The sequence below is a fragment of the Mustela erminea genome, chromosome 16 (assembly GCF_009829155.1).
Source record: "Mustela erminea isolate mMusErm1 chromosome 16, mMusErm1.Pri, whole genome shotgun sequence".
NCBI classification, from domain to species: domain Eukaryota; kingdom Metazoa; phylum Chordata; class Mammalia; order Carnivora; family Mustelidae; genus Mustela; species Mustela erminea.
Window position 1 is genome coordinate 83,292,153 of NC_045629.1, and position 70,216 is coordinate 83,362,368.

The following is a 70,216-nucleotide window of genomic DNA, read 5'->3' on the forward strand; positions in this document are numbered from 1 at the left end:
CAGACCCGGGCCTGTGCCCTCTGCGCCCGAGGTGCTTGCTGCCGTCCCGCGTGTGTTGAGACGCAGGCCAGGGCTCCCAGGGGACCTGCCCCCGCCGTCTGTGTCACCAGGAGGCAAACCACTGGTCTGAGCCAGCGTCTCTCTACCTGGGGCCAACAGTGGCCGTGGCGACCCGGGGGAGGTCTGAGGACCTATAGGCCTCACAGCCAGAGGGAGGGTGCCCTGGGGACACATGCAGGGAGCCTCAGGACCCTGACCCCATCCGCAGCGCCCGTCACGGCCCAGCACAGTGGCCAAGGGTGGGGGTCTGTACCCAAGAGTCCGCGCAGGGGGAGGCAGGGGTGGAAGCCGGGGTGCAACGGTGCTGGGAACGGGCCACTGCCGAGCTGAGCCAGCGACCATGCCACGCACGGTGTCTCACGGGTGTTACTGTTGTGCCTGGCTCCTTGGGGACGGGCCGCCTGCTCGCCCCTCCGTGGCCCCGCAGACTGAGCGCCCACAAACCTGCTGTTACCTCAGACCCAGAGCAGAGGCTCGCAACGGATGGACAGCCATGGTTCCAGTAGGACACGCAGAGCGGGGAGAGAGGGAGACTGTGGCCGGCCGGGACCCCTCTGTCCTCCTGACGACCGCGGGCTGGACGGGGGCAGGGAGCACCCCTCACCCTGAGTGTCTGCGGCCTTGCAGACAAGAACGCAAACCCGACGACGGGCGGTGGGGACTATTGTGACGGCAGGAGCGTGTGCGGGCTGGGTGGGGGCTGTGCTCCGGGCCCCCGGGGAGCCGTCGGGAGAGCCCTGTGAGGCTAGGGCTTGTGGCCCATGTGCTCATTTCCCAAGGCCTCCCAAGTACCACAAACCAGCGGCTTCCCATATAAATCAATTCTCCCCAGCGCTGGAGGCACAAGTCTGAAGTCAGGTACGGGCAGGCAGGTGCTCCCTGGAGCCCCCAGGGGACGGTGCCCACCGTCCACACCTTCCAGATCCCTCCAACCTCTGCCTGACCTCACACAGCCTTCCCCCCTCAAGTGTCTGTGGCCAAATCTCACTGGACCAAGGCCACCCCGGTGCTGTGTGACCTCGTCTTGTCCCGATTCCCTCTGCAAAGGCCTCTTTCTAAATAATGTCAGAGGGCGCCTGGGGGCTCCGTGGGTTAAGGCCTCTGCCTGCAGCTCAGGTCATGATCTCAGGGTCCTAGGATCGAGCCCCGCATCGGGCTCTCTGCTCAGCGGGGAGCCTGCTTCCTCCTCTCTCTGCCTGTGTCTCTGCCTGCTTGTGATCTCTGTCTGTCAAATAAATAAATAAAATCTTTAAATAAATAAATAAATAGACATCACAGTCACAGGCTTGGGCATGTTTTGGGGGGGACACAATTCAACCCACCACTGCTGTCTGCAAGAGAAAGAAACATAGGCTCAGAGATTCTAGAATGTTCTCTAAGTCTGTGCCGCTAATGAGCAGTCCCGTCTAGGTTCAGCAGGCTCCCCCACTGCCTGTGACTTGTCTACACCCCATAAGCCAGGTAAGAGCTCCGGCGCCGTTCTCCACAGCCCGTGGGTCGTGCTGGTGCCGGCGGTAAGCCAGACAGAGCCCCTGTCTGCGGCGGCAACTCTCTCGTGCCTCGTGGGCTCTGGGCCAGGCCTCCCAGCAGACCCCACCCGTCTGTCTCTCTCAGGCCTGCGCTCCAAGTAGCCTTCCCTCCTGTCCGTCTGGGTGAGCCAGCGGGGACCAGCCGTGCGCAGGTCAGTGTGGAAGGTGAGGAATTGGGGGTGAGGCCGGGAGGGGTCTGGACACAGAGTCAGGCTCTCCACTTGGTCGCCCTGTCCCCACGAGCCGAAGCTCAAATCCCTGACCCAGGCCCCCGAGCCGAGCCCCCTGTGTCGGGTGAGGAGAGCGCGGTCCACAGGCACCTCCAGGCTTGCTCCCCTTGTCACTGTGAGGGCCTCTGTCACCGAGACCCCAGCCCCTCACGAGCCTCGTTGGTCTGCTAATACCACGAGTGCAGGGCTCTGAATGGCACCATGATTCTGCATCTTGCATGAGAAATGATTCGACGTATCTTTGGGGAGACGGACCCCATGTTAACCCCTTCGTTTCTCAAGCCCTTGGTGCTTCTGATGCTTAGACGCTCACTCCTGGCCGCAGGGTCCTCAGGAAGGTAAGGCAGGAGTCATTCTCGCAAGAGGGGACACAACAAGGGACAGAGACGCTGACACATTGTGCCAGGCCACGGAGCCAGACGCACCAGGGACCGGAGCCCAGGCTGACCCCACGCCCTGTGTTCTCTCTGCAACCCCACGGGTCTCCGCCACGGTCACGGGGCCCCGGCTGACCCAACCACACGTGCGCCCACGACCCACTCGTCCATGTCATTCCCTGAGCTCCTGTTGGGGCCGAGCCTGTGCACCCAAGCGTCGGACCTCTCCATCTCCCGCACGTTCAGCCAAGCACAGCCGTGCGTCTCAGCCATGACACGGGTCTGGCCCATGAGACAGAGACCCACACACCTGAAGTAGGCGCCCCACCCCCTGGAAGAAATTGTGTGGCTGCACCTGACATACGGTGGCCGAGCTCGGCTGCGTCCGTGTCCCTGATGTCCTCATGCCGTCACTCACCGAAGCAAGACTGTCCTACTTCTGACCGGACTGTGAACACGTAGGCCAGGGGAGCGGGTGGGCAGCACAGGCAGACCCGCACCAAAGGGCTGCCACTCCTCACAGCGAAGGGCCTTGGGTCCCGTGATGATCTCGGACCCCACCCCCCCGACCTCCAGGAACCTCGGAACTGCCAAACCAGGGATGGGCCCGGAGGAGTGGGGCAGCAGACCACGTTAAACGCCTTTGGTCGTGGTGGGCTGAGATGGCTCACACTCCCACCTTGAACACAAACACACACACACACACACATTCACGCTCACACTCGTGCTGTTTTCACAATGAAGGAAGCTGGCTATTGACTTATATCCGGGCACATCTTATATCTAGAGCCCCGGACGGCCCCAGCCCCACCCCCACAGGCCCTGGTCTGTCCACGGAGGAAGCAAGTTTGCTCGCCTAGGCCAGCCTCTACTTGGCAATGTGACTGTCTTGGCTTCTCCATCCGTCCATCAACCAGTCAGGAAGCTCTCACAGCTGTGTCCGCCCCCGGGGTCGGGCAGGCACACTGAGCCCCATTCTGATGGACTTGGACCTGGGGGAGCCTGAGGGCAGGTGGCTGCCGGGAGGCAGGCAGTTAAAACACGCATCTTCCCAGGTGCAGTCTGTTCCTGGGCGGCACATAGTAAGTGCTCAGCAAACAGCAGCCGCCTACTGGGAGCCTGATATGTGTCCAGAACCTCTCTGACAGGCACTGGGGCCACCGGCACCCGCCGAACCCCACATCCTTCAGCTCACGCAGAGCAGGCGGTGCAGGCTGTGGTGGTTGGCTGGGGCCCACTTGGGTCCCCCGACCCCTGCCGCCCCCGTCCCAGCCCCCCCGGCCTCCTGGCCCCCACTTCCCCAACTCCCAGCCCCCCGAGCCCCAGTTCTCAGCCCCAGCCCCCCCGGCCTCCTGGCCCCCACTTCCCCAACTCCCAGCTGCCCGACCACCAGGCCCCCAACCCCGGCCCCCCTGCAGGACAGCCCAGGGCCGTGCTGGGAGAGGACCTGGCAGAGGCTTTGTAAATGTTAGCAGGCTCCTGAATGGCTTCTGAACCAGCTCATTTTTCTGAGCCCAGAAGCGCCCGGGGCCTGGTCGGGGAGTTGTCAGAGGTTATAAATGGATCTCTCCCGGAATGAGTGGGGCCCTGGGAAAGAGGTTTTAAAATTGGAAGCATGGGGTTTTTATTTATTTATCTATTTATGCCCTGCCTTGTTCAAAAAGGATTTAAGGCAGCTTATGAAGATACATAAAGTAGAACGAAGGAGAATAAATGGGCAGGCTGAGGGGGAAGGGGCCAGCGCCGTGGCGCGTGCTGTCCAGGGTCAGGAGGCCACGGCACCCACGGCAGGACCCTGGGCCACGCTCCATCCCTCTGGGCCTCAGCATCTCCAGCTTCAGCCAAGGGACCTCATGCCTCCGGAGAGGACCTCCTTCCCAGCGCCAAGAATCCTCATGTGTCACCGCTGGTGTCATACCGCACACGCGTGCTTGTACACAGAGGCACACGCCACACACACGTGTGTGTACACAGAGGCACACGTCGCACGCATCCTTGCACACGCAGACACACACCGCACACATGCATGAGCACAGACACGCTACACACACGTGTGCACACAGACACACGCTGCACACTTCCCACGCTTAAGGAGAGCAGGGAACCCACCTCCACCTCCCACAGAGGCACCTGCTAGAGTCGTAAGCCTGGGCACCGGAGCCCTGCACGCCTGGCTGCCAGCCCCAGCTCCCTCCCGCCAGGCGGCTGGCCTGGGCTCAGGGGCATGGCCGTGAGCTGTGTAGAAGGACATCATCCTGCCACACCCCCAGGGACCCCGCAGGAAAGGGCACGTTGGGACACGTACGCAGTCAGTCTTTCCTGGTAGTGCTGGCATAGAGGACCCCAGACTGACCCTGGGCCTGTTCCCAGCACGGTCTGTGCCCAACTTGCCGCCACTGTCCTGGCCACTTCCAGCAGCGGGTTGAGTAGGGGTCCCAAAAGAAATGCCCTTGCCCTGAACCCCAGAGAGTATGGATGGGCTCTATTTGGAAGAAGAGTGGTTTTAGGTGTAATGAAGTTAAGGGTTTGGATACAAGATAATCTAGGTGGGCCGGGGTCCAACCCAGCCTCAAAGACACGGGCAAGAGGACGACGCAGACCCGGGGATCCTGGTGAGGACGAGGGGCAGCTGCAGGAAGGAACTCCCCATTCCCGGCGCCTGCAGAGGCAGCGTGGTCCTGCCCGCCCGGGGGGCAGAGTCTGGCCTCCAGACGGTGGGCGCGTGCGGGACGGAGCTTCGGCGATCTCCAGCTGTGGGCCTGACGCACGCCAGCCCGGCCGGCCTAGGGCCGTGACAGGCTCGCTCAGCGGGCCTGTCCTCTGCAGAGGGACCCCTGCAGCAGCCACCCTGACCACTTTCGTCCCCCGTACCCTGTTCCCTGACTCCCAGCCAGATGGGAGCAGCTCCTCCTGTCAGTCTGTCCGTCCGGAGAGCAGGAGCACGATGGTCTCTGCGCTCCGGGGGCCGCTCTCTGGTCCTTCGGCTGGACAGTTAGATGCGCCCCAGATGCGGACCTTCGTGGGCTGCGCTCGCATCACACGCCTTCTGCCAGTTCGCACCGGTCTTCTGACCGCCTCCTGGTGGACACGGGGTCACGTAAGATGCGGGGTTCGAAGGACGCAGTGACCGAGTTAGTGAGGGCGGGGGGAGCGGATCTCACCCCACTACCCCAGAGGGCATGGCTTTTCCACCCACATATCACGGCATGGGGCTGTCACTCGGACTCCGTGGGACCAGATTCCTTCCCGTCACCCTAGGCCTGGCTCTGACCTTGCTCCGCAGCCCCCGCCACCCCCGTGCTGGGGAGCCCGCAGCTCCCGCCTGGGGAAGCGCCACGAGGATTACCGGAGCGTCTTACACAAAGCAATTTCTAAGCCTTTTTAAATCCTTCCTGGAACACGGCAGAGTATAAATAAATAAATACTTCCAAAGCAATTTCCACCGCCCTCCCCGAGCTGGGACTCTTCCAAGTCCCTGGCCGCGCTCCTGAAGTCACCTCCTCCCGCAGGGGGCTAAGCCGCGTCCCGCCCATCCCAGGGAGCCCCGGCCCCCATGCCCCGCGGCGGCCTCTCGGCCACCCGCCACCGGGAGCGATTCGGCTCTGCAGACGAGTAATCTCTTTACGGCCCGTTTCATTGTGAATCGTCAGCAGACAACTATTAATCTTCAATCATACTTTTATCAAGTGTTTCTTTTTTTCCCTCTCTCTCTCCCCGAGACTGGGGATATCAATCCAGCAGCTGTCACGGGTGGTTACCAACCGCCTCGTCCCCACTCACCCGGCGAAATAAAGCCACAGAGCGAGTGACGGTGAGAGCAGCCGGTGAAGGCTGATCCCGGCATCCGAGGGAGCGTCCCGCGAAGCGACACGGCGCTGTCACGTCCGGGCATGTACCTCTCCCGAGAACAAAGGACAGAAGACGCCATCTCTCCAGCGGCAGCCAGCGCCCGGGCCGCACACGTGGCCGTCCCGTCCGGGGTGGCTTCCGTGCTATGGTTCAGACGGAGCCCAGCGGTGCCTCTCTGTGGCCGGGTGCTGGCGGGAACTGGACGTCTTTGTCCCTTCCTCCGATGCTGCTGTGGGGACTACATGAGATTCGAAAAGCCCCCTGCCCAGGGACAAAGCAGCTGCACAGCCACGTGCCTGAGAGGGGGCTGCGGCTGGGGGCAGTGGTCCTGCGGGTCAAGATGGCCAGAGGGGTCGGGGAAGGCTGGGGGGGGCACCGGGCCCTCCCCACTACGACAGGGCCGGGGCGGTATCAGTGCGCCACGGGGAATGTGCGAGCCTCTCCCCCGGCTGCCGTCAGTCCCACCAAATGGGAGCTTAAGACAACAGAAACGTATCACCTCGCTTCCTGGAGCCAGAAGCCCGGGCTCAGGGGTTGGTGGGGCTGGGTCCCTCGGGGCTCCAGGGGACGATCTGTCCTGATCTCTCCTGCGGCCTCCCTAGGTGCTCCCGGGCACGCAGACCATCCCCCAGGACCTCTGCCCCTGCTTCCCGGCGCTCTCCTTGGGTGCACGTCCAAACGTCACCTTCTCACCAGGACCCGTCCATGGTGCCCCTCTTGGCATCAGGGCCCACTCTGGCCCAGGATGACCTTGTGTTTTCCTGGGTTCCAAAGACACTATTTCCGAAGACAGTCACATTCCCAGGTGTGGGGCTAGGATCTCAGCGAGTGTTTCCGGGTGACACAAGTCAGCCCATGACGGGAGCCCCTGGGACTCACGTCCTTGCACGGGGCACAGGCAGCCTCAGTGGCACCTTCTCCGTGGCCTGCTCCCTGACCACGTTCCTTGAGGGTCACCCCTGCAGACAGAAAGACAGACACATAAGGGACCAGACTGTAAGACGGATGCAAGGATCTGACCTGAGGTCAGAAAACAGGGCAGGAGCGCTCAGGGCCCCCTGAGTGTAAGAATGCTTTAATCCGGGGCTTGGGTCAGAGACCCAGGGGGAAGGGTTTAAAGTCACAGCAAGTGAGCCGCCAGCCGCCTCCCCCCCGGGCCGGTCCTGCCCACCTGCCTGGAGCCTCGTGCCCTCGTGGGGAGCCCCGCATTGCTTCTCCTCTCTCGGGGCACCTTCTGCAAAGAGAAGGGCCCGCTGGCTCGGGGCCACCTCCAAAGAACCCACGCAATCCTGGGAAAGGCGAGAGCACAAGGGCCTGGAGAAGGTGGGGAAGGAGGTGACGGACCCCCGCCTCCCACCTTTCCCGCAGACGCTGTGCATGGAGCCCCACGGACGAGCCCGTCTTGCTCAACAAGGCGCTGCAGTCGGTCAGCCGCCATCCAGCCATCGGCCCCAGGGCCCCTTCATGGCCGCCTGAGCCATCCCGTGAGAGGGCGGGCGCGGTGGGCTGGAGGCCGGCGGGCCTCCGTCCGGCACGCGGGCTGCGCACACCACCGGGCGGGGCTGGGTCTGGTGCAGTCGCACACGCAGCGCAGGGAGGCAGTGGGGGCTCCCTGGGGCAGACCATGCGGGGCACGGGCTCCGCTTCCCGCACCAGCTCAGGGAAACGCTGGGTGTGCTCTTTTCCAGCCACCAGCCATCTCCACCCCGCAGGGATCCTGGCCAGGGACGCAGAGGCTAAGCGCGCCGCCGCCCAACCCTGGATGCGCTCCCGTCTGCCACTAGCTGTTCCAACGGCATCAAACTTTAATTAACACCATTACGCGGCAGCCCCGCATGAATCAAACATTCATGGGGTCGGACCAGCTCACGAAAGCTCTTTGCTGTCTGCAGGAAGGGCGGGAGAGCCGGTCAGACCCACAGCGGCACAGGCCGCGGAGGAGCGGTGGAGACGGGAGGCTGAGGCCAGGCGGGCACCTGCGCAACAGGAGGCTGGGCTCCCCAGAGGCCGAGGGCCACCACTTGCCTCCCACCAGCCCCAGAGCAGCCCAGCCCCAGCCCTTCTGGAGCCCCGGGGAGCCCGGGGTCCTGGAAACGAGGCACATGGTGTCAGGGACACACTCCCACACCCCTACCCATCCACACTGACGCACTCGCCCACGCTCACTTTCCAAGTACTCACACGCACCCCCACACACACTCACTCACACGTGTGCACACTCGTTTGCTTTACACATTCCCACATTCACACTGAATCCTAACCAAGGCTCCTCTGCACTGCAGACTCACCAGGAAGCCCAGCCCGGGACACGGGGCCAGTTTCCAGTACGGAGACGGCCTCCCCGACCCCAAACCAACAGGGCAGGGGGTCTGAGCAGGGCTGCTCCGGCCATCCTGCGAGCCGGAGGGTCAGCGCCCCTCCAGCCTCCAGGAAGAGGACGAGCCCCCCGTCCCCAGCCCACAGAGAAGACACGTTCGGCACGGGTCACTGGCCGGCACTCCAGGGAGAAGGGCCCCCGGTGTGGGAACCTCCTCTGCTGCTACATCTCTTCTACCCCTTCCTCTGCCTGAATTCCAGGAGTCCGATGCGGGGGGCAGTCTGGGCTGGTCTCCTCTGTGCAGGGATGTCAGCAGGACCAGAGGGACCTCTGAGGAACCATGGAGGGGTAGCCTGGGCCCTTGGAAGGGGTCTGCCTCTCCTCAGGGTTCAGACTGTGGGGGCCGCAGGGTGGAGGCCGAGCAGGGGTCCCCGGGCTGTGCTGCGGGCCCGCCAGCCCACTCACCAGGAGGCTGTGGTGGTGGGAAGCTTGTGGCAGCCCTGAGCTGGGCCGTGGGACCTCGGCGCCTGCTGAATCATGGGGTCTGGCCTCAAGGACCCGGCCCAGGACGGGCAGACACCCATCCAGCTCCTCGGCCGCGCCGTTCCTCTGTTTGGGGCTGAGCGGTCAGCGACCTTGCACAGCGCTCCGACTGGCTGGCTGAGCACGGACTAACACGCACGGTGGTACGTGTCCGCACACGTACCACCGGGTACAAGCTGTCCCCAGGCCGAGCTCGGAAATGCGGAGGCTGGAGGCTAGACCACCCCTGCAAAGGAGGGAGGGGGTCACCGGTTCGAGGGACGCAGCTAGGATTCAAACCCACATCTGGAGTCACCACCTCCTCGCGGAAAAGGAGGGGTTCTCTCCAACAAGTGGCACCCTGGAGAGAAACCGCTTCCTCTGTTTTGTGGGCTTTGGGAGTGACGGGACCCACAACTTACATCCACCATCCGTCGGCCAATCGTCCCTGTCCCATCTGACCCCTTCGTCCGTCACACATCATCGTCCAGCTCACCCGACCACGCAGCGTCCCCCGCCGCCCACCCCTCCGTCCCCCACCGATCTGCCCGTCCGCCCGTCCGTCCATCCGCTGTCCATCGGCCCACACCCACCCACCCCCCTCGCCCTCCGTGCAGCCGTCACTCACTGACCCAACCCCTCGCCCAACCCCCCGGCCGCGCAGCCCATGAGATCGGTAGGTCCAATACTGTTCTAGGTCTGGGGATGAAAAGGTTCGGGAGCCGCTCTGCCCACTGCGCACGATCTAATCTGGGGGGCGGTGGGAGGCTCTGGGCCCTGGGTGCCGAGCTCTCCGAGCCCGAGCCTTCCTGCGTGACGTCACCTCGGACAGCAGCTCTGCTCAGCGCCCCACAGCCGGACTGGACCCCTTCCTGTCCCGGATCGCGGGCTGCCCCTTCCTCTCCCTCTGCTCACGGGCCGGGTGTCTTGTCCACGATGCTCTTTCTCCCACCGGTCTTCCTCACTGAGCGTCGACCCATCGGTCAGTGCCCTCTGCCGTCTGCCTCCTCCGGGAGAGTGTCCCGGATGTCCTCGATGCCATCAGCTGCCCTTCCTTCGCCCCTGCCACTGCCCCGCGGCTCTCCCACGTGGGCCGTCCTAAGCTGGTTTGGAAATGCCCTCCCCTCCCCCACCACACGGAGCTGGAGCCCTGGGGGCCGAGGGCTGGGGCATCCCTGCGATCCGTCAGCCACGGACGCAAGAGCCAGCCCGGGTGTGCAGGGGCAGCCCCAGACTCGGAGCTGGCACTGAGGCCCTGCCCTGCCCTCCGCGGGAGTGGCCAGGCAGCCCCCTCCCCAGCCCACTCTCCTCTGTGAACTGTGCCTCGGTTTCTCTAGCTGTCACGGGGCACACCACCTGCCCCATCTTCCGGCTCGGCGGGAGAACGAGGCCGGCCAGGCTGTGGGCTCGCAGACCCTGGGCCTCCGTCTCGCCTCCTGGGGACCACGCTCACCTTCCCTGCTCCTTCCCGCGTCTAGCTCTGTGGAGACTCGGTGGCTGTGGGACTGACTGTGGCCACTTGAGACCAAGGAGACACTGGGGCGGGGGGAGCCCGTTAACCCCAGGCTCCTCCTCCCCCGGGGGCCAGCTCCGGAATGCCCAGAAGGTTCAAGGACCCACAAAGGCAAGACCCGCCTCCACCTGCCCACACGGATGCCACGAGTGGGTGCTGACGGGCCACATGCTGTGGCGCCCAGAGCCCTGGGACCTTGGCGGGCCGCTCTGCCTCGGAGCCCTGGGACCTTGGCGGGCCGCTCTGCCTCGGAGCCCCCCTGACTGTCCTGTGAAAGGAACAGAAAGCAGCCCTGGGCCTGGGGTCTCAGTGGACCAGCAGCAGCGGCACCCCCGCCCTCCTCCCCGAAAGACAGACGGGAGGCAGAGGCGGCCAGATAGCAGACTCGGGCTCTCCCTTCACCTTCGAGGCAGGACTAAGCTATGGGGTCTGGCTTCGTTGCCTAGACAGCTGGGCACCCCCAATTCCTCTGGCCCCCGAGAACTGGCTGCCCCGTGCCGGGCAGGGTCAGTGTAGCCCCCGACAGCCACCAGTGAACCCGGCGCGGTCATTGCCACCATATATATAGACAAGACTCTGGGCAGACCTCTGTGCCCCTGGGCCCTTCCTGCCGCACCTCTCCCTGCCTCTGGGCCAGGGGGACCCAGTGTGAGCCCAAGGGAGGAGCCGGCCCCGGGTTACGGTTAGGCCTCAGGGGGCAGCCAGGCCCTGTGCCCAAGTGTCCCATGTGAGCACCCCCGCCGGACCCCGGGGAGACAGGGGCTGCCCCGAGCCGCTGCCTCCCCCAGAGGCACAGAGGCTGGGCACAGCTGGGAGGAGTCGGGGGGCTGGAGCGTTGTCCTTCCTTTCCAATGGTCCCTGCGCGTCTCCGTTCTCACATATTCATCACAACACAAGTTATTTAGTGTTTAGGAGCGACTTCCCTGCTCTCCCGTTCTGCCCGATCAGACCCGCCGGGCTCCAGGGCTGCCAGGACCCACGTCCTCTCGGGGGCTGTGTGTCCACCAAACCTGAGTCTTCGGGGGCCCCTGGGAGCCTCAGACAAGGGGCCAGCCCTCCCCTCCATGTGACAGAGTAAGACACGGTCAGGGTGCATCTGCCCAGGGCCCCCGGGGGAAGCCCCGTCCCCCCGACCCCGGGACCACGCGTCGGGACTAGACCATGCAGAAGACAGGGCTCGCTCGGCACAGCGGAGACTGGGGAGGAGCCAGGCGAGAGAGCCCCTGTCGTTTCCACGCCGTCAGAGGCTCCCCAGTGCCCGGGAGACGCTCCTTCCCGCCTCGCCCTCCCGGTGTCCCTCTACACGCTCTCCCTCGGCCCCTGCCCGGGACTCTGACCCCGCTGCCCCCTCCTCCACGGGTGTGGAGCCTGCACGTCCCCACACACCCATGTCCCCAGCACACAGGGCCTGGCACACGTTTCCTGCCAGGGGCCGCACGGTACAGGCTTCGGGCTCTGCTGGCCAGAATTCATCGTATACTTTAATTCCGTGGTCGCAGCCCCAGAGCCATCCTGGGGGACCGGCGAACAGGTGAGTGTGCCGTGTCCCAGCACGACTTTACCTACAAAGGAGGCAGAGACTGAGTTTGACCCCGGCCCTGGGGCATCCCCCAAGTCGCCAGGGTGACCCAGAAGCTTCCAAGGTGAGGTGCGTGGACAAGAGGCATGCACAAGATCCCGCCTGCTTCACCCCATCCCCGACCCCACCCCCAACACCCCGTACCCGAGGCAGGTGCCCTCCCCTCTGCCCAGTGCTGGAAGCTTCTGCGCGCGAGGGTCTCCCTCCTGGACCAAGTCGTTCTCCCTGAGGACCGGGGCTCAATGCTCATCTTCTCGGTTGGTCGCCTGTCACGGAAGGAGGGCCAGCTTCCCGACCCTGGTCCTTCTTGAAGGGCCGCGGCATTTGGGGGGTCCCTGCCCACGCCTGAAACACCCAGTGAATTCTCGTGAGTGTGGGAACAGCACCCACGGCCCAGTACAGGTGTTCGGGGCCCGGGGCCCGGCTGCTCTGCGGCCGGTGCCTACTGCCCCCTTCACTGTCATGGGGTCAGGTTCTGGGGACAAACGGGGCCTTACAGGTGACCACACCCACACTAATTTTGCAGGGGGGAGAGCAGAGGTCCGAGGGCTCCCTGAGCTCAGAACACCTCGCCCGGCCTCCTCCACCTCTGCTGAAGCGGGTATTTGCCCAGGACTCCCTCCCCGGCCAGGTAGCGTGTCCCAGGCGAGGCAAGGGGACCCCATCCCGTCTCCATAACACTACACGCCTGGATACCCCGCGCGGGCTGCACACCACGTCCGCCCCCTCAACCCGTGGGCTGGGGTGGGGCAGGACCCAGGGGTTACCCATCTGCAAACCCCGCCGTGGGTTCATGAACCCCAGCTCCCGATGACCCTCCGTGGACACTCGGGAACCCCGGCTTGCTGAGCTGACCTGCCGTCCACTTCCGCCGCCCTGAGAACCCCCTTCATACCGACTTTGTGACGTCATCGCCACTTACGACCCCTTGTAGGACTTTGTGTTGGGCGTCCCCCACCGGACGCTGAGCTCCGGGGGGCAGGGATCCTGTCCGTCCCCAGCACACGGCTGGCATGCATCAGGTGGACGCTAAAGGCCACAAAGGGAATCAGGAGCCCACGGGACCGGCTGTCACAACACGGTGGTGACAGACCTTCAGCAAGATGCGCTTTCCGCATGAGGCTCCAGTCTGCTCGGCTCATCCGTCAGCCTGACAAGACCCTGACTTACTCAGCCCGTGGCTGGACTGCGTCGGCCTGCGGGGGTGCAGAGGGCTGGCGGCAGCAGGGATCGTGGGGGCGCTGAGGCCTACGGAGCAGACTCGCGGCCCCCATCTCGGCAGACCCTCCCGTTCTCGAGACGCGGCGCAGGCGGTCCTCTGCCAGCTGCTCCCCTGGGCTGAGCCGAACGCCTGCTAGGTCCACCTGCCCGGCAGGAGGCCCCTGGGATGAGACCCACGGTGGCCTGAGCCCTTAGGCAGCGTCGCCTGGAGCACCTCTCCTCGGCGTGCGCTCCGTCGTCCGGCCCACGCGTCTTCCCTGTTGCAGACACAGAGAGAACCGTCCAGTGTCCCAGTCGGAAGGAAGCCAGTACCTGCCTCAATCCCCGTGGGCCTGGAGATCCAGGGGAGATGCGCCCCTGGGTGTGCTCTGCCCTCCCTCTCTGTGCCCTGGCTTCCTCTGCAACCGTCACTGTCCCTGGCAGCGCTGCCCCGACCCCACGGGACCGGACAGGGGGTCCTTCGTCAGCTCTAAGGCGTGAGCAGAGCGCGAGCCGTCATGGCGGCAGCCGGAGACAGAGAGCGGCTCGCCGAGAACGCCGATGGGCGCGGAGCTGCTCTGTGTGCTGGGGGCCGACGGAACTGCGTGTCCCCCCAACACTGCAGGTGACCATGAACGTCGCACTCAGCAAGGCGGCTGTGACCGGGGCCGTGAAAGCCGGTGTAGCAGTCAGTTTCTGCTGTGACGATGCCTGGCGACAAGCAGGCCTCCCAGCGCCGCGTCCTGTGACAGACTCACTCCTTGTCCCTCTCAGACATGCAGGGAGGTGGGCGTGTGATGTTCAGGCTCCCGTGGGTTCCGGTCCGCTCCGCAGGTCTGTTGTTCGGGGTCTCGGGGCCACCAGCCCCGCTCTTCCCATGACCAGTGACAGAAGCCGGAAAGCCAAGCCCAGGCATGCGAAGATGTGAAGTTGGCATCTTGTCTGCTAACGTCCCACTGGCCAGAGCCATCGGACGGTCCGGCCGACACAACAGCTCATGGCAGTCGCCGCCTTTGCTGGGGGAGGCGCTGCTGGTGTGGATGAATGAGTCACGGGAACGCGGGACCAGCGGAGACCCCGGGGTGACAGCAGGCCTGCCGCCACGAACGCCATGGCCCGCGTGCAGCCACGTCAGTTGGCTCCAAGAACATTTCCTCCTCTGAACCGAGAGGCCCTTGAGGCTGGGAGTGGGCGGGGCCCTCCGCTGTCCGGGCAGGACCACCCTGCCGCCCCAGCAGGCATCCGTGCCGCCCCCTCCCGATGCCCAGGCCCACCGCTGCCCCAGTCCCGACGAGCCCACGTCACGGCCACACGGGCCCAGACCCTACAGCGTGAGCACAGCCAGCAGGACGCAGCCCTGGCTGCTGACCCGCACGCTGGAGGGGGCCCTCACCCAGCCCGCCGCCCAGCTGCCGGCCCACAGGAGGGTCCTAACAAACACCTTCCGAAAAGTCGACAAATAAGGAACCTGAGGTCCACCAAAGGGATTTTACCCAAATGCGCACAGCAGGTCCGTCCCCGCTGCGGCCCCGGCATCCTGTGACCGCTTCCGCGCTCTCTTCTTCCGCGTGTCTGAGCGCGCGGCGGCGCTGCGGGGAGCGGGGGGGGGCTGTGCTTGGACCTGCACGTGTGCGCACTGGGTGTGGGTGTGCACGTGCGTGTGTGTGCACGCCTGTGTGTGCACGCCTGTGTGGCCTGTGCTGTGTGTGCCTGTGTTGTGTGCTTGTGTGTCTGCATCTATGATGTATGTGTGTGTGCGTGTGTGATGTGTGTGTGATGTGTGCGTGGGTGTGCGTGTGTGATACGTGTGTCAGCACGTGTGTCATGCACGTGTGTGTCACGCGTGTGTGCATACTATGCAGATGTCATAGAGCAGGGGGTACGTCTGCATCTACAAAGTCAGACGTCCCCCGCAGAGGAGGTTTAAGGGTGACGGTGCTGGGGCTCAGCTAGACACAGGCCCAGGATGAGGGCTCATGCTTCCTCTCAGCGCCCACCGAGGTATGAAATGAAGCCTACGCTGTACTCGGCTGCACTGGTTGCCACACTCCGGCTGCAGCGGGGCGAGGACTGAGTCACGTTGCCACCGCACCCCACGAGGGATGACTTCAGTGCTGGGACCCGGCACCGCCCCCCAGGGGCCCGGCTGAGAGAATCGCGTTACTCACTGTGTCTGAGCCCCACCGCGAGGTGAGCCCCACTTTGGTGCAGCCTCGTCTTCGATTCCCGTCTGGCAGCCCCAGAACCTGTGTGGAGCCTGTGAGAGACACGGGGGAGGAAATCTGGTCCGTGCTCGCAGGGGGTACAGCCCACAGTCGTTCCTGAGGTGACCGAGGTCTTGGCGTGTGGCTGCAGAACACACAGGGAGGGACAGAGAGAGGCCACCTCAGTGAGGGCAGTAATGGTCCTGGTGATGGTGGAGGGGATGAGGAGACAGGAGTAGCACAGCAGTGGTCGCAAAACACCAGCAGGACGAGTTGGCAGTGGGGACGGAGCAGGGCTGGTGAACCTGGGGACTCTGGGCTGCTCCAGCTGCCGCTATGAGGGTGAGCCCCTCCCTCTTCTCTAACCTAGTGCTACGGAGCATTGTGAGTCCTCCTGAGTCGGTGGCGACGCGCTGACTGACGTCCCTGTCATGACCAAGATAGCGGTGATGGCGGAGCCGAAATGCTCAGAGTGGGGAGGACTGGACGGGAAGGTGGTGGCGATGGTCATGGCGATGCTGGCTGTGTGGGTCCCAGGGCTGCGGTGAGATGATGATGGTAATGAGAGAATTGGGTTGACAACTATTACATCATGAAGAGCAGGGGTGATGCGTACGGATGGTGTGGGAGCATGTGCCGGTGCCGGGGCGGTGCTGGTGGTGGTGACGGTGACGATGGTGGTGGTCATGGTGGTTGTGGAGGTGACGAGGTGCTGGTGGTGGTGGTGACGGTGGTGATGATGGTGGCGGTGGTGGCAGTGGTTGTCACTCTGGTGATGCTGGTGATGACAAGAGTAAAGGAGAAAGCATTGAGCTCTCAGGACTGTGAACCTATTCTCTGCATGTCTCTCCAGGCTCTATTACCAATAGGGTATCTGTTGGTCAAATAAGTTAAAAAGCAAAGGTAAACCCTCTTGAGTCGGGGGTCCTCCACCTTCATCTCGTGCGTCTGGCACGCTCTAATGGAACCGAGAGATGGCACGGGTGAAAATAAAAGGACTTCCTTTTTCCCCCAAAACTCCGCTGCTGTTTTCGGGTGTTCTGCTGCTGTGTTTGTCATTAGCCGTGTGCTTGAAGGAGATGAAGGCTCACGATAGTGTGATTAGAAACAAATTTGATTGTGATGATGCATTTTGGTAGATGTTTAGAAAACTCTGTTCCATCTAGACACTTCTGTCTCGCATGGGCGGCACTCGCACCCCCCACGAAGGACTTCTGTCCTACATGGCATCAAAACTGCAACAATTGTGTGATGCATCTTATTTTGTTCCAAGAAGGAAACATTCTGCAAAGTTGACATTTGTGATAATATATTATGTCAGGTGAAATAGGCAAGAAGTTAATTAAAGTCAGAGAGTTAATTAATGAGATCCAGTGCACATTAACGATCATTACCTCATCTGAGAAGAGTAATTAAAGTGGCGTTGCTGGTGTTTTTCTACTCTCCTAGGTGGCGTGTTGACATATCACATAAGTCACTCCATGCTGGAGAGGTAATTCTCCCTCTGTGGCAGCTGGGACAGCCAAACCTGTCACCCTGGGCAACTCGGGTTTGAAAGGAGCATGGCCCTGGCGAGCCCAGAAGCGAGCCCAGAGGAGCAGCCGCAGACAGGGAGCCGTAGCCAGAGCCGGGCACCTTCAACCAGCCGCTGCCTCTCATGGAGCCTTCCCTCCCTCGTCTGTGCAATGCAGACTCATAGCGTCCCCACTGCGCGCTGGGCTGACGTCCCACATGAAGATGAAGTCAGACGACACCTGGGCTGGACTGAACCCACAGAGTTAGGAGCTCCTGGAGTCGGGAACAAGGTCAGGTTCATTCCCATGGTCCCAGGGCTCCCTGCAGGGTGCAGGAGCATCTGAGCAGGCCGGCCCCGCAGAAGGCTGGGGTCCTGGGACCAACCTCCAGAAGACAGAGCTTGAACTGAGCCTTGGAAGGACTTGGGACAGGAGGTAGCAGAGGGAGGGTGAGCAGTATTTGCAAAGGTGTCCATGGCTGCACCCTTGAGGGCACAGCCAGTTCGGCTGATGCGGGCACACAGGATGTGCGGAGCACCACGGAGGGGGCACCTGGAGAGCTGGGGCCTCAGGGACGGTGGGAGGACTAGTGCCCGGCCATATCCTTGAGCTTTGAAGGACCCACTCTGTGGGTCCAGAGGAGCCATGGAAGTTTCTTGAACGGGAGAGTAACTGGGCAGCTACCTACTTATAACCAGCCTGGCGGAGTGGGGAGTGGGAGAAGGGGGTGCCTCAGAACCTCACTGCTGACCCTGCACTCTAGGAACTCAGGACAGTCCTCTCCAGGACACCCTGAGCAGAGGCTCTGCCCACCCCACCCCCTGTCTGGAGACTTCCTACATTTCTGAGCTGTCTTCTAGGCTCTCGGACTAAAATGACAGAGATCCCAGTGCTTGGATGCTGACGTCCAGCGGGGGACGCAGGGCACGAGCCCCTCTGCCCCACCCTGCCCCTGCAGGCCCGCAGAGGTGTCCTAGCCAAGACTGCGGGAAGGACGACCGTGCTTACACCAGGCCTGGAGTGAACCTGCCCCCCGCACTGCAGCAGGCACGCGCACGCCCACATTTCCTGGGCTGTGACCCAGCTCCCCCTCCGCCCAGCCCGAGCTCCAAGCTGCAGGATTTCAGCCCTCGTTACGGCCCCAGAGAAATCCAGGCGTCCTGGGGACGTGGGATGCTCTGAGGAGAAGCCCCAGCGTCCAGGAGCCCTTGCCTCAGGCACCACAAGGCCCACTTCGCAAGCTCCTATCCTTCCTAAAAGTTTCCCATCCAGGACACTGCCTGGCCTCCCCCCTGGGATGCATTATTCTCTGAGGCTACGGGCAGAAAGCTCAGGCCCAGGGAGAGGCCAGGCTGCCCCCACCACTCCCCAGTCCTCCAGGGCAGAGAGCAGGTCCCGACCTGGAAAGGAGCCTTGCTCCTTGCATCTGCCCCCAAGGCTGCACCCGGGCAGCTCCCCCCAGAAAGAGAGGACGTTGTGATAAGCAAGCCAGGCAGCAATCGGGGGCAGGGAGGCCGGGTCCTCTCCTGCCAGTGAGCAACCGTGGAGACAAGCCATCAGCAGTGGGGAGGGGGCTCTGCCGGGAAGAAAGCTGGAAAGAAGCCCAGAGCCAGAGGCAAGAGGCTGCCTGTGCAGGCCCGCCCAGGGGAGCCCCGAGGGGCACCCAGGACCCCACCTGATCCTCGGGCAGCTTACCTGGAGCCCAGTTAGAAGTCCTGCCGCACAGACCCATCTGCAGAAAGGGCCCAGACCAGACTCGAGAGTGTGGTGTGCACGACCACCGTCCCGCCCCTCAGGGATCAGCCGCTCCGGGAGGTGGGGTCTCCCCTCCAAAACCAGAGGACCGTATCTCTCCCCCGAGCTCTGTCGGGCATGTCCCTCTCGGGCCAGCTGAGGGTTGGACACTGCTGACCCCCACCGAGCATGGAGCCACCCCAAGCTCCTCCCCTGTGTGTCGCTGCCCCTGGCCTCGGCCCCTCCCTGGAGCCGCTGGGGCTCGGGACCCCGTGGCCACAGAGGGGCTCGTCCACAAGGCTCCCGGGTGAACAGGACACAGCGATGCCCTGGGTCCTGACTTCTTCCTACGAGAGCTTCAGCTCATCAGACGACCCGCACACAGCCCCGTGAGCAGCGATCCCGCGTGACAGAAACTTCCAGAACATTGGGGTCTCTTCTGCCACCTGGAGGATGGGGACTCGAACGGCCACGGCTCTGACCTTGCCTCAGAGGGCGCGGGGGACACCCAGCACGTCTCCTTGGCCCCCCCATGCCCAGCCTGCTCACCCCCCTCTCCCGTCCCCTCCCCAGGGTCTGAGCAACAGGGCAGGTGTCGCACACAGAGCAGCCGGAACCGCCGTCCTCAAGCTCTGTCCCCAAGCGGGTCTCAGCGCCCTTCATGTGATCCGGTTTGTCTCCGTGAGTCCACTTTCTGGGGACGGAGGGGGGCGAGGGGAGGAGGTGGCTGGGGAATGAGATCGCCGCGTGCAGTGTGGACGGCAGGCTGGGCAGGGGCAGGGATGCAGCCGGGGGAGGGCAGCTCCACGCCCGCTCAGCACGCCCGGCAGGGGTGAGGAGATGACCCCCGCACCTGGCTGGAGAGCATCTGGGCAGAGGGAACGGAAGGCCCACGGCCCAGCCTGCTCGTAGCCCGGAGGAGGCCCCGCGTGGTGAGGCCGTGAACACGGGATGGGGGTACTCTCTGTGGGGGGCAGCCCCGGGGCCTCCCGAAGCCCGGGACAGGAGTGGCCGCACCTTGGGTCTAGCCCCTCTGGTCTGGGGAGGCAGCCTGCCTGCCAAGACGTCCGCAGGGGAACTCCTGCCCCAGCCCAGCCGCGGTCCCCATGGCCCGACGGTTCAGCGCCTGCTACACCTTCACCCCCTGCCCCCAGCCCCACAGGGGACGTGTCACCCTCCGGGCGCAGCCACCAACGGCAGGGGCTGGCTTCACCAAGAGGCGGGCTCCTGCTCGGCCTCGTCTCCCTGGGCTGCCTCCCTCCTGCCACCCCAACCCGCCGCAGCTCCGGGACTGGTTGTCTTCCCCCTTCCGCCGGAGGCCTGCCCAGCGGACCCGCTGACCAGAACCTGCCGAGGGCTCCCGGCCTCAGTGGCTCTTCCCCTTGAAGCCCTTCCTGCCTGGCCCAGGAGTCCCTCAGCTCCCGTAATGGCTGTGCATCCCTGCCTGGACCAGAGGGGACCACGCTCTCCCAGTCAGCCCACCTCTCCAAGCACTAAAGGCCCCAGGCGGTCCGTCCCCAGCCAGCCCCAGGCCCAGGACTTGGCTAGGCCCAATGCCCCCACACATCAGCTACTTTTACCTTGTGTCCCACGACCTTCACTCTGCCCCCTAAACTCCTGCCCCAGGGCCTTTGCTCTGCCGCTCCTGCTTCTCAGATTCTTTTTCTGCACATCTCCTCACATCACCGGGGTCTCAGCCCAAACAGTCCCTCCTCAAGAAGCCGTCCCTGCCACCCAGTCTGCGGACGCCTCCCTGCCAGGCGGCCCGACACCCATCTTCACAGCCCCCGGCTCCTCTAGGAGGTGAACCTGGGGGCAGGCCTTGCCTCTCCCGCTGCTCCACACGGCATCTTTAGCATCTGGAACGGGGCACGCCGGGCCAACCCGCTGACCGCGGGAGGAAGGAGCCGGCGAGGGGACGAATCGCAGGGAGCTCACGCCTCGCTCACCTCCCGGCCCGTCAGGAAGCTTCCGAAGTTCAGGGGGCTCCCCTCCTCTCCACGGGGCCGCATCTCCACCTCACTCTGCCCCGGGCCTGCGAATGCCCCTTATCCATCCCTCCATCCCCAAGGCAAAGCTCGCCCTGGGCCATGTCACCAGCTGTCCCCTCACAGCCAGACGGGCCAGCCGCGGCCCTGGGAGGCTGGCCGGGGTCTCGGTCTCTGTGCTGTGGTCAGAGGACCAGGGTGTGGAGGGACAGCTGACTCTCATCTCTCCCCGAGCCAGCCTGGCCTCATCGCGAGCTCTTGACCTTGATCACACCTGCGAAGGCCCAGATTCCAAGTCAGCTCGTACCCCGAGGTTCGGAACGGACAAAAATTTAAGGGGGACTGTTCAACCCGCTGGAAGAGCAAGAGAAAGGTGCAGCGATGGGCAAAGCGGGTCCTTGGGGAGGTGGGGCTGGTGGCAGGCTGGCTGCGACCCCCCCAACACCAACACAGTACCGGGGTTTCCCTAGGTTCCCGTGCAGCTCGCCTCCCCGGGCAAGCTCAGTGGATGTCTGTCCTGCTGTGAGCCGGGCCCACCACTGGGCTCTGCTCTGCCCCATGGCAGCTCGGGCACAGCAGAGGGGAGGCGGCTAGCAAGCCGATTAGGGGCCATGGCTGCTGAGTGGTGCCCAGCTCAGGAGGATGCTTGGGCTCCCGGGGGCTGCCCAGTGACTGCCGGGTCCAGCCTGTGAGCCTTCTGTGTTCCCCCTCAGAAATGAGCACACTGGTCCGAGAGCGGGAGGCCCGTCTGGAGCCGGGGGACCTGCCCCCGCTCTGCATGGGGCAGGATGACCCCAGACCCCGCAGCTCTGCCAGGCTCCGTCTGAGGTCCCAGGAGGGATCGATTCTTCCGTTCGGGTCTGTGGAGCCCCCGGCCCGCTCACCTTCACTCCTCCCTGGACCTTCCCAAGCCCACCTGTGTCAGGATCCCCCCAACCCCACGTACACCTGTGACTCGCCTGGTGCCCTTTCTGGGGCCCTTTTAAAGCTGCAGACACAAGGCCGAGAGTCTGATTCCGTTGCCCGAGCACAGGGAGAGAGGGACGCAGGCCTGGCCGGGCAGGGGTGCATCTGATGCCCGCAGCGGACAGCAAACAGAAAAGTGGCCACCCGTGGGTCTACCCGCACCTCACACCCTGGAGAACACGAAGAAACTCCCTGCTCACAGAGGGTCCGGGCTGCGGCCGTCGTGCACAGCGGCCGACGGAACACGGACGGAGGAAGAGAAAGGACAAGACCGAGCCAGGACCCGCAGGCCACCGGCCGCCCCTCGGGCGCTGGAAACCAAGCGCGGGCTGCCCTCGCCGGGACACGCGGGCGGAGGGACAGCTGCTGGTCGTGGAAATGATTTGAAATTCTCTGGTGCGGTGTTAAGCAGCAGCTCAGCCCCGGTCCTGTTGATTCTCTGCTTCTCTAGGACGCGCTCATGCATAGCCAAGGAGATTTGAAATGTTTATGCATTATTTGGGCCGGAATAAAACAAGCGGGAGCTCTTATCACCGGGCGCTCAGACCCCTGAGAGGCTCCTGGAGGAAATACTGCGGAGAGAAGACCCACAGATGCTGGGGGCACTTTGGGAAAAGCCTGGAGACGGAGAGACAGCGTGAGCCGCACACGCCCCACAGGGCCTACGTCCCCAGGGCTGGCCTCCGACCCCCGGTGCTGCCAGGCCCGCTCCCGCCGTGGCCCGCACCTTCCATGCGTCTGCCGGCTCCGGGAGCGTGCGGAGCAAGAGGCAGGAGGGGCTGTTACTCTGTGAATGTCCCTGTGAGCCGGCCGTTCTCACGAATGTTCTTGCATCCAAGACCCACCTAGCCGTGCCCCCATTTTACAGGCCAGATAACGGAGGCTCAGGTGAGTCAGGGGACTTTCCAAAGATCACATGCTGAGACACAGAGTGGGTTCAGGCCAGCCACGCAAGCCCTGCCCTCCAGGAAGTCCGCGTGATGCCCGCCTGCTCTCCGAGCCGCCTCGGGGCCACCCCTCCAAGGGGGACATCGGGGAACCAGGCAGGAACCCTGACAGGGGAGATGTGATCCCGTCACCTGCAAAAGGAAGAAGTTTGGGTGTGCGAGACCACAGAGGGCGGGGGCGGGGTGCAGGCTGGCCGCCGTGGGGGTGCCTGGGGGGACAGCGAGGGCCCCATGGCGGAGAGCGCCCGAGGAGTGGTGGGGCACCCAGAGGGGTGTTGGGGAGGGCCGAGGCCCCCAGCTCTGCCCTGCACTGGACCTTCCAGGCCGCTCAGTGGGGGTGACGGCGCCTCACCCCACCGTCCGCGGGGAGCTGGAGACGGGAGGCTTCTGCAGATCAAATGTGCTTAGACAGTGAAAAGATTTTTAAATTCAACGCCCTAAACCAACAGGGGAGATGGTTTTGTTCCTGGTTTTGTTACCGTCCATGTCTCATTCTGCGCAACGAGCCCGGAGCCATAAGGTGCTGGGAGCACACCCGGGCATCGAGCGGGCGTCCTCACCCTGGAGGCCCAGGCTGACGGGAGGTGGACGTGGGCGCGGACGTGCGGCTGGCGGCTCGCCCCACAGGGCTCCACGTCGGCCCCTCTGGAGCGCCTCTTCTTCCTGGGCGAGGGGACCTACGGGGCCGAGGTGTGGGGATCAAAGGGAGCAGATCCGTCCCCTGCCCGGGGCAGGCAGAGTAGAGACAGGTCAGGGTCTGTCCTCCGTCTCCAAGGTCTACAAAACACATTGTTCTGAGCGGGGAGAGTCGTCAGACTGGGGCCCGGGAGCCCCGAGAGAGAGAATCCTTGGCCAGGGGCCGCCTCCTGCCACTGCCTGGGCCTCCTGAGTCCGCCGCCTGCTGAGAACCTTCCGCCTGTCCACCTGAGGCCAGCCCAAGGGTCCACAGGGCTGACAAGCCTCAGCCAGAGCCTCTCTCCTACCGTCCTGGGTCAGGGGACATAGAAGTGTGGCCAGATTTAGCAAGCCTCACACAGGAAACATTCCTTGTTTGTCGAGAGCTCACATGGAGCTGGCTGTCCTGTCTGCATGGGCGGGCGTGGGGAGGAGTGAGCCCTTCCCAAAGGCCCCTGACGGGCTGGCCTTCCCACGCACACCCCGTCCTGGGCACTGTGAGCCCCTGCAGCCCCTCCTCCCACTGTCTGCACCAAACAGCACCCGGGGGTTCCAGTGCCCCCACAATGAGCCCCAAGAGATGTTAGCATCCTAGATAGTCCAGCATTGGCACTCGCTTTCCTGAGCTGGGCACTCGGAGGAAGAAGGCGGAGTGGTCCAGAGTGATCTAGAATGATCTGGAACTGGAGTGATCTGGAGTGATCCAGGACTGGCCCTATCAACCACCTTGGAGGGGCCCAAGCTACAGGGAGAGGGCAATGGTGAGGCCTTGGGGCAAAGGTATCGTCTCCAGGCAGGGCACCTCCCTTCGGACCTCCAGGCCCAGCTGTAGAATCACCCACCTCAACAGCCCGCCCCCCTCCTGGAGGCTACAGGGGCCGGTAGAGGCTGAGAGGGGAGGAGCCGTCCACACACCTCTGGGCGTCCCCTGTCCCCAGAGTCTGCCCTGAAGCTGCCGTAAGCACGAAATCCTAAAGGAAGTGCCACCGTGACCTCTTGCTGACTGGGCTACTGTGCCCTCGTTGTATAGGATGTCAGCGTGCGGAGGCTGATGGCGGTGCTCAGAGTGTCCGCTTGACATGTCCTGCTGCGCGGGAGCCTACAGCCGCCCCACGCTTCCGACAGGCCTGAGCCTTCGCTCTCCGCTGCACCTGCTCACACCCGCGGCTCCTTCCCCGTTCCCACTCCTCATGGACTAGCCTTCCTTCACCCCTCCCTCCTCCCCGCTCCCTCCCTGTCCGACGGGTGGAACCTATCAGAACAGGAAGGAAGTAGCTCACTGCCACATGCTCTACAGCTCAGACACAGATCAGAGGAGCGCAGATCTGGAGGACCCCATGGGGAATATCCAGTCCAGGGATGGTGGAGCCCGTGGTGATGGTGGAGGTGGTGGTACCCACGGTGATGGTGACGTGGAGGTGGTGGTGCCCATGGTGACGGTGGAGGCAGGGACAACAACGATGCTGTAGCTCTCAGGCTTGCTGGTAGTCAAGACAACAGTCAAGGTAACATTGATGGCCTCTACTGAGACAAAGCATGGCCTCGGCGAGCGGGCTCTGTCCGTCCACCGTGAGACCCTGGAGCACCACGCCCGACAGCCTGCTCCAGGCCCAGCCGAACAGTTTACGAGGATGGGTCTTGAGTCTGGGAGTGCTCCGTGCAGGAGGACAGTGTGAGGAAAGCGGGGCGTCTGCGTGGCCGCCACACTAGTCAGGCCCCACCCCCACCCTCGTGGGAAGAACCGTCCTTTCCACGGGCTCCTTCAGGCTGTAATCTGGCTAATTAGAGCCAATTTGCTTTGGATCCAAACAGTGTTTACTGTCACAGGCAGGCAGGCAGGGGACAGCGGAGAAGAGCCCCGCAAACTCCCGGGAGAGGGCAGAGGAGGGTGCGCCTCCGCGCAGATGCTGGCCGGGTCCTAGAGCCCTGCGGAATCAGGGCCCCGTCCCCACCCCTGGCAGCCAGCAGCGGCCCCAGGATGGCCCCTGCACCTCCACCTTCCACAGGGGCTCCTGGGCCCCCTCACAGGGCCCTGAGCGTGCATGAGGCTCAGGGCTGCAGAGTGTGCTGGGGGACCCGCCTCACCTTCCCCTTCTGCCCCTCCCCTCCTCTGGCCCTGCCCCGCAGCACCCACGTCACTGACAAGAACCGCTCTGCACTCAGCAGACCCTCAGCAGGGGACGTTTGCCCAACACGGCCCCTGAGCCTGCCCCTCCCAGGGCTGAGGGTGCCCAGAAGATGGCGGCAGCGGCCAGGCTCAGGGCCGGGCTTGGCCACGGTCCGGGCACACGGTCCACCGTGCAACCAAGCGGGAATACTTCGGAGCGTTCCCATGAGCCCGTCCTCCCTGGCCAGCTGGGAATAACCAGCACAGGAGGAAACCCGCTCTCAGGATCAGCAGCCCCTGCAGGGAGATGCACGTCCGTCGCACCCTGGAGGTGGGGTTGGGACAGAAACACTGCCTCACGTGCTGTGGGACTCAGAAAAGTAACGCACCGTCAGAGTCAGAGCGGGCTTCCTGGAGGAGGGGGTGCCACGGGCGGCCCTGAGCGGAGATGGAGACCTCTCTCGCGAGAGCCTTGTGGTCGGGGACCAGAACACGGGGGTGGGGGTTGGAGCTCTGTGGGTTCTGCCCCTTTCCTGCCTTGGGGTTCGGGGGAAGTCACAGGGTCGTCGATAAAGGGAAATATCCCCAGAGCAGAGCACATGGTGCACCTGAACGCCCGGGACGGTCTGCACGCGGAGGGGCCCGGCAGACGGCCGCGGCCGGCATGGACGTCACCACAGCGGCAGAGAGAGGAAGGTGTCGGTGTGGCGAGCCCTGGAGCTCCCAGCCGGGCCAGCGGGACGTACTTGAACAAGCCCCTCGACTCTGGGAGAGGCGTCAAGAATCCGTCCGGGGCCCAACCGCACTGCATAGGCCACTGGCCCCTGACAGCCCCCCACGGGCAGGCAACGGGGCCATGAGGGGGTCAGTGGGGATGCAGGGACTGAGACGGTGCTCGGAGCTTCTCCTCCTGGTCTGATGCCAGACTTGGAGCCGCTGGGACCGCCAGACCTCCGTGCGAGCCTCGGGGCATGGCCGGTTCCTGCCGCGCAGCCCGTGCGCGGATGACGGAGCCTGGGCAGGGCCCCACCTGCCTTCCAAGCCAGCTCCCGGGGGCGGGGCTGCCAGGGAAAGTACGGGGCCCGGGTAGGTCTGGATATCAGGTAAACAATGTCCCAGGTGGGGCGATGGCGGGCGGGACATACTGATGATGAGAATTATTCACCCTGCTTCTGGAGTCCACACTTTCTCCGTCGTCCTAATCCGGCACCTGACTCAGAGGTCCCGCATCGAACCAGAGTCAAGCTTTCCCCAGGGAACCTAGGAGAAGCTCTATGTCCCTCATCAGCATGCAGTGTCCCTCCAAAATGGGGTCCTGTCTCTCCCATTGGACGGGGCACCCCGAGAGGGAGGACTTGGAACCCGCACACACCTGTTCTACTGTGTGAGGGAGCTCTGCGGCCAGCCCACTCCCAGGCATGAGACCGTGACCCCCCCATGGGCACGCGAACCTCCCATCACTGTGGGGACACCGGGACAAGAGGCTGGCAGGGCACCTCGACGTCTCCCACCCTCAGTTCCCTGGCTGCTTTGCCTCCCCCCAGCCCTCAGCCCTGCCAGTGCCGGGAAGCTCCCACCTCCAGAGCCTCAGACCTGAGTGGTGGTCGCTCGGGATCGTAATCCGGGCCAAGACCCATGATCTCGTGTCTCTTCTGCCACCCACTGTGAGAATCCCTGTGCCGTGCCCCCCACGAAGGGCCACCCAGCACCTATTCACCTCTGAGAACAGGAGCCTCCCCGACACGGCCCGTTCCTTTTTGGAACAGACCTGACAAGCAGCAAATTATTTCCTGAATTGGACTCCAGCTGGCGAGCCAGTGTCCCCCACCTCCTGGCCCCCGTGTCCTAGGAAAGCCCTTCGTGGCAAGAGGACAGTGGCATGTGTCTTCCCTTCCATCGTGTTCCTCCGAGCCCCTCAGCTGCCCCCACAGAGCTGTGTGTCCGGCGGGGACCCCAGCGTCTGCAGGTGCGGCACCCAGCCTGGCAGCCTTGGCGGTGTTCTGGAAGACTCCACAGCTCCGAGCCCCTAGAAGTCCCCGAGAGGCTCGCGGGACTTATCAGGGTGAGCCCCGAGGAGTCTGCGCCAACTCCCTCAGCCTAATAATGGGAGGGTCGGACACCCACAGCCGGGGCCACCGGAGGGAGGGGAGACTTCGCTGTGGTTCCCGCCATCGCCCGTGGCCCGTGGACCACACCGGATTCACACAGCCATGGTGCTCCTGTAGGGAAGGTCTGTCTGAGACAGAGGGTGAGAGGCAGCGGGTAGGCTTGTGGGTGCGGATGAACCTGGGGAGTGGGGCCAGGCAGAAGAGCCATCCGCGACCCACGTGGGTTGTGCCCAGCCTGTCCCCGCAGTGGCCAGGAAGACCGCTGGGCAGAATGCACGGGGGTCCTGGGCTCGAACGAGGCGGCCTCAGAGCCGGAGAGGTCCCTCTGTGCTCTGCGGGGTGGGGTGGGGGGGGCCGCGGCAGGTCCCGGGCAGGGGGCGATGGGCCCAGCTGTTTCAGCAGGCAGGGACGGGAGACAGCGGCTGGGGCCCGGCAGGCGCAGCCACAGCAACAGCCGGAGGGGCAGAGGGGAGAGGACATGAGAGAAAGCTCCGGGCCCTGGGACGATCACCCCAGACAGGGCGGGGAACAAAAGTCCAGGACCTGGTGGGCTCTCAGCCCTGCTCAGCAAGAGGGGAATGCCGGGTGGAGATGACAGGACGGGGGGGGGGGGGGTGTGGGGTAGGGCTGCGGGCAGAGGCATGGGGGGAAGGGGTGGGGAGGGGAGAAGCCAGTGAAGAAAGCAGTTCCAGGCTGGGCAGGGCCCCCCCTTCCGGCCCCTGGAGAAGCAGGTTCCAATCACCAGGACCCACTCCTGGCTTCCAGCTGTTGTCAGAGCCTCGGGTTTGCTGAGCACTTGCGGCATGACCGTCAGGGTCCACCCTGAAGTTGGGCGCTCACGCCCACCACCACGGAGACCCCCTCCCCTTGGGTGACCAGGGCCCCTGTGAGGGGCACCCCGCACACCCCGAAGCAGAAACCAGCCAGGGTGGGCTCTCAGCCTCATGGACCCTCCCCGCCCCCTGCCCCACTCCCCCACGCCCCCACCCCCGGCATCCCGCAACTCCCGCGGGCCCCTGCAGGCCTGTACCAGCGTCGGGGCTGCACAATGTTTGCCGAGTGAATAACGGGTCAAGAAGTCCGCAGAGAGGCCGGCACTTGGGGGCCGGGACCGTGCACGGCCCCGACCACTGGGGAGGGGGACGTCTCCCCCAGGGAGAACCGCCCCTCCCCTTGGCAGCCAAAGGCCAGGGCTGCGGCGCCTGGATGCTGGGGAGGCGCGGCCCCTCCCTCAGACAGGAGCAGAGAAATGATTCCGCCGGGTCAGGGCAAGGGAAGGGCAGAGCACTCGGGAAGCAATAATGACACAATTCTGCATAATCGCCTCTTAAAAGCACTTATATTCCTCAGAGGTGTGGGGCCTTTTGGTTTAATTGCGCTTCGGGGCACGGGACCGATGCTAGCGCAGGAAAGGGGTCCTGGCCCTGGCTCCTCCAAGCCCGTCACCTCCCGCTCAAACCAGGGTCGGAGAGGGACACAGTGCTTGGGGACAGAGACCAAGCGTGGGGCACCATCTCTGCTGGCCCCCCTCCGACACCCCCGGCACCCTGGGCACCACAGCGCACCCACCAGACACGTGGGCGACCCCACCACCCCCCTCCCTGCTGCGGAACATAATCTCCCTGTCGTTGTGAGCCCCAGGTCAGGCGTGGCCCCCCCCCATCCACCTGTCCTCTCGCAACGGGGCCCTGGGCAACGCCGCGGTCTGCCCCTTCACAGCCCCAGAGCCGCAAACAAGGGCACTCAGGATGAGCTCAGAGTGGCTGGGTGACCGCAGCTACGGGAACGCCGCGCTCGAAGCCGTGCCCGCCCATGGTGCCCTCCGGACGGCCCGACCCAGAGGGACTGAGCGCCACCAAGCTGGGCGGGGGTGGGCAGGGGTGAGCCGAACTGTCACCAGCTCGAAGGAGGGGACAGTCTCTGGCCGAAGGGCCCCCACAGGGGCGTGGGGATCTCAAGTCTGGGCCAAAGACAGTCAGTTGCTGATTTATTCTTGTGATTGATGACCGTGATTATAATGTCAAAGAAAATGAGTATGAATGGCCCTCGGGGAAGGGGAAATGCAGCCCTAAGTTTGAGCTTTAGGAAGGAAGTCGGATACAGCTTCCAGTTGGAGGGGCCGCCCTGCGGTGAGGGGCTGAGCGGCCCGGGAAGGAATGAGGGGGGCCCTGAGGGAGGTCGAGAAAGTGGTTTCCCCGGTGCGGACTGCGCGAGCGCTCTCCACGCCGGCCACCTGCCTCCCTTCGAGACCAGGGCTTCTCCCTCGAGAGAGACGGGCTCTTTGCCCGAGTCTGATTGCTTCAAAAACAGAGACCGAGTCGTCGCATCTTGGTAAGTCGTCCTCCCCCTCCATCTCCCCGGGCCGTCCGAGGTCAGAAAGGTGCGCAGCGGACAGGAGACCCTCAGAATAACTGACGAGTGACTGGACGGGGGGGGTGGACGGACGGACGGTGGACAGGTCAGGGAGTCGGGGCCCTCTAGTCCAGCCCCTTCCAGACCGCCCACAGTCACGCACCAGGGTCTACATTGACCTTCTAACTCCGGTCCCTTCTTCGTCTGCCCCACACTGAGGCTGGCACAGCAGCCCTGTGGCTTGTCTCCTGTCCCTTGGCCTCTCGGGCCCCTCCGCCCTGACGGCGACCTGCCTTCTGTCCTGCCCTTCGTTTACCTCCGGCACCTAAAGACCATCTGTCAAGGACCTCTCCGAGCCTGCCTCTCCGACAGCCACTGTCCCGGAGTCCTCGGTCAAGAGCAGAACTCCACAGCCACGTGGCTTGAATTCCGCGTGACCTTGGGCCTGCCTGAGCCGTGCTCCCATTTGAAGAAGGGGATGAAGATGTGGCGTGCCCGACTGTTGAGGACACCAACCACCCGGGGGAGGGTGGCCCGAGCCCGGCAAGTCCCCTGGGCCAAGACGGCTCCATCTCCTTGCAAAACGGGGCGACGGTGAAGACCAGGAACCAGGGACCCAGCCCCCCCGCGGCAGGGTGCCCTGAGCGTGGCTCACAGCGGGAAGAGGGAGAGGGCGGCCTGCGTGGTGCCGGCTCCAGCCCCAGGATGCGCTAGAGAAGCAAAGGAGAGAAGGGGAGGCCGGCAGGAGGGCGAGGCAGGGGCCCCCCACGAGTCCTGGCACCCCAGGCTCCCCGCCCCAAACTCTGCCTGGGCGGCCCCCGCAGACACGGCAGAGGAGGGTCAGAGCGGCGAGGGCTGCAGGGGGCCTGCCCACCGCCCGCCTCCACCTGCACCCGCCCAGCGCCCCCAGAGCCCCGGGCAGCCTGTGGTTGGCGTGCGGACCCGCAGGGTGGAACCGCAGGGGTGTAGCTCGCAGGCGCGTGTTCCCCTTCAGCATCCTTGCGTCTCCCGTCCGGGAAGTCCCCAGAGTCCGTTGAGGAGGCGTTTGTAGATCTTGGCTGGAGGGCGTCTCCGCGGCGGCACCGACTGCGAGGTATGCTTGCCGGAGACACGGCTGCCGGCCGGCACCAGGAGGCAGGCAGGGCCGCCGTGGGGCCGAAGCTGCCCCGGAGAGGCAGTTCCCCGTTCCGGGCCCACCGCGCCCCAAGGCTCGCCCCCGAGCCAGCCCGCTTCACTCACAAGCCCCGTCTTCCCGGCGCTGTGTGAGCTGGGTTTCACGCTCTCGCGCGCCCGCGGGCAGCTGTGTGACGCCGCCACACCGTCGGGACCCGTCGGGACCCCCTCGATCGCCAGCAAATGCTGCCGTTTCAAGCCCGTGGCGGCTGCACGGATCAAGCGAGCTGCAGGGGAGCCGACGTCCCCGCCCTTCTCCGTCCTCATTTCTGTGTTGTTACGGCTTCGATCGGAGAGGCCCAGGAGGCCTGGGTGTGGGTCGCTCGGCTGCAGGGGAGGGACAGCTGGTCCCCACGGGCCGGGCTAGCTGGCCACGCAGGAGCCACGGGGACGGGGACGTTGCTGGCCCCAGGGCCCTGGCCTTGCCGTGGAGTGCCCAAGCCGGGGGCTTCACAGCCGTGGGCAGTTGCGAGAGACTCTCCAAACCTCTGAGCTTCACAGAAGCGAGCTGCGGACGGCACACGGCACCTGCCGGTCGGAGGGCGTGGACGGCTGTCCCTCGTGGGTGCGGGGGTCTGGGGTTCAGCGAAGTAACAGAGCCCTGGGCCGGGAAGGGTGAGAGCTATGTGGGCCTGTGGCAGGCCAGGCGGGTGCCCGAGCCTCCGGTCCACCAGGCAGGGACTGAGACCCTCCAGGGCAGGGCCACCTCCCACCCACGGCCCGTCCAGTGCCCCACCCATGCCGAGCCACCAACAGGGGACAGGGTGTGACGGCGAGCAGCAGGCCCAGGTCATGCGGACCTGTGGGGCCCTCTCCGCAGCCCCCAGCACTACCGCGCAGGCTCCCTCTGCTTCTCCGGGAACCCGTTCTTGAGTTTTGTAGTCCAGGGGGTCACCCCAGGTGCCCGCTGGGCCGGAGGGGGGCGAAGTGGGCAGGAGCCACGCCTACTCACCGCCTCGTGTCCCACACTGTCCCCTCTCTGGCCGCCGTGGCTCAGGCTCAGGGGACGCAGAGGCCAAGGATTTTGCTGGAGCAGAGCCGGGGCTCAAACAGGTGCCCCTCGTGGGCCACCTGCAGGCACCGTGCCCCCCGAAGCCCCCCTGCCCCCGCGTCCTTGATGGAGCATTCAGCACTGTTTCGTGGTCCAGGGTTTCCAAGAAGGAGGGATAAGGTCAGTAAATGTCTGACGGATTAATAAATCAAGGACAAATTAATGAACAATGTTCTCTTGTCTCAGAGTTTCCCACAAAAAGTAACAGATATTTGTTCGTGATAACAACCAAAATCAAACACCAAGGGACACCTGGGGGGCTCCGCAGGTGAAGCGTCTGCCTTCCGCTCAGGTCATGATCCCGGGGTCCTGGGACCAAACCCCGCATCGGGCTCTGCTCAGCGGGGAGCCTGCTTCCTCCTCCTGCTGCTGCTCTCTCGCTGTCTCCGCCTGTCTCTGCTCTCTCGCTGTCTGCCTGTCTCTGCTCTCTCTCGCTGTCTCCGCCTGTCTCTGCTCTCTCGCTGTCTGCCTGTCTCTGCTCTCTCTCGCTGTCTCCGCCTGTCTCTGCTCTCTCGCTGTCTGCCTGTCTCTGCTCTCTCTCGCTGTCTCCGCCTGTCTCTGCTCTCTCGCTGTCTCCGCCTGTCTCTGCTCTCTCGCTGTCTCCGCCTGTCTCTGCTCTCTCGCTGTCTCCGCCTGTCTCTGCTCTCTCGCTGTCTCCGCCTGTCTCTGCTCTATCTCGCTGTCTCCGCCTGTCTCTGCTCTCTCGCTGTCTCCGCCTGTCTCTGCTCTCTCTCGCTGTCTCCGCCTGTCTCTGCTCTCTCGCTGTCTCCGCCTGTCTCTGCTCTCTCGCTGTCTCCGCCTGTCTCTGCTCTCTCTCGCTGTCTCCGCCTGTCTCTGCTCTCTCTCGCTGTCTCCGCCTGTCTCTGCTCTCTCTCGCTGTCTCCGCCTGTCTCTGCTCTCTCTCGCTGTCTCTGCCTGTCTCTGCTCTCTCTCGCTGTCTCTGCCTGTCTCTGCTCTCTTGCTGTCTGCCTGTCTCTGCTCTCTCTCGCTGTCTCTGCCTGTCTCTGCTCTCTCTCGCTGTCTCTGCCTGTCTCTGCTCTCTCTCGCTGTCTCTGCCTGTCTCTGCTCTCTCTCGCTGTCTCTGCCTGTCTCTGCTCTCTCGCTGTCTCCGCCTGTCTCTGCTCTCTCTCGCTGTCTCTGCCTGTCTCTGCTCTCTCTCGCTGTCTCTGCCTGTCTCTGCTCTCTCTCGCTGTCTCTGCCTGTCTCTGCTCTCTCTCGCTGTCTGCCTGTCTCTGCTCTCTCTCGCTGTCTCTGCTCTCTCACTGTCTCTGCCTGTCTCTGCTCTCTCTCACTGTCTCTGCCTGTCTCTGCTCTCTCTCGCTGTCTCTGCCTGTCTCCCCCTTTCTCTCTCTCAAATAAATAAAATGTTTTTTTAAAAAATCAAATACCAAGAAGTAGAAAGAGGGAGGGGTTCGCCCACCGTCCCACCCCCCCAAAGATAAGGGGCTCTTTCTCCAGGCACTGCTTTCTCTTAAAAAAAAAAAAAAAAAAAAGTTGTCCTTATATTTGATTAAACCCTTGATGAACCCTCCCCAAGACAGAACCTTTGCCACAAGGGACCCGTGTGTCCTGCTGCAGGGCACCCCGTCGGGGGTCCGGCCCTCCCCATGCGCACGCCCAGGCCCGTCAGGGGTTTCATCAGAGGGGAGCGCGGGGTTTCGGCTCCTGCCGAGGGTCCCCGGTCTCCTCGAAGGTCCTTCCCTGCCGTGACACACTCGGGACTCAGAGAGCCCATCTTCTTTCCCAGCGGAGCCGAGGGCGCTGATGGCCGCGGGGGTGGGCACACAGCCACGTGGCTCGGCGTCCGCCGAGGGGCCGTGTCCCCCTCGGTGTGCGGGGGGCCACGAGACCAGAAGTGTGGACGAGTGGATGCCACGGAAGGCACCGGGGAAGGGAGCCGCCCCGCCCCCTGGACGCTATAAGTGAGGCCCCAGCAGACGGGGACCGGGGTGCTGAGTGCCCCCAGGCTGTGGCACCCCCTAAGGCGACGCCACCCAGCTGGAGCCCAGTGACCCTGAGCTGCACACACCCTGACCATCAGAGCCTCGACCTCCATCACGGCGCCAGGTCGGGGAGCAAGGGCGATGCTCAGACTCTCCGCTCGCTGGTTCGTGGCGGGAGGCTTTGCCTCACAGAGGCTGGGATCTCCGAGTGTCGGAAGGCCCTCCGCCTGCAACTTCAGGAAGCAGCACGGTGGAAGTGGTGCCTCGGGCTTCAAACACACTGACACCTTAAAGCCACCTGAGCCACCTGCCGCCGTCCCGGGCACACCCTGAGGCAGCGGAGCCCCCACATCCTGGAACAGGCCCCCCCACCCCATGGTCCCGGCTGCCGTGTAGGCAGGAGCGATGGCTGTTTCCTCTCGTGCCTCTGTTCCGTGGCTGTTTTCACCCTGAGCGTGGCTGAGAGGCGTGGCCTCCACCTCCTCCGCGCTGCCCCTCGCCCCTGGCTGCCCAGGGCACCGATCTGGGGGCCCACCCCAGGGAGCCGTCCCCGGTGTGGGGACGCAGGTGTGCGATCCATGGGCCAGCCCCAGGCTCAGGGCATCGGTCTGTGAGCAGGTGGGGAGGCCGTGCGCCACGCAGCAACCTGCCAGCCGCCACCAGGTCGGGGAGAGCCGCAGCCATGACCTCCGGGGCAGTGCTGGGACCCCGGCCTCCGCAGCAGGGGTGCACCCGGGCGCACGCAAGCACACACATGGTGAATGAGGAAACTGAGGCACGGAGCAGCAGGACGCCCGTCTCTGCCACAGAGCTCACAGTGGAGAGCAGGACGCGCCAGCACTGACTTGGCACCTACTGTGTACCCGGCCCTTCTGTCCATGACCTCTCCAGCCCCGAAAGCAGCCCGCGAGGCCTGTCCCAGCTCCTCACCCCCTCCACAGACTTGGGGAGGGCCGGCAACTCCAGGTCAGCGGTCGGAGAAGCGGCCAGGGTCTGCCTTCAGTGGCCGTGCTCGCTTGACCCACCGTGCTGCCTGCCCCAGGCTCGGCGCCCCCACGCCCCAGGCCTCACCCGGTTGTGCCGGGCCACCCAAGCCCCAGCTTGTCGTCCTGGGGCACCGAGATTGTTTGAAGATTCGAAGCTGGAAATGAAGTAATTTCCCTGGTAAGTGACTCAGAACTTTCCGGTAGATCTGAACCAACATGGCTGGATTCTGAGCACAGAATGGGCTTTTACGATGTTGTAAGACGGCAGGTAACGTCGAGGCACTCGCACAGCCCCCAGCTGCCCGCTCTTCCACGTGCCGGGAGCAGGAGTGACCTGGGGGATCCCGTGACGCAGGCATTATTACATCTAATTACAGGGAAGTGGCAGAGAACCGGAGACAGCAAGCTACTGGTCCAGGGTCGCCCAGCAGCTAATACGCACATTCGGAGCTCGAGCACATCCCTCGTGGCCCCAAGAGCAGGGCGTCCAGAAGGTGTGACGGCCAGGGCAAGGCTGGGGCAGGGGGAGGCCTTGCCAGACACAGGGACCGGAGCCTCCCTCCCGGACTCTCACACCTGCCTTGGCTCCCACTGCCTCCCCGCCCCCCACTGGGGCATCTTATCCCCTCTGGGCCTCAAGGACTTCACCTCTACAGAAGGAGTGACCCTTGTCACATGGGTCTTTAGGAAGGCTGAGTGGGGGGACGTGCAGCTGGCCTGCACCCAGGCGTCCATAACTCACCACCCTGTTACTCGGCCCTATTGCGTCAGCGCACCCATGGTCACCCCTTGTCCACCCGCTGGTCTCACAACAGCTTTTTGCCCACAATAGCCCTGGCAACGCCTTATTCTCCGGTGTGGACGCAGAGCAAGTCACAGGTCACTGCCACTATTATGGACAGAAGAATGGGTGAATGGATGGATGGCGGACAGATGGATGGACGGATGAATGGAGGATGGACGGATGGATGGACGGACGGGTGGATGGATGGACGGACAGACGGATGGATGGACGGATGGACAGACGGATGGACGGACGGATGGACAAACCAGGGGTGAGGAGGGGTGAGGAGATCACGTGCAGGGGATGATGAGGAGAACACGCCCTCTCCTAAGACTGCCATCCACTGGCCCCGTGCAGACCCTCACCCTGAGGTCATGATGATGAAGAGGCCCCCACCCCCACCCTTTGTGTGGCTCCAGGGTCTCCCAGGTGGCAGAGGGGGGTGTGCCCCAGGAGCCAGGGTGGCACACAATGGGTCACTTCTGAATCCCTAGTCCGACTGTGTCCCCACAGGGAATCCGTCCCAGCTGCGGAGAGGGGTGACCTGATGGAGTCCCCGCCCTCCCACAGCACCTGGCCAGGGCTCGGCACCTGCACCCGTCCCTAGGGATGAATGGCTTTCTTTCTGGACACCGCCCTGAGTTCCCGGAGGGGCAGACAGAGGCTCTGGGTTTGGTGACGTCAACTCTGTCCTAGAGAAAACCTCAGGCAGGGCCCAGACTGCCAGAGCAAGGCCGAGAGCCAGGGGTGGGTGGTCACTGCTGCAGGGGGAACAACTGAGGGAAACCAGACCCTGCCACACGCCCCCAACCACCGTGAGCAGGGGTCCTATGGACACGGGGTTCCCCAGAGGCAGCCTGGCCTGGTGGGCGAGCCCCAGCCGCTGAGTTCTCCCAGCCCACCCTTCCTGGCCAAGTGAGCTGGGGGGCTCGGCCTGTCCCCGCCCTGGAAGTAACTGGGCCCACATCGTAGCCCAGCCCCCCACACACGCCGCTGGGCTCCCTCGGTGCCCAGAACGTCAGCTGTTGTCATCACCATGGAGAAGAACCAGGCCCTGGCGAGGCAGACGTCCCTGTGGTGTGGACCCCAGAAGGTAGGTGTCGCTCCCAGCCGCTGCTGAGCCTGCCCCCAGGTAGACCTCCCCCAGCCCGCAGCGACCCCCCAGCTGAACAAGGGGCTCAGAGCCAACTCCAGTGGCATGTGTGGCCAGGCTTCCTCGCTGGTGGGTCCTGCCAGCTCCCGGCCCTGGCGGGCGGGAGCGAAGACCCGGAGACCCAGTCCGCGGAACCCGGGCTCAGCGCGACCTTGATGGAGGGACCGGGCAGGGGAGGGGCAGGGAGAGCTCGGACTCCCACCAGCACAGGCCTGGCCCGTAGTAGACGCTCAATAAATGTTTGTTGAACTGAACTGAAGGGGAAAATTGACTTTCTTTGCTGAGTGCCGCCCAGAGCCCCTGATCGATGGTGGCCATCGCTCCCTCCCGTTTTATCAAGTGGCCGCACTGTCTGTGCGGGGGACTGCCGGAGGGAGTGCAGGCGCACTGTCAGCCCTGGGAAAACCAGGATCCCACCTCACCGGTGGACGGAGCCCCAGACTGCATCGGGCTCCCGGAGAACAGGGAGCAGGGCTGGGCCTCCCGATGCAGGGACAGGGCTGGGCCACTGCCTCCTTGAGGTCCATCGCTCTGAGGCCAGCAGAGCTGCCCCTCCCTAGACTCCGTCTCAGAGCAGGAGAAGGAGACGTGACCCGCACAGCCTCCTGGCCCCTCTTGGCCTGCACCTCCAGCTCCTTCTTTGTCCCCCACGGCCGGTGCCCAGCCGGCGGCGCCTCCCTCACCACGACCCCTGAGCCCATGCCTGGCATCCAAGACCTGGGGGTCCTGACAGACGCGTTCCAGCAGACCCTGGGTCCCTCTGGGCTCCCCCGGCCCCCTGCACGCGAGGCCACGTGCCAGGAGGTGGGGAGGAGCTGGAGGCCGACCCAGACTGCGGGAGTTGGGACCCCAGGACAGGGACCTGGGGCCACATGACTAGGGCCGGAAAGGCAGCCAGCTGGGGACATGAAGAGGAGGCCTCTGCTGAGGAAGGAGGGGTGAGACGAGCAGCACCCTCGGGGAAGGCAGTGGGGGAGGGGGTGCTCCACAGCGGAGGACCCTGGCTGACAGCTGAGGGACAGCTGGCCGCAGCTCCGCCCCAGACTGCTCTGGCTCCAATATCACTCCAGGAGCCCGCAGCCCAGGTCAGGCCTGTGCGGGGCCTGGGGAATTCTCAGGGATTCCCAGGGGGGCCTCTGCCTCTCTCCCGCTCTCTGTCTCTCTGTCTGCCCCTCAGACCACGCGCTCCCGAGGGAGCCTGGTCCTTCTCGGGACCTGTGCCCGGATGCGGCAGACAACTCGTCTATCTCCCTGTCGGGGCCGTAGGAGGAAAGGGCATCACAGGAGACCCACCCGGGACTCGTCTCACCAGGGGCACCCTGGCCCTGGACCCACTGTACCGTGCCCAGACGCCCGTCCACACGGCCACCCCTGCAGGGGGAGATCCTGCAGGGAGCAGCCACCCCTCCCAGAGCTCCTGTCTCTGGTCCGACCAGCTTTTCCCCACTGCCTCTCCCACCCAAATTTATGCAAATCCAGCTCTGGACTCTTCTTTAACGTGGACCTGGTGGATGATGTCCGCTTTGGTCTCAGCTCCAGTCAGAAGCTGCACTTGACAGGAGAGATCGTTGTCCCCACCACCCTGCCTGTCACCGGACTCCTCCGATGGTGACAGCAGCCAGGCCCCTTACCGCCGATCCACACCCACACACGGCCTCTGAGAAACCGGGGCTCAGGGTCAGCGTCCACTCTGCTCAGCAGGCTGGGGTCACGTAAACACATTGCCGTCACTTGTCACTTTCCCCACCACCAGCGATCTCTGCCAGCTCACTGGTTACCACCACGGCAACGTCACTGTCCCGACCATCACCCCACGCCCAGGACGCCCAGCAGCGCCAGTGCACGAGGTGCCCAACGCCCTTCCCCCCGTCCTGGCTCGCCTCTGCAGACAGCGGCCCTGACCCGGCCCGTACAGCTGCATGAAGGTGACGGACACACACCACAAGCCCGGCTACAGCCGACGGACCCGGCCGCTCTCCAAAGCAGACGCACTGCGGCCGCTGAGCACGCGGCTGGGCGCTCCCCAGCTCATGGGGGACACACACCAAGCGACCGTGAGACACCGGCCACCCCTGCAGGAGAAACCCAGGACGAGTGTGTGTGGGAACGTGCGGGACGGGGGCCGTGTTGCTCTCGGGAACGTAACACAGCTCAGTCGCTCGGGAAACAGTCTGGAGTTTCCTCAAAAAAACTGAATTACCTCCTGATCCCACAGTCGCCCTTCCGAGAGCGGAGCTGAGAGAAAGCCCGGCAAGGACACTCCGTCTTCACAGCAACGTGAGGTGGAAGGAACCCAGGTGTCCATGAGCAGACGCGCAAGACGTGGTCCATCCGGGTTCAGCTAAAGAAGGAGCAAAATGCGGACACGGCGACCTCGTGGCTGGGCCTGGAGGACAAGACATCGCGTGAACTGAGCAGGCCACGACAGACAGATCCTGCGGGATTCCACACGTGGGAATCCCTGGGAGTTGTCCCATGAGGAGGGGCCGGCGGCTGGGGCCAGGGGCTGCTGTTTTCCAGGGACAATGTTGCTTTGGGAAGACCGGAAGAGCTACAGGACGGCCACACGGCGGTGTGAGCCGGTCAGTACCCTGAACGGTCCGCGTCAAGATGCTTCACAGGGTAAATTTCATGTCAGGCCTATTTTGCTTTAAGGAGAGAGGCTCAGCCCATCGGGCTTGTGACATACAGATTCACCCACAGAAATTACAAGGAAAACCCAGTGAACGTCTGGGGTCAGACAAGGGCGGTTTCCAGCTGACCCAAGGAGAGGTGACCTCACCTCTGTCCTGAGTCACTCGAGGCTTCCCAAAGGGGGGAAGAGACACCAGCCCCAGACGCCCAGGACCGTGGCCCACCTGCCCAGCCCATCTGGAAGCTCCGTAGCCCAGTAGGCTGGGGCCCCTAGGGTCGCCCCCGCCAGGTCCTGCCTGTAGCCCTTGCAGTGTACAACCTCGTGATCAGCCAGCGGACTGTCCTGGGCGTCAGAGTGCAGGGGCTCCGTCCCAGCTTCCAATGACAAGAGCAGAATCCGATCGCAAGCTCGTCAGGCCCCCCAGTCAGGCGAGTCCTTGGAGCAGGTGTGCGCAGCAGGCCCTCCGTCCATGGGCTCCTAGGTCCACAGCTCAAGCCTCTGTCCTTGCTGTTGTCTAGGCCTGTGTCTGCCTCCCCTGCTAGGGCAGAGTCTGGGCCCTGCCTCCCTACTGGGTCCAGCACCCTCCCCTCCCACTCCATGGGGGCCCCGAGCCCAGAACAAAGGCCCGGAAGGTGCCTGCCCGAGGAGCGGATGAGTGAACGTGAGACACGCTCAAGTCCGAGGTGGGAAAGGGGAACGCAGGGGTGGGGCTCCAGGGAGAACGTGGGACAGAAGGAAGGATCCAGACCCACGGCCCTGTCGGCACGGGTGGACACCTGCTGGCCATGAGCCCTCGGACCACCGCACGTGGCTAGTGCACGTGTTAGTACATACTATCTGAACACCTACTGTGCGCAGAGCCTTGCTGGGCCGGCCCAGAGTCTTGCCAGACGACACGAGGTGTGGTTAACAGCAGACTCCAGACTCAAGAGGCGCCACCAGCCCCGCCACTCATTGGCCAACCAGATGACCTTTCTGAGCCTCAGTGTCCTCCTGTGTAAAATGGGGACAACAGCACCCACACCGTAAGGGAAGGCCAGGGACAAGGCCAGGTGCAAGGTGCAGGTGTGCCGAGGGCCCAGCGGGGCAAAGAGGAGCCGTGCTGAAGTCCTCGCGCCTGTTAGCAGTGGGAGCCGCGGGGGCACTGGAGCAAGGGAGGGGCACAGGGAGCCTCTTCCCCAAACCCTCCCTGGCAGCTGCAGCCCCTGTGGTCGTGCCCCCAGTCCCATGCCCCATGGGACCCCTTCCCTTCTCTGGAGCACAGGGAGGGGCGGCCACACAGAGCCTGGGTTTTCTCCAGGGCGACAAGGCCCAGAGCCGGCCGGAATGAGCCGTGCACCCCGCACAGCCCTGCCAGGAAGCGGCCCACAGGGGCTCCGAAGGGGGCCAGCTGCGCGCACCATCTCGTCCCTCGGGCGCTCCGGGGGGCCACAGAGGCTGGCCAGGCAGCAGCACAGGCCTGAAGGGAGGCTGCCGGGCCAGGAGGGGCTGCTTAGGACAAGGCCACAGCTGGGGGACGCAGGAGGGTGTTTGTGGAAACCCTCAGGGAGAGGCCAGGAAGGACGGATACATTTACGCTCCGGAGGCGTCCCCAGGAATGGAGGCAAATCCACCCAAGTGCCTGGGGGTGGGGGATCGGGGCTGCCGGAGGCTCCGCACACAGAGCCCCTGCCGGGCTGCGGGGGAGGGGCCCTGGAGGACCCGCCCACCCTCTTCCTTGTCCCCCATGAGGGCTACCTCGGGCATGAAGGCCGCCACCTCTGGGAGGCCCCGCTCCTGTTTCGTGCCCTCGCCGCCGTGAGGACGGGGGCTGCTGGGGTGCCGGCCGCCCTCCCCCGCCAGCATTTACCACGTGTCTCTTCTGCTGACCATAAAGCCCTAAAGGCAGGACCCCAACTGTCTTGCCCCCGCTGTCTGGGCTCCCAAGACGGCCCGTGCCCCAGGGAGCTCAGTGCGCATGGTGGAGTGACAAAGGGGAGGGAGACACCGCGGAAGCCAAGGAGGGAGGCCCCAGCCGCCACCGCTCTCCAGGGCACCATCCACTGTCTCCCCCACACCAGCTGGTCCGAGAGCCCGCTCTGCAGGAGAAGCTCGGAGCTGGAGGCTGAGCGGCCGCAGTCTCAGCCCCACAAGGATCCGGGCTCCTGGGACTGGGGCCGCGCAGACACCGTCCCGTCTGCCCTCCCACGCTTGCCCACGACTCCCGCCTCCCGCAGCCTCTCCGACGGGACCGCGGTGGCTCCGCCCTCCGTTACCTGTAGCCCCACCACGTCTCCCAAGTCCCGCTGGTCAGTCCGACACATCGGTGGGTGTGACTGTGTCTGGAGATGGGGCTTTACGGCGGCGACGAAGGCAAATTACTCCCAGTGTCAGTAGACACGTGGCCAGCCCGCAGACGGCGCAGTTTTAGTGACTGTTTGGGGACGGCAGCGTGGCCACGAGGGGGTGGAGCTGGGGACCAGTCGGGACCTGGCCATGACGTTGTCCAGTGAGATGCCCCCCACCCCAGGCCTCGGTGGAGACCCAGCCAACCACAGGCCAAGCACCTGAGCACCCACACGGGGCCGTCCTCAAAGCAAGGGGACACTCGGTTCTGCAAACCCAAGGGGCGAGACCCAGCATCCGAGGAGTCTCCAAGCTGCCCTCCCCCCGAGTCTCCACACAGCAGACCCTGCTCTTGGGGCGTGGTGTGCGCTGGCCTCCCCAGAAGTGGGGGACGGGGCAGGAGCAGGGGGAGGGCAGGGGGAAGGGCCTCAGCAGGCCACCGCCACCTTGAACGCTGACGCCCCGCCACCCCAGGCGCTGCACTCAACACAGAGCCGTTGACGTATAAATAACGCGGCCGTTGTCATAAACACCCCGCGGCCAAGTTATTTATAAAGGGATTGGTGACCACGACGTGAGGGTACCCACGGCTGAGCGTGAGGTGGGGACGCTGCCCACATCCCTGATCAGAGTCTCTGGGGCAATACTGAGCCCGGGAAGGAGACAAAGAGGACCTCCCCGTGCTGTTTGCAAGCGGACCCCGAGAACAAGGAAACCCACCCGGGCCGTCTGAGGGAGACCTGGTGACAGAGGTGGCCAGACAGGAAATCCAGCCTCGGCGACGGGCCTGGGGGGCCACACGGACTTCGTCCTTGCTCTGGAACGGGATGAATCCCATGAGCCCTTGGCCCAAAGGGTCAAGTGCTGTCGGAGAATACAAAAGCCCAGACTACTCAGAGGTGGGGTCGGCAGGGGCCGCGCACGAACCCGAGGCAGACGGGAGATCGGGGGACAGGGGCTGAGGTCCGGGGTCACGGTATGCCATGGGAAGAGGAGCCAGACTGCCTAGGGGCGGCCCCTCGCCCCCACGACCAAGAAGGCCACCTCAGTTTACCTCTGCGGTCGAGGGCTGGTCCCACATCAGGACCAAGTAAGGACCTTCCCGCGGGGAATGTGGCTTTCCGGATGCCAGCCTGCCACCAAGGCTCCCGTCCCCTCCAGGGGTCCTTCCCCCCGGGACCCTGGGGCCAAGCTTCACAGGCCCAGCAGCTTCAACCCTCTGTCTCCGCCCAGGAGGCCGGGCGTCCCAGACCATGTGTCACCGGACCGGCTCCTTCTGAGGCTTTGAGGGACACTCTGTAGGGGCGCCTCCCGGCTCCCACAGCACCCCGTCCTTGGCCTCCCTTGCCTTAGAGAAGCCCACCCCAATCTCTTCGTGCTCACATGGCAACCTCCTGTGGGCACGTCTACCCGAATGTCCCTTTTAATAAGGACACCGGTCGTAGGGGACTGGGGCCCACCTGGCCCCGTGTGACCTCGTCTTCCGTAATCACTCCTGCAATGACCCTGTTCCAAATACAGCCACACTGTGAGGTACTGGGAGTTGGGACCCCACCATGAATTTGGGGGGCCACCATCCAGCTCCGGACACCCCCATGGACAGAGCCCCCCGGTGACCATTGGAAGGGGATGCCGGTGACCACCGGTGGGGGAGGGCCGGGCTGGCGGGACAGCTGGGTGCCGCACGCCCTCTGCCCCTGCACGGGCTCAGAGCTCCCGCCCAGCCTCACGCCAAGGGCAGTGGTCAGGTGGGCTTCCTTACTCACTTGTTTGTCCTAACTCCCTGCACACCGACTAGGAGCAGAGGCCCTCGGAACAGAGACACGTCCCTGACGCGGCCGCGTCCAAAACGCCATCCAGGAGGGATCGGGTCCCCAGGCTGGCGCATGGCACTGTGGGGACGTGGGACAGGTGGGCGGTGTCATCCGGAAATCGGGGTCACAGCATTCACTCTGCTGGCAAGGCTCGGGCCAGGACGTCCCACTCCCTGCCCTGGATGGCCTCTCAGAACCCCGAAGCGCCCCAGGGACTGCAGACAAGCCCAGGGACTTTGCCCGTCAGGGAGCCTTCACGGAGCTCCAGCGGCCTCGGGGAACCTTCCCAGCCTTCAGGCCGCAGCCAGGCCTACCCGGAAGGGTGAGACCCAGAATCCGGCCCCTCCCCTCACCTCCCCTCGGGTACTTGGTCCCCTTCCCTGGGCTGGGCTGCGCCCCCCTGCTCCAGCCTCCTCCCCAGGCTCCCAGCAGCTCCGACAGCCTCTGTCCCAGCGCAGGCGCCGCAGTCGGAAGCTGGCCTGCTCCCAGCCCCCCGGCAACGCGCCTGAATGCTGATGAAAAGTGATTAATGATACGCGCGGAGCTCCATCCCCGCGTGGGCGCTCTGGCTCGCCCTACCCGGGCCCAGGGCCCGGCTCTGGGGCTTCACGCTTAGCTAGTTTTACTCTCACAGACAGAGCCTTAAACTGGGAGCCCAGCGATGGGCTCAGAGCCCTCCTGCCCCACTCAGAGGCTCCGTTTCCTTCTTTGCCAGGAGCGGCTGCCCCCAGGGCCTCTGGGATTGGGCCGCTGGGGTTCCCATAATCCCGCTCCCGGGACAGGTTCGGGCCCGTCCTGCCACACTCGGGCGCTCGGCCTTCCTCTCGGGCCCCGTTCCCACCAGTGCACACGTACCTTCCACCCATCTCAACACACCGTGTTCCAGGATTCTGCTCCCAGGTCGCCTCCTCCAGGTAGCCTGCTGGGCTTCTCACCTCTGCTCCACAGTGGTCACCTGTCCGGCCTGACCTCTCGTGTGGCCTTCAACCAGTCCCTTGGGTGTCTCTGGGGCTTTTCTCAACTGTAAAGTGGGGATGGCTGTCAGGGCCAGCTGGTAGGACTTCAAGGGTTCACGAGGTCACACCAAACAGAGTTGCTGACGAGCGGCAGCGAGAGACGCGTCCGTACCCGGCTCCCAGCCTCCAACCCCAGCTCAGGACCGGGCTTTTCTAGAGCTGCTTTCCGCGCTGCGGGCCTGGGGATGACTGGGTCACTGAGGACCCCACCAGCCCCAAACACTGGGGCTCTCAGAGAAGTCTGGGGGTGCAGTGCCCCGAGGCTGGGGCAGCAGGAGCCACAACCCATGGGAACTGAGTGCAGCTGCCCCCGTGGCAGGACAGTTGGAGACCCCCCCGCAGGGGCCGGCGCCGGGCCGGGACAAGAGAAGCCCCCGGCGCCCGTGAGGGCCAGGCCAGCGGGGGCCAGCTGCCTCAGTCGGACCTCATCCCCGTGTCCAGAGCTCAGAGGGGCAGCTGGCCGCAGACCACCATCCCTGATCGCTGACCACCAGCCCTGATCGCTGGCGACAAGGACCGACCCAGCAGGCACCGGAGACACAGCCCGTCTGCTGCCCCCCAGTCCCCACCACACGCGGCACACGCCCGAGACACAGACTCCATCCTGACGATGCTGTTGCCTCCACAGCACGGAACAGGCCTTCGCTGTGCCCCTAATTACAAGTGTCCTGAAATCCTGCCAGAAACACAACCTTTGAGACTTTCCCTCATTTAAATTCTTCCTTGACATTTGCACGACAAGGAGCAGAACAAAGCACCAGGGAGGGGACCAAAGGAGGCTGCAGGCTCCTCTGGCCGGCAGGAGAACCTCAGAGAGGCAGGAGAGGGGGCTGGCAGGGGCCCGAGGCGCTGGGGCAGCCACAGGGGGTGGCCACGCTGGGATTCCCTCTACCCACCAGCCCACTCCGCAGGCAATCGACCCCATTCCGCAGTTGGGCCGTAGGCTCCCAGGGGCTGGGTGGCCGAGGGCACACGGCTGAGGAACCTGTCCTCTCATTCTGATTCCGCAGGGCTTGCCGTGGCGCCAGGAGGGCTGTGTCGGACCCAGACCAGCAGGACCCACCCAGCCCCGCACCCAGTCGCGCTACCCAGAGCACGGAGACACCAGCTCCCCGGATGCGCCCCTGAGATTCTAGGGCTCTGTGTCCCCAGGGCAGGGACAGGACAGCGGGGTCCCATACCCCCTAGCCCATCCCAGCCGTGTGGTCTCGGGCCAGCTCCCCCAGGAACAGAGGATCCCGGCCCCTGGAAGGGGTCAGAAACCCCCTCCCACAAATAGCCGTGTCCAACAGTGAGGCTCCGGGTGCCAGAGACCCCCAGGGAGGGGCTCCCCAGCCAGCAAGACCTTCCCCATGACAGTGATGCCGTGTGTCTTCTGATCACCGTGAACGTGCAGAGGTGGGCTTGTCCGGGGTCACGGCCCGGGGAAGAGGAGGACGCAGCCGGGGAAGGCTCTCTGCGTGGCCCTCCTGCGCGCGGGCTGGATTTGGACAACGAGCTGGTGCAGGGCCCCTCCAGTGTGCGCATGTCGCTCGGGGTCATGGCCTGAGGCTGCCGCAGTGCACCGGCTGGGCCACAGTCCCCCAGCCCATAGCCCACACTGGAAAGTCACCAGGGACTGTCCCCCCAGCCAGCCCAGGGCCCCCTTTCAGATGCCGGCCTTGCATTCGGTTCAAGCTCCCAGCACCAGGTGGATCCCAGGCCCTACGGACCCAGGTCCCACGAACGGCCCTGCTGTCGCCCTGGGCTTCCACGTCCAGCCTGACCCACCTCTGCTTTGGGAAGTAGCCGAGGTCCTGGGGCCTCTCTGACAGGTGTCCCCGAGGAACATCCTCAGAGCTCTGCCAGCCACCATCAAAACACCATCAAAACCATTCTCCAGGGGAGTGACTCTGGTGAGAAGGGCCAGGTGTGGATGAGTCAGGGACACTTAGCCAGAAAGGGGCTGTGCCTCTCCGTCCACAGCCCGCTGTCCCCTCCCTGGACAAGCGCCAAGCCCGGCGTGGGGCAGGACAGCAAGGGGACTGGGAGAGGGGCCCAGACTGGCTTGTCGGGCTTCATGGGGCGCTGCCGGGACCTTGGGGGCCGCGGGGGAGGTTTGGATGGAAGAATGTGATCTGATGTCTGTGCTGACCAGACCCCTCGGGCTCTGTTGGCAACGGACAGAACGGAGTGCCAGGAGGCTATGCAGATGCTGAAGGCAGTGTAGACGGCGTGGACGGTGTGGACGGCGTGGATGGTGTGGACGGCGTGGATGGTGTGCACAGGGAAGGCACAGGCAGGGGAACAGAAGCCCTCTCTGAGTCTCCTCTGAAGACACAGCCCAACCCACAGGGTCTGTCCACAAACCAGTGGCAGGGCGAGTCCACTCGGCCCCCAGGCTCCTGAGTCTCTGGAAGGACAGTCCTGGAGAGAGGCCTGGCTGGACACGGACAGTAGGGAGCCAGGGTGGGTTTGTGGCTGAAGGGGGTGTTGCACACAAGGCCATGGGAGCAGAGACCCAGTGCTGCAGGAGGACCCCTGGACTCTGGTCACTGCTAATGGGGGGGAGAGCACCCTCGGGAGGTCAGACAAGAGCTCGGGCTGGACCCCAGACCTGGGCGCTCCCCACCAGCCAGGGCGGGCTGCCAGCCAGGGCAGGAGCTGGGGGGATGGGCGGGTCTGAGGAGGAGCTGGTCCTTCACGGAGCTCCTTCCCGGAATGCCCGTTCCCAGGCCCCGCGGAGCACGCTGCGGGCTTGCTTCTTGTTTTCCCCTTCCTTCGATACAATTATAGATTAATTAGCTCTCGCCAAGCAATATCTGACCTACATCAGCGCCTCAGTGAGACGCAGAGCCAGAAGCCAGAAGCACCGGCTATTTAAAGAAGAGCGATCTATTTTAAAAGCGGGCTGTGTGCGGGAGTCAGCTGTCGCAGCGTCCTCGTTATGTAAGGCTCATTTAAAGGCCGCACACACTCTGGTGCCGCGCTTCACGTCTCGGCGGCTCTGAGCGTGGGGTTAACTGCCCGATGGCTTCTGGACACGGGGCCGAGACCGCGGGGCGGCCTCCCCAGGCACATGGAGGCCAGGAGCACCTGCGCCCACACGCCCCTCCTCCCTCCCCTCCCTGTCCAAGCTCCTGCCGCCGCCCTGTGCTGAACCATGGGATCCCCTAGCCAGGGGCCAGGTCTCCTTGGTGCCAGGGTCCTCAAGCGTCAGGGAGAGCCTGGGGCGCGGGAGGTTTCGGCCCCAAGAATTAAGCGAGCCGCGGGCAGGGCTCCTCTCGCTGCTGCCGTGCGCCAGGCACTGGGATAAACAGGCGCCTAGTTTCTGAACCGCAAGGGGCTGCCGCGGGAGGTGGGCTCCCCCACCCCGGTGGGCCACCTCTGAGATGCCCTCGGTGACCCGCCTCCTGCTACTCGCACCCCTGCGTCATTCCCTCCCCTCGGTGTGGCCTGCCTGCAGGACTCATGACTCAATTCAAGGGAACAGAAAGGACAGAAGCCACGATATCTCCCTTTCAAGACTGGTTCCTGCATGTGCTCTCTCCTCGTTGGGCCGTGGGACAAGGGACAGAGGCTGCCGATGACCACGCGAGGGTGCTTGGGTGCCAACCGCCCCACCCAGGCCCCCGTCGGATGAGACCACAGCCCTGGACCCCAGCGACAGCAACCTCCTGAGGGCCACCAGCAAGGCCACGCCTGGAATCCCGGCCCAGACACCAGGGGAGCATAAGGTCCTGTGCTGTGGGTTAAGTCGTCTCACACACACACACACACACACACACACACACAGAAACCAATAGCCAAGACACTGTCTCGTTTCAGAAGTGGGGGAACTAGCACCCCACAGTGTTGACTCAGCTCGGGTCCCAAGCCACGGCCAAATCCAGATTCAGATCTGGGGTGGCTGGGGCGGGTGCCCACAGCCCTGACCTCTGGCCTCCTGCTCTCCGTGCGCCCGGCCTCGTTCTCAGAGCCTCTGCAGAGACCCATGCTGCTCGCCCGCCGCTGCCCCGGGAGTCATGCCAGACTTTTCACCGTTTTCACTTATTTATGGAGAAGGAGGGAACCCCTGTCTTTCATCTGTGGACAGGCTACAAGCGTTTCAGGTTAAAAAAAAAAAAAGTGCATTTTAGGAACAATGTGAGGCCATTTACATTTCTGGAAAGACCCTGGAGCAGAGGTGGACCCCCTGAAGGCCGCTGGGAGGAAGTGAGCCTGGAGGTTCACTCTGGTCCAAGCCGGCCCTGAGCAGTACAAAGACCCGGGAACCCCCTCTCCAACAGGAAGACTCTGCTATTGTCCAGGGAGAGCACCAGCTGGGGCAGGGGCCTCCCAGCTCCCCCGGGGCACCCAACCTGGCTCGGGCTCTGTACCTCCAGCCCCCAGAGCCTGGCCAGACCCTCCCAGGATGGAGGCCCGCTGCCCCCTTCCTAATGCAGCTCTAAGAATGAGCTCCCCTGTCCAACCTCACTGTGACATTCCCAGGGATTTTCTCTTACGCATTTTCTTATCTCCCTCCCCGGAACTATGCTTAGGCATCACTCTAACATAGTACTCAGGAAAACTATGCTTGGGTATTACACACTCCACGCACACGAGAGGAGGAAGGTCTGGGGAGGCCAAGTCTCTTGCTGGACACACAGAGCAAGAGGCAGAAGCAGAGCCTGAACCCGGAGCTCTAGGGTCCAGACCCCTACTCTTCCCAGGACAAGCCCGGCCTCAGACTCAGAACCTCCCCAGAGTGAGCCCCAGCCTCTGGCAACCCTGAGAAGGTAGACTGAGGCCTGTGACACATTTTAAAAGATGGGCAGCACCCCATCCAGCAGACAGAAGGGGGCCCTGCTGGGTTTCGCAGACGAACGGAGGGGAGCAGGAAGACACAGGAGGGGAAGGGTGCGCTTTCCTTCCTTTGGGGTCGGTCGGAGTCTGTCGGGCCCGTGACCTGACACTTGCCGACCAGACGAGTCCTGTGTGGTCTAAGCCTCCACTCCGGGAACCGGTCGGCTCGGCTTGGTGACGTGGGGCTCAGCCTAAGCGACCGCATCTGGGGGCGTCGTCTCGAGGCCGCTTTGGCGCCCTCGGCTTTAGGAACCGCCCCCACTCTTCCGCCTGACGGGGCTGAGCTGGGAGACACCGATCGCCACCGGACTCCTTCTCCCCGAGTTCGCTCTGCGCCGTGAGGTCTGACCCCCAGCAGGGCCGGGGGCACCGGGAGTGGCGGGAAACGCAGAGTGTCGGAACCAGTAAGAGACCCCGTGTCAGCCGGGTCCTCCGCCGTCCTGCGCCCCGGGGAGAGAAGGGCCCCCAGCAAGGCCGCACAGGGTGGCACTTGCCGCCCGCCAGCCGCGGAGTGTGGGGCACTCGGGAAAACTGGGAATTCAGAGGGGACCGCCAGAGTCAGCCGGTGCCACACTCTGCGGGTGGCAGCCCCCCATGGCGCCCAGAACCTGAAAGTGAGCCTCTGGCCAGATGGGCCCTGCACAGGCCTGGTTCTCCCTCAGGCCTCCCTGGCCCACAGGCCTAGCCAGGCTATTGACGGAGTCTGGGCTCGGGGCCAAATATCATTTCTGGCTTTGACACCACTTAATGGTCCTTCAACGTATTATTCATGCCTATGAATTGCAGAGAGAACTCTTCAGAGCTCTTACACACACACACACACACACACACACACACACACACTCTAACCTAGGAATCGGGATTTATCTCCAGCCCATCCGCACCCCTCCACGTCTGACCCCGAGGCCCAAATACTCTGCCCAGCTTCCAGGGAGAGCTGGGACTAGACATTCCAGTGTCTGGCTCTGGTTGTGACTCTGCAGGGGGACAAAGTGGGACTTGCTTTGCTTTGAGAATCTGAGAAGCTCACGTTGGAGGGAACCTCGGGACTGCCCTGGGCCACCAACCATAAAATGCATGAATGCCCTCAACGGCAGCTAGCTCAGAAGGAGAGCCCCGGAATGCTTGGTTATCTCTGGGGACGTGGAACCCACTACCTGGATAAAATCAGAGATTGCACAGATAACTGAGGCCCCCCGGCTGTGACATGTGTGACTCTTGATTCTCTCCCACCTTCTCTTTCTCTCTGCCCAGAGCGAGACTCTAGAATTGGTGGGTTGCCAAAATACCAAATAAAATCGGGATGGGTAAGTGATAAGGGAATTGTTGATTGGGTTTCTTATCCTTTTTTTCCCTTTCTGACACTTCAATTATTTCAGTTATGACTTTTTCATAAAACAGTTCATAGATTGCAGGGGAACAAGTAACCTTTAAATCTCCCATTTAGCACATTACAATAATTTCCTTGGAAATGCATTAGAATATCACAGGTGCTCACGTTCTATGACCTACCGCAGGCACTTGATCAGCAAATTAATGTTGAGGTTAATTCAAACTTTGGGGGAAAGTGCAAACTTGACAAAGATTAATCCAGCCATTCCCAGGAACAATGGGGCAGCACAGGCAGGCGGCTGGGGGTGGCTGCGCCAGGAAAGCAAGCCTGGTAGGCGAGCGAGTCTGCTGGGTTCCAGCAGAAGTTTTTGTTAAAAGCAGGCACTCCAAGGTCAGGGGAGCAGAGTTCAAGTTCTGCCTCCAACACTAATAGCCATGGGATCTTGACCAAGGGACTGTGCCTTGCCAGGCCTTAATCTCTTTATCTGAGATATGGGTAGGCAATAGCATGCATCTGGTTGTGGGAATTAGATGAGTTATTAATAGCAGTGTTTGAGCCGTCATTTATTTAAGGACAATAGCTGTCATCACTACAATCACCATCATCCGCACCATTGTCACCATCACCATCATCAGCACCATCATCATGTGACATCATCACCATCATCACCATCACCATTATCTCCGTCATCACCATCACCATCATCTCCATCATCTCCGTCATCACCGTCATCATCATCTCCATCATTACCATCATCACCATCACCGTCATCATCATCATCTCCATCACCGTCATCACCATCATCACCATCACCATCATCTCCGTCATCACCATCATCACCATCACCATCATCTCCGTCATCATCATCTCCATCATCACCATCATCATCATCTCCATCATTACCATCATCACCATCACCGTCATCATCATCATCTCCATCATCATCATCATCACCATCACCGTCATCATCATCATCTCCATCACCGTCATCACCATCATCACCATCACCATCATCTCCGTCATCACCATCATCACCATCACCATCATCTCCGTCATCATCATCTCCATCATCACCATCATCATCATCTCCATCATTACCATCATCACCATCACCGTCATCATCATCATCTCCATCATCATCATCATCACCATCACCGTCATCACCATCATCATCATCTCCATCATCATCATCTCCATCATCATCATCACCATCATCATCATCTCCATCATCATCATCTCCATCATCATCATCTCCATCATTACCATCATCACCATCACCGTCATCATCATCATCACCATCATCACCATCATCACCATCACCGTCATCACCATCATCATCATCTCCATCATCACCATCATCATCACCATCATCTCCATCATCATCATCATCTCCGTCATCACCATCATCTGTGTCATCACCATCATCACTGTCACCATCATCACCATCATCACCATCATCACCATCATCACCATCATCACCATCATCATCATCTCCATCATCACCATCACCATCATCATCATCATCATCATCTCCATCATCATCATCTCCATCATCACCATCATCACCATCACCATCATCACCATCATCATCATCACCATCATCTCCGTCATCATCATCTCCATCATTACCATCATCACCATCACCGTCATCATCATCATCACCATCATCACCATCATCACCATCACCGTCATCACCATCATCATCATCTCCATCATCACCATCATCATCACCATCACCGTCATCATCATCATCTCCATCATCATCATCATCTCCGTCATCACCATCATCTGTGTCATCACCATCATCACTGTCACCATCATCACCATCATCATCATTATCTCCATCATCACCATCACCATCATCTCTATCATCACTGTCACCATCATCTCCATCATCACCATCATCACCATCATCATCATCACCGTCATCACCATCACCATCATCACCATCATCACCACCATCATCATCATCTCCATCATCATCATCACCATCATCATCATCACCATCATCATCATCACCGTCATCACCATCACCATCATCACCATCATCACCATCATCATCATCTCCATCATCACCATCATCATCACCATCATCTCCGTCATCACCATCATCTGTGTCATCACCATCATCACTGTCACCATCATCTCCATCATCTCCATCATCACCATCATCACCATCACCATCATCAGCATCACCTCTAGCACCATCACCACCATCATCATCATAAGCCCAGTGGCTCCTGACAGAGTCCCCACCAGCCTGTTGCTGCCTGGCCCACCAGACCCCTACAGGTCTGGATTCAGGAATCAGCTCAGGCGTGCCCCAAGCAGACTGCGCATGGCATAATCACTCCCGCCAGCCGTCACCAGCCTGCGCTGGCGTACTCTCCGATGGCTTGTTTGTAGCCAGCTTCTTTCCTCTCCCAGTAGAGGGAGCATCCCCAGGACCAAGAACACAGCAGACAGAGGATGTTCGATGAAGATTTTGAATAAATTAATCAGTGAGTGAATAAATGATCACATGAGTGAACAAATGGGAAATGCCATTGCTACTCCAAGCAGAGGCTTACCTGCCTCCCCACCTGCTTCCCCCCGCCCCCCCAGAGGAAGGAGCGGGAGGCTATGTTCCCAGAGTCTACAGCTGTCCGCACACTCCCACATTTCCCTTTCCTAAGGCAAACAACAGGCCAAAGAGCCCACTTTACAGATCAGGAAAGGGGGCGCCTGGGAGCTGGGGGTCAGGAGACCAAGCTCAAGCTCTTTGCTAATAACTGGCAGAGCAAGGTTGTCCTGACCCAAAGCGTCTCTTCCTCTACCTTAGTGCCCTCCCCACCTCTCCCCAGACCCAAGAGCTAGGAGTCACGATCAGTCTAAAGGGCTTCTATCCCCTGCCCTCCTGCCCTCCCCATGTGCCCTAGACTCTCTAAAAGCTCCCTCAGTCCTTCTAACCCACCCCTTTCTCACCCTGTCAAGGGGCTGTTCTGTAACTTCCCCCTCCACAGGGCTGGCCTCAGGAGGCTGGTGGAAGTATGGGCCCACCCACCTAAGTAAGGTCATTGGTCTGTCTCTCCCCATCAAATTCCCCAGGTCCCTTCCTGAGCCCCCAGACTGTCCCCACCTGCTTCTGTGTATGGTCTCACCCGTGTGGGCTCGGCGAGGCAGGGTTGCTAAGTGGTGATGGTCTCCTACGCTCACCTGGGACGAGGTGCCTCCCAGCTATGCAGATAGGGAGGGTGCTGGTACCCAGGATCCTGGCAGGGGAAAGGAGCCCTAGGCATGGAGGAGTATTGAGAAGGCCTGGGACAGCCCAGGACCTCCCCTCAGCCCTGCCTGCAGAGCACAAAACCCTGCCTGGGCTCCCCAGTGCCTGGCCCACGTAAGGTTCAGGGCCCACCTTCCCTCGGGTGCAGGTAAGACCATCACCAGGACGTTCTCCACAGAGAGGAGTAGGACAGTTCTGCCTGGGGTTTGGGGTGAGGATCTTCTGGGGTTGCTTGTACCCCCAAATGTTGACTGTTGGTGAACAGTTGCCCTCAGCGCTGTAAGCCCCTGGAAGGTGAGGAGCTTCTCAAAAGCCAGGGGACCCTGGGACCACGTGGGTTCTGACTCTGTGGGTCCGTGGCAGCCAGGATCCTGGGTGATGGGACTCCTGCAGGGCCCAGAACCCCACAGACTAGCAAGGCCTGGTCCCCAGGAGAGCAGGGCCAGCCTGGGTCCACACACAGGACACTCAGGAGGAACAAGCTGGTAGGATTAAGGGTACCCACAGCCCTTCACAAGGGAGGGAGCTGGGCTCCCCTGCATCCCAGGAGCGTGGGGCACAGGCAGGGGTCCGCGGACCATCTGGCCCTTTACCTTCTAGGGACATAGGCCCCCCAGGGGACCGCTGGCAGGGGGAGGGGAGCCCCAGTGGTCCCTCTGTTCTAGGGAGTGCAGAGGCCCCACAGGATCAGCGAGGACGGGCTCCAGGGGCCCGGGGCTCCCCAACATCAGCAGAGTTGAACAGCTTGGCTGCATTCTTGGTCCTGACCCAGGAGAAGGCTTCAAACGCCTGATTGGGTTTGGGCTGAGGCTCTCAAACAGACTGCACTGGGGTCCGAGCCCACGGGGCCCCTGAGACCGGGTGGGACCCACCAAGGCCCATGTTGTGTTGGACCCAGGGAGGTCCTTCCCCCGCTCAGGCTCCCCCGCTCACAGCTGCCGCCCGGCGCGGCCTCCGTGGGCTCCTTTCCTTCCTGCCCTTCCCTCCTCGGGACTGGCTCGGGGTGAGGGGACTGGCTCGGGGTGCATCTCACCAGGGCAGTGGGGAGTCATCGTCTGTTGGCGATGGGAGCGGCTCAGTGACCAGCACCTCTGCATGCACACAGGGGAAGAAGAAATTTCCAGCTGGCGCGTAGTATCAGTCATGGAGACATTCCTACCAGGTTGGGGCGGAGGTCCAAAAACCAGAGACAGCCAGGGGTGCCTCCCGCTCCTCCAAGGGGCTTCTCCAGAAAGACAAGAGGCCTGGACCAGGGCCAGCTGAGCGGAAGCAAGGTTGGGACCAAACCCTGCCTTCCCCACCCCTTCCTTCCCAGCACCGCTAACGGCACAACACTCGGCCCCTCATCCAACAACAGCTCCAGGCCGGTTCTCCATGAGAAGAGACAGCTGGGTGGCGTGCCGGCCAGTGTTTGGGCAAAGGACCCAGGGACGCCCAGCTGTGCCCCAGCCTGAGCCGCCTTGCGGGGCTCACGGAGGGGAGGGGCCCCCAGAAAGACAAGAACGGTAAAGGGCTGATTGTGCCTGACCAGGTTTGTGCTTGGACCTCCTGCTCGGGGCGTGTGGCTGGCCTCTCTCATGCCCCAGCCCAGCGTGCGGAGTCTGGACAAACCACAGACCTCATCACCCGATGAGAGGTCAGGCATCCAGGAGGACAAGGGCGGGGACAGGGAGGAGCACCCACGGCCACACGCCCCGGCGTCCTCGTGCAAACCGGCCTGCAGGTCGACGAGGCTTCTCCCATCCCACACGGAGCGAGTCCGGGGGATTCCTCTCCCAGTGGGAGGCTGGGCGGGGGCAGAGCGGACTCAGGGCCTGCAGCGTCTATGTTCCAAGCCCCTGGTGACCGTGAGGTCACCATGGGCTCGGATCATGAGGCAAGGCAGCTTGAGGACACCCAGCCCACCGCTGGAATCAGCCGCTTCCCAGCCGGAGGAGCTGCGGGGCTTCGGGAGAGAGAAGAGCAAGGCAGAGGGCGGGCCTGGCCGGGACAAGGCGTCACCGTCTGGGGACATGTGCCCTGGAAGGCAGCACCCCAGCCAGACCAGGAAGGATGGCCACGATGTGTGTAGGCCCACGTTAGGTGAAACGGCTTCTTCCAGGAGGGAGCCCGGGGCTGACAGCAGGGAGTGTGGCAACGGGCTGAGTGTCCAGGTCCTGCTGAGGGGCCCTCCCGTGAGCCTGAGGACACCAGAGCTGGGTGAGCAGGAGGGAGGCCCGGACCGGTTCCTCAGCCCCACTGAGTGAGGCCCAGAGGGGTTTAATGGCTTGCAAGGCACACAGCACAGGGCCGGGTGGCGCGGCCCTGATGGCTCTCCCCACCCCGCACCCCATACTCGGACAGCCTCTCCCCGGATGAGGCCCCCCAGGAGGCAGGAGTTGGAGCCCCATGGCAGCCACCACCTTGCCCCAGGAAAGGCTGATCTGTGGGGTCAAGTGCAGACCACCCCACCTCCCCGGGTGACCACCGTGGCCCGAGGAGACCACAGAGGAAGTTGGGTGCTCTCCTGTGGGTCCTGGGAGGGTGGCCAGGGCTGGAGGCGGGTGCTGGCCCAGACGGGAGAGTTGTGGGGACAGAGAACCCCACGCTCACGCTGCGTTCACAAATATGTACCCCCACGCCCCTGCTCACGCATGCACGTGTATGTGCTCAGCCACACAGCCTCACCCGCGTGTGCAAACACGTGCACACGCACACACCCAAACAGGCCCCAGGGCGCCATGCTAAGGGACGTGGTCTGAGTGGAGAGCCGGACCCCCCTCCCTCCTGCCCGCACGCCTGCACCTGACCTCGAGCGGATCGGGCACCAGGGGCCTCCGGACACACGGCTCACCCCGCAGGCCTGGATCCACCTGGCCTCCTGTGTGGACGCCGCCTGCTGTCAAAATGCCCCCGGTTCACCAGCGTGCTTCCCCACCTGGAGGTCAAAGGCACCAACTGTGCCCCAGACTCTCGGCCAGGGATGGCGGACCCTCGGGATCCCACCTGCTCACGTCTTCACTTCACGCGCAGGAAACACAGGCTCGAGTGAGCGGCGGGAACCCCTGGGTTGGGGCCTGGGCACACAGCGTGAGCCCCACCGCCGCTCCGCAGCCTCAGCTCCTGTGCACCCTCGGAGGCCAGTCTCCTGCCCAAGGCCACGCACTCAACAGGCGGCAGCTGGCCTTAGCCCCCCCACCCCCCAGCGCCACCAGCCAGGGCAGCCCTGAGAACGGGGAGGACCGCAGGACAGGGCTGCAGGTCAGCGTCAGGGGCGCCTTGGAAGCCAAGGCCATGACCTGCACCTGGGGCAGAATGCCCTCAGCGGGCCGCTGGGGCCTCAGCGGGCTCCCCTTTGCTGACGGAGCCAGGATCCCAGTCACCATGGGCAGGTGAACCACCCTGGACCAGGGCAGCCCCTCAAGGCCCCGTGTCTCCCTCCATGTTTGCTCGTGCTGACCCTGCACGCCTCCTCTCCCCAACCCTCTGCACCTCTTCCCAGAGTGTCTGCTGGTCTGGCAATCCAGCTGGCCTTTTGACTTTGAGAAGGGACAAAGAGGAGGTGTGGCTAGTGCCAGGCGCTAGTCAGTACATTGACAGCAGAGCTCATGGTGGACTGGCATTCGAGCTGGGGTTTTGATGGATGTGTAGGAGTTCACCAGCGGGTCAGGGAGCGGGGAAGGAGCACTTGGAGCCGAGACACAGAGGTGTGGAACGTGGGGGGAGGGGAGAGGGAGGGGCGAGAGTCCCGTGGAGAGTCAGGGAGGGGGAGGCTGGAAGGCGGCTGGGTCTCCGAGGGCCTTGGGGACGAGGCTGCGGACTCTCCCCAGCAGGACTGCCAGAGGGGGCCTCAGAGGCCGCGGAGGGCTGGGAGGAGCAGGATCACCTGGCCGCTGCTGCGAGATCAGGCTGGCCCCTAGTCCCGTCCGGCGAGGGCAGGTCTGGGCCCACCAGAGCTGTGAGGGGGAGGGCGAAGCATGAGGCCATTCAGGAGGCAAAAATAAATGAATACTTATTTTTGGTGCTTTTTATAGATTCAAAGTCACTTTGTTAGCTTAAGAACATAAAAATGTATAATGCATGGCTTGATTTGTTCATAAAATTACCATGTTTTGGTCTATTTAGAGAAGGCCAGAGGGAGGGAGCAGCGTGGGAGGCGGCTGCTTTCTGCAAGCGTTTGTTTAACTGCCTCCCCGGGGACTGGCTGCACGGCCACCCTGTCCATTTGGGGGATGCTCCCCGCGTCCGGGTCAGAGGTGGGAGGTCAGCCCAGCGGCAAAGCCAGAGCCCCGGGCCCCGGCTGGCGTGGGGACAGCGGAAGAAGGACTCCTCTCAGAAACAAGCGTGGGGTGGACAGACGGCTGGAGAGGGCCCCCCCTTCTGCAGGTGCCGACGGGGCCAGGGGGGGAAGACCACACCCCCCACGCGCCCCAGTCTCGCTGGCCTCGCTGCCGGATCCCAGGCTCAGGACAGCTGGGTTCTGGAGGAGCCATGGGGGCACTCTGGGCCTCTGCTCAGTTTCTCTGCCTGGAAACCCCTCCCCTTGGGGAGGTCCTTGTCCCACACCCTCCCTAATCCTGCCCTGAAGGCCATCCCTGCACCCCAGCCCCTTGGATCCTGCCTGGGGGTTGTGTCTGATTCCTGTGGAGATCCCTGTCCCCCCATGGGGCCTGCCTCAGAGGGGGCGGCATGCCGTGATTGTTGAGTGACTTCGTGATGGACCCACGACTCAGGGTCAGTCTCCTGAGCTCCAGCCAGGAGTCTGAAGGAGGATCGGGAATGAGAGCTAATGGCCATCCCCACGGCATCTGAGTGTAAACGGTGACAGCGACCTGTGCTAGCCAGGCCTGTGTGCGGGGTCAGGGCCTGGTAAGGACTCTCTGCAGAGCCTGTGCAGTCAATGGGGAGACCCGGGAGCTTGGGGGGGCATGACGAGCCGGGCCCAGGGTCCCCACCAGGGTTTAAACCCAGGCCCTGCTCCCCACCCCCAGCACAGACCCTCCACTGCTCCCAGCGAGGGTGCCCCGTGGTGAGCAGCCTGTCCTGGGGGGCGCCCCGGGGAACTGGGTCAGAGGCTGCGGGCAGATCAGGGCCTCGGGCGGGCGGACGCAGTGCATTCTAAGTGCAGAGCAGCCCTCTGTGCGCCGAATTGTGTCCCCCAGAATGCAGATGCTGCCGTCCTTGTCCCCAAGAGCTCGGGACGCGGCAGCATCGGGAGATGCGGTCTCACCAAGGTGCGATGCTGCGGTGAGGCCCTGCGGACCTGATCCCACCCGCCTGGCGTCCTCATCAGAAGAGTTGAGGACACAGACACACAGAGGGACGCCTGACCTTGAGGCCAGGTGGGCAGGCTCCAGAGTGCCTGGGTTTGGTGTCTGTGCCGAAGCCACCAGCCCGCGGTGCTCTGGGTCTGCTGGGTGACGGCGGCCCCAGGTGATCAATCCCAGCCCCTCGTGGGCACGGGGTGGACACGGCTAGAGGCTCCTCTGGGTGCAGGGCCCAGCGTGGATGGCAGAGGCCACGGCGGAAGCAGGGAGCCGTCAGGGACTTCCCGGGAAGCCAGACCAGGAGCAGCCAGCAGGGGGATGGGGGATGGGCCAGCAGCAGACAGGGCAGGGTGTGACAGCTCGGGGACCAGGACAGAGGGTGGGATGGCGGGCTGGAGGCAGGGGTAGGCGGCGCGGGACATGGGTGCGGAGGTCACACCCTGCCGCCTACAAGAAACCGCAGGTCATCTGGGCACCAAACTGGCCATTCTGTGTCCGGCACCGTCCCCCTGGCCTGCACCAGGCCCCCCATCCAGGGCCCCCACACCAGCCGTAGAACCGTCCTGACCGCGCTGCCCACTGCGGGGGTGGCCCAGGAAGCTGGCGGGGGTTGGGCATGTGGTGGGCGCGCGCTCGTGTGCTCGGCAGGGGGGCCGGTAAGGCAGTAAGGGCAGCCGTCGTGGGGAAACCCTGGTCCCAAGTGCCATCCAGGGAGATCTCACAAAGCCGTCAGGAGCCCCCTTTGCAAACTGGGGAGGGGGCTTCCGTGTCGGGGTGCACGGACAGACGGACGCCCCAGCAAATGCAAGGGCAGAGGCTCCAAGAATGGGGGCAGGTGCACAGGGCAGCCCTGCCATGGGGGCGCCTCCGGGAGGGGCCGGCTCGCCATCTGGACACCCCGAAGATGCCCTTGTTGGTCTCCACAAAACCACAGCCCGAGTCCGCTCACGGGCAGGACCTGCCCTTGTGTCAGGGAAATGAGAGAATCGCTTCTTGTCAGCCAGGACTTTGTTCTGATTTTTGTGGGCAGCTGCGGCTCGGTGGGATCTGGCCCGGACTACCCGTTGACAGGGCAAGCCCCACACCCCCACAGACGCCAGCGAGGAATTGCCGGTCCTCCTGGGGACTCAGGGCTCTCCAAGGAAGGGGTGACCTCCCTATCCCGGTCCCTGGGACTCTGCTGGTCTGGAAAAGCAAGCCAGCGCCCAGGGCCCATCGGCTCCCCCGACGAGGGAAGGGTTATTAGGCAGAAAAGCCATAAATGTCATTGTATTCTGCTGGGTGTCTTGCCAGCCTGTGGAAGATCAATTATTTCTGGTTTATGGACAACTTAGCCAGGAATGTTGCTGCAGCCCGTGACGCCCCATTGGTCTGTCTCTGCCTCTCCTGCCCCGGGACCCGCGGCGGAAGCCGAGACGGATGGTGCGGGCTGAACAGAGAGCGAGGGATGCTTCCCGGGAGACAGGAGCGCGTGCCGCAGTCTGCAGGACGCCGAGGGGCCCGGGCCAGGGAGGTGCAGGCTGCCGTGGGGGCCACTGCCGGGGAGGGGGACTGGGGCCCAGGCTCTGCCTCTCGGGAGCCGTGTGGCCCCAGACACGCGCGTGACCTCTCTGGGCCACTCTCGGTGACGAGCCCTCCACCTCACCGGTTGGGCTGAGGGTCAGTACAGAACCAGGCCCCACGTGCCAACCTTGCCATCGAGGCAAGCCGCCCACAGGCCGGACTCTTTGATCCAGAACTTTCCCTGCTTCTGCTCGTTTCGCCCTCGGGCAGCTGCGCGAGGTGAGGGCGACCCCCCATGCTGCCCAGGTGCCCAGCACAAGCAGGCCGCGCGGCGGACTCAGGCCCGGATGCCATGCGTCTCGGAGACTCCCGTTCCGCAGGGGGCAGGCGGGATGGAGGGCGGGAGGGGCCTCGCCCGGCTCATGACCCCGAGGACCACCGTCACTGTTGTCACCCCCCCGCGCAGGGCCACGGGAAGGGGGCAGAGAAGGGCCACGTGGCCAGCTCCACCCCAGCGGGGTCACCCCGCCTGGATTCTGGGGTGCGGCCTCTGCCTCCAAGGCTCCCGGCCACAAGCACTGGCGGCCTTCCAGCGCGGTGTGAACCCCCCCCCACCCCGTGCTGGCCCCTCCCAGGCCGACGGCCCCCTCAGCCTCAGCCCTGCTCTCCCTCTCCCCGCGGGCTTCTGCCCCATTCACGCGGCTCCCTGGTGCCCTCAGCGGCTCTGGGCAGTGGAGCCAGTTCTCAGGAAGGGCGGGAGGAGGGCGCCGGGCCTTTGGGGCCTGAGCCATTTGCCCACGGGCAGCTGCTAAGCGGGAGGCCTAGATGGGAACCCGCAGTTTCCACAGCAGGAGGAGCCCCGGAGCGATTCTGGATGAGGCCAGCCTCCTCCTTCTGCGGTTCCGGCCCGTCCCTGCTCCCCTGGGGCCTTGCTTTGCAGCAGGACGGAGCTTCCCTGTTATTTAATAAAGTTGTCAGAACAACCGATCTGTGCCGTGTACACAGCTCCTTCCCCGTCTCTTACCAGATTCAATAACCCCTGGGAGTGTTCCACAAAGACAGGAGAGTGAGAGGAAGCCGCAGTCTCGTGGGAGCCGCGACGCCCTGCGTGGGCAGCACCTCAGGCCAGCAGGGAAGAGCTCCCCTGGGGAAGCTGGGACAGCTGCTCTGGGGCCGGGGGAACTGGCCAGGGGCAAGGGCAGGAGCTCACAGGGAGCCCGTGCAGGTGGGATGGATGCAATCAGGAGAGACTTCCTGGAGGAAGCAACACCACAACTGGGTCTCGAAGCATGAACAGGAGCTTGCCTGTAGAAAGTGGGTGTGAGGGCCTTGCACACCAAAGAACACTGCGTGTGCGTGGCCACAGGCCAGACAGCAGGGGCTGTGGGAGAACCCTCGGTGACTGAGTGAGGTACGGGGGAACAGTCAAGGTCACAGGCCAGATGCCCGGGTGAGGTCCTCGATGTCACTCTGAGGTCACTCAAGAGCCACAGGATTTCACGAGGGGGGTTGCTTTCCACGACAGGCTCTGGGCCCCGTACCCCGCAAGGCGGGAGGCAAGTCTAGAAGCCCTGGGGCCTCCCGCTCACTGAAGAAGGCAGTGGGGGTGTGCATGCCCTGAGGGGGTCCCTCCGCACCCACAGGGCTGCCGGGTGTCAGCCTGATGGGAGGCCACATGCCAAGGCATGCAGGTGCTCCAGAAGCCAGGAGGGGTGGGTGCAGCTTCTGCCAGAGCCTCTTGGAGGTGCCGACCAGGATGCTGGCCGCTGACCCTCACCTCGTGCTTCTGAGCCTGGGAACTGGGGCGGCGAGCACGAGCTGCCCCAGGCCTGCGCCGGAGCGGGGCGGACACAGGGACCTGAGAACACGAATCAGCAGAGGCTCGCTCCCAACACGCCCTCCACCCCACTTCTTCCCATTGGACTTCTCATGATCAGACTCTGCTGCCCCAGGACTGCGGGGCGGGGGGGGGGGGGGGGTGGGTTCCCACCCCGGTGGACACGGGCCCAGGGGCCAGGATGCCTTCCTGCCACGCTGAATAGGGCCTGGGGCTCCTGTCAAAGCCTCAGGGGCCATATCAGCAGCCATGGCCGGGTGTTTTATGCTGAACATTAAAGATATTTTACACGGGAGATTTAATACGGAACATTAAGAACCATTGAGATCACTCATATCAATTGAAGATACAGTAATTGAACCCCATAAAGATTACTGAGAAGCTGGGGGAGCGCTGAGGAGAGGCAAATGGCGATAAACGGGCCCTCCCCCGCTCCCACCCCCAGATCGGTCGCTGCACACACGCACCGGTCTCTCTCGGAGACAGAGAGGGAGACGGGGACCCACAGCACGGCAGGTGGGCTGCAGGGTGCCCCTCTCAGAGGGCCTGGATAGGTCCAGGAGCTTTTGTGCTTTTCTTGGGTTTCTTGATCAAATATTTGACAAACACAGCAAAGGCCCAAAGATGCTAGCAATTTCATCTCAAGAGCCTGGATATCTCACTCTGTCTCAGTGCTGTACTCTGAACCCTGGTCTCACGCTGGCCGTCTGAGCCCGGACCCCGGTCCCACATGGAGCCCTGACTCCAGTCCCATGCTGAGCCCCGACCTCCGTCACACTCTGAGGCCTGACCCTGCTCACACACTGAGCCCTGATCCTGGTCACACTCTGAGCCCTGTGTGTCCTCATCCCAGGGATGGAGAATCTTCCTAAGGTCACCCACCAGTTCTCTCGGCCCCTCCCTGAAAACCGTTTGTGCCGGGCCCTGGCTGGCTGCATACGCCCCAAGTAGGCTCCCTGACCTCAGAGAGTCTGACTGGCGGGGGGAGGACCAGGAGCCATGGAGGGGCGGGGAGCAGGAGAGGCAGGGGCGGGGAGCAGGAGAGACAGCTCTCAAACAGCTGCCACGCGTGGAGCGCTGCACCCCCCTCACCTCCCAAGCCCAGGGCCACCAGCTCTGACCCTGGGTTTCATCACTACCCGTCTGAGGCCCTTGAGCACAGCCGAGTTCTGTTCCCAGATGTCTCTCCAGGGATCCTCGGTGCGGGAATCTCTGCCCTAATCGGAGTGTGTACAAGCCAAGGCCATTGAGACCAAGCCCTGCGACTGGGTCCAGTCCCTCCAAGGACCCTCGCTCGGCTGCCCCTGACTCTAGTTCAAAAAAGCTAAGAGGAAGGAAAGTGCATGGCCTGTCTGGTTTTGAAACCCTCGTCTGTCCCCGCTCTGCGAGACACGGGGCATGTCACTTACCCTCCCCGGGCCTGCTTCCCCCCAAACATGGGATGATGATGCCCTCAGGTTCCTGGGGGTGAGGGTCATCACAGGGGACCCCGGTCAGCTCTGGACAAGTCCCCGGAGCAGGCAGCTCTCACAGGTGGGTTTTCCCAGCTCTCCAGGCCTGCGTGCCACCCAGCGGCAGGGACCACGTCAGGCGAACGGCCCGAGCCCCGGCCACCCTGCCTGAAAGACGTCCTCCCGGGCTCGCAGCTCTGCCCCATTCCCCTCGGGCCCACCCCCAGCCTGGCTGCCTGCACAATCTCATCTATTTCATTTACAAGCTGGTCTATTGCCTGATTCATCACTGATCCGTCACCCTCAGGGATCGATGCGTCGTGGGGCACCACATACATAACACCTGGTGTGTAATTGAATTCGGGCTCCCTGGCATCTCCCCGCTCGCCAGCCGGCTCGGGAGCCACTGCACCCCTCCCCGCATAGGGGACAGGAACGCAGGGATGGTTCCTCCTGGCTGCAGCCTCCGGGAATGAGGTTCGATCCCAAGGAGGACCTACAGGGTCAGGGTGGGTCAAGGGGCAGGTGACTCGGGTCCCCGGGTGTCCCTGCCGTTCTGCTCTGACCCTCGCTTGGAAGAGCTCCAGAGGCCAGGTCCCCAGGCCCACAGCCTGGCGAGTAAGGGCAGAGGGCGTTGTGCTCATCGAGTGTGAACCTAATCATCTCATGCCATCAGCTCAGAACGCCGAGGGAAAGCCATTACTGCCCCATTTTATGGATAAGGAACCCGGAGTTGGAGCACGAACTTCCCCAAGGTTGCCGTGCTAAGGAAACGGCAGAGCCTGCTGTGAGCCGGGGTTCAGGGTCCCAGGACCAGGCTCTCGCCCCCATGGAAATGAACCTGACCCCTGCCCACACCCGCAGCAGGGCATCTGGGCAAGGGCCAAGGGCAGGAGCCCGGCAAAGCAAGGCCGTTAGGTCTCCATCGGGGTGCAAGTGCGATGGGGCACTGTGTCCTCTGGCGGGCATCTCTGTGACTGGCCCGGGGCCTGCCCCTTGCTCGGCCGCAGCCCCACACCTCCCAGCCCAGGGTCCCCAGCATCCCCGCCGGCCTCGCTTGCCGCAGCTTGGTGAGGCCAGAGCAGGCCGGAGGATGCCCTCCCCTCCCCCAGGTCTTTCTGGAAGCACACGGGGCTGACCTCCCAGTGCCAGGCTCAGCACGGGGCTCCCTCTCAGGCCCCCTCCTTCCTCACATCCCGTTATTGATTCTCTTCCGCACAGACCTGGCACACGCGATGATAATGGCATCTTGGCTGCTATGGAGATCTGTACCCCAAAATAGCAAAACAATCCCCATCACGCAAGAATTTTTCAGGCAGAGGCAACGCAGGACGGTGTTCTCGGCTGCTCCTCCACAGGAACCTCATTTACGGACCCGGCTATTCCTGGGGCCGCCCAGCAAATCTGCTCGGGGCCCTGGGAAGCTGTTCCACCCCCAGGACAGGCCCGGGCCGGGGTCGGGGGCGGGCGGAGCACGGCGACCAGAGAGACCAGACTCTGCGCCGGCTCGGCCGCTGCCCCCGGCTCTGGATCTTCATCTGCCAGGTGAAGGGGACCGACCCCTCGCCCCACACATGTGTATGGGTCAGACCACACCCCACATCACAAGAGAGGCAGGGACACAAGCTGCCCAGGTCTCCCAGGGTGGGCCAGATGGAGCCAGGAGGCCTTTCCCGCAGGCTTTGAGAACGGTTTTCGTCACACATGTGCACGCACCCAGAAAACAGTTTTGTGTCACATTTAGGTGAGTGGCCGAGGAGTCATGGCCTCTTGTCACCTGGTGGCCCGCCTGCAGGGTCGCCGCTGGCTGTCTGGGGGCCTGGCTCCCCATCCCTCCCACCAGACGTGCTGGGACAGAGCACAGGGCTCGGCTGGAGAGCGATCTGCACAGCCACCCCAGTCTGGGCCCCAACCTCCGCTCCAGGGCCTCCCAGCTGTCGGCACTGGGCAAGTTCCCATGCCGTCCGGTCCCTCTGCCCCTCTGTCCCTCCGTGTCCTGTCTGGAAAGGAGGGCTGGAGATAACGCCTGCCTCCAACCCAGGTGGCCTGTGCCTGGCACAGAGTCCGCCCCCAGGCCCGGACCCCAGAGCAGACAGTCCGCAGGAGGGGACAGCGGGAGGGGAGGAGCAGAGGGAGCTTTTCTCAGGCGGATGCATGGGAGCAGGAAGGGCTCTCCGGACACGAACCCATGGACGGGGGAACCCAGAAGGCCGAACCAGCACCACGCGTGGCCCACTCACAGATTATCCCAGCTGCGAGCCCCCGAGACCTCGGGCCCACCTTGCAGATGCAGAAACTGAGGCCCAGAGAGAAGAGCTCCGTGCAGGCGTACGGCCTCCCGCCCGCCTCCCTCCCAGGTGGGGACCCCCGAGCGGCACCCGCAGGGCAGGGTTCCCGCCTCTCCTGGCGCCCTGGCCGCCCCCCACCAACCCTGCAGGCAGGGTCGGAGGGCGATGGTGGCGCCTGCTGGAGGAGACGGGGGACTGGATCCTGGGGCGGAGGGACCTGGAAGGGAGGACAGAGGGAAGGGGAGCCCGAGGCCCGCAGCTCCTGGCACAGCCTCTGCGAACGGCGGCAGCTCATTACCCTCCTCCCCTTGATGCGATGACCTCGAGGACAATTAGTCTCAGAATTACTGACGGAGGAGAACGTTGGGAGAAAAATAAATTAAAAAGAAATGCAATCGAGCTGTAATTGTAATACAGTGTATCATAGTCAATGGAATCACAGATACAAGCTGGTCCCTTGTCAATGGATTTCAGCAAGTAAACAATTTGGGTATTTAAATTGGAAAGTCACAGGGGAAGGGAGCAGGGGTTTGGCTAAAGGGAGAGCGGACAACTCCAGGCCCAAAGTTGGCTCTGGGCCTCCGAGGCTGCCCGGCCGAGTCAAGCACTCGGCCGGAACGAGGTCCCCTGCTGCTGCCCTGCCTGCAGCTCGCGGGTCGCCTCCCCCGGGTGCCCTTGGAGACCCCAGCCGCCTGCTCCGTGACACCCCGGCCCCCCGCGTTTCCCCTGCGCCTCCCACAAGTTCTGGCTTGTCCGTTTACAAGGACGGATCTGCCACCGCCCAGGAGAAGGCAGGGGTCCCGGTTTACTGCTGGAGACAAGCCCAGGTGGGAAGACATACGGCTGTCCCGGGGACAAACGGATGGATGAGTGGGTGGCGGGGACGCAGGGGCAGATGGGGGTGGGCTGGATGGCTGGGCGGGCGGCTGGGCGGGCGGGCGGGGAGACAGGCAGATGGATGGACAGATGGGTGCGCGGACAGACACCCCCACAGGTGAGAGGGTGGTGAGTGTTTTCTGAGCAATCGATACCGTGGCCCCTTCTCGTCTGTAAGATTCTGCGCAGACTCTGGAGCCTTCCTTAGCTTCCGACCAAGAAACCCTTTCCAAAGCCGAGAGGGGCAAAGCCACGCCTGATGCTCACGGGGCCCACGGGTCTCCACGTCACCTGCAGCAGCGGGGCCTGAGCGCGGCGGAGGCCCGACGGGACCCCCAGCGTGCCCGGGACCCGAACCGCCTGCAGCAGGGGTGTGTGCTGGAGCGTCTGCTCCCGCCCTCAGAGCCCAGGGACGCTGTCCCCCAACCGTACGCCCTCCAGCCCAGGGACCCGCCGCGTCCGTGCCTGAGGGAAGACTGTTCCCGCTCGCAGTGGCAGCACGGGCTCTGGGCCGAGAGAGCCGAGACGGCCACCTGCCCGGTGCCATCCAGGGATGTGATCATGCCCAGGTGACCGGCCCTGACCATCAAGGGCATGGCAAGGATGGAGGGAACCCAGAGCCGGTCCCGGAGCAGCGGGGGTTCGGGCGGTCGCACCGAGGCCCTCAGAATGAGAGCCGGAGTCCCACCACGGAGGAAAAACCTCCAGCTGGCTGAGGCTGAATAAAGGGGTGTTGAGGCAGATTGTATGTTCCCAAAGCAGTGCCCTTGCCCCTCCAAGCCATGGACCGGGTCTCCTTGCCCTCCCCGGGACCGGACAGCCCCAGGAGCACTGCGGGGCAGGGCGACAGAGACGGTTGTGTTTTCTGCCCTCACTCCCTCCGGGTTCTCCCTGGACGCTTGCCCAGCCAGGGTGCCAGGCTGAGAGGAAGCCCTGACCGCGCGAGGAGCCCTGGGAGGGTGTCCCGCGGCCACAGCACCAACCACCCGCATGCGACCCGGCCTGGCTTCGGGGGACCCAGTGCGGCCCCACAGGGCGTGTCCCCCTGCAGATTCGGTCCCTGCCTGACTCAGGCAGGAGGGGAATGCCTGGCACCCAGCCGTGAGTGCCGGGATGGGAGCTGGCTGTTTCCCTTCCTTCCTGGGCCCCTCCCCACCCCACCCCAGCACCCAGGGCCCAGCTGGGGGCTAGTGTGCTCTCAGCCCTGAACCACAGGGTGTTGTGAACACAGGGCCGGGGAGTTCGCTGATGGCTGGCAAAGAGCACATCCCGGGGGAGAGGCAGGTGCGCTTGGTCTCCTGGGTCAGATTCCTCAGCATGTTGGCCTGAGCTGTAGAGGAAAGGTCGATGGGGTGTATGTCTCTCACTGTGTGCAGCCTGAGCTGAAGGGACCCCTTCCTGCGGCCCCCAGGAGTCTGGCTCAGCTGGGGGCTCTTCCAGACCCGTGGCCCCTAGCCAGAGGGGCTGGATGCACCCGGAGCCAGGCCCTGGGCAGAGGGTCCCCACGGCATGGTCCTTGTGGGCTCCCGGATCAAAGACAGTGCCAGGCCCAGCCAGGCTGGGAAGAGTCTGAGCTGGACCCTCCACACTCAGCAGACCTGCCCTGCACCCCCACAACCCCTATCCTCTCGCCCCCCCCCACCCCACAGAGGTGCTAATAGCCCTGCTTTGCAGAAGAAGAGCCAGAGGCCCTGGGGGGGGCGCGCAGGATGGGGACCCAAGGGGCGGCCAGGTATGGGCTGATGAGAAATGGGAGAGGGGCTGCCAGGGGTTCCTTGAGATGTGACCCCAGCACCTCATGTCCTCCCGCTCTGGGCTGAAGCCCCTCCCCCAGCCCCACGCTCCCCCAGAGGCAAGTGTGACAATTCCACCCACCATGGGGCTCCCATAAATCCTGTCTGGCCGGGGAAGGGGAGTGAGACAGACCCCAGTCCTGGCTCTGCCGGTGTTCCCTCTGTGGGCCTTGGGCTGGGTTCTGGGAGGTGCGTCTGCAGGCGGCCTCCCTCGGGCTGGGGCTCCTCTGTCGGCCAGTTCTGCTCCTGGCCTGCCTGCCGCGCCAGACCCAGATGCTGGGGGCTGAAGGGCACGCTGACACCTCGCCCTTGAGTGGGGAGGCCCCGAGTCCCGCCCGCTGGTGGCAGCGGCCCCCTCCATCAGCACCGCCCTGGGTGCCCTCTCCCTGGCCCCTTGCTGCCCTGGCCCGCCCACCTGAAGTCCTCACCCCAGAACACTTGCTCCCATCAGGGGTGCCCCAGGAGAGCGGACCGAGCTGCGGGGGCTGCCTGGGACCCTGTGTACCCCACGGGGACGCTGGCCGGCCCCCCACGCCCATTCCCGGAGGCGGGCATCCAGGAGCGAGGCCCAGCCTGTCTCCTCCCCAGCAGCCAGGTTCACTCCCCACCTCCCCGCAAGCAGCTCATGGGGAGGGGGCGCCAGGGTGGAACCTCAGCCCAGGGCCTCACCTTGCAGCACCTGAGGGGGGCCGCCCACCAGGATCTCCTGGTCCCTCTAGCCCCAAACCCAGGCTTCCCCTGCCCCCAAGGCCCAGCCAGCAGCTGCCAGCCCTGGGCTGAGCTGCTGGCCGGTGTCTGGCAGCTGCCCTGAGACCAGCTCCCCACGCCTGGAGCTGGAGGTGCAAATTCAATTTGCTCCTGACACCCCCGCAGAACTCCCCTGGGGCCGGGCAGCCGGCCAGGCCGCTGCTGCAGGGCGGAGGAGGAGTCCATGGTACTGGCTGGGGTGGGGGGGTCTGTCCACTCCCGCCTGTCCCCACCGCTGCCACTGCTGCCCACACCTCTGTGGTACTGCGTTCCTCAGCCCCTGGAGGAGGAAGAGCTGAGAAATGCAGAGCTTCACAGAACGGTTAAAATCCCTGAAGCCGTCTTTGGAACAAAGCACCCTGGATCCCAGAGGCTTTGGACCCTCTTCTGTGGAGGATGGGGGGC